Source organism: Lepidochelys olivacea (assembly GCF_965140295.1).
Source record: "Lepidochelys olivacea isolate rLepOli2 genome assembly, chromosome: 8".
NCBI lineage: Eukaryota > Metazoa > Chordata > Testudines > Cheloniidae > Lepidochelys > Lepidochelys olivacea.
In genome coordinates this window covers 60,749,275-60,821,363 of record NC_140418.1, presented here as the reverse complement: position 1 = coordinate 60,821,363, position 72,089 = coordinate 60,749,275, and the positions used below count along the sequence as shown (strand labels likewise).

The 72,089-nt window shown below is 39.8% G+C and overlaps 1 long non-coding RNA gene across 1 annotated transcript; it reads left to right on the top strand.

Annotated features, from left to right (window-relative positions):
- Positions 1–26,748: 26,748 nt before the first annotated feature.
- On the top strand, positions 26,749–59,376 carry LOC311525472. The gene is made up of 3 exons (XR_014712788.1): positions 26,749–26,853; positions 58,958–59,107; positions 59,295–59,376. It is a non-coding gene; the product is annotated as an uncharacterized lncRNA (long non-coding RNA).
- The last annotated feature ends 12,713 nt before the right edge of the window (positions 59,377–72,089 follow it).

The following is a 72,089-nucleotide window of genomic DNA, read 5'->3' as shown; positions in this document are numbered from 1 at the left end:
AAGAACACTTTTTCTCCCTTCTCCTTGTAACAACTTGAAAACTGTTATCATGTCCCCTCTCAGTCTCCTCTTTTCCAGACTAAACAAACCCATTTTTTTCAATCTTTCCTTATAGCTCATGTTTTTTAGACCTTTAATCATTTTTGTTGCTTTTCTCTGGACTTTCTCTGCTTTGTCCATATTTCTCCTGAAATGTGGCACCCAGAACTGGACACAATACTCCAGTTGAAGCCTAATCAGCATGTCATTAGTTCTTTCTTTCTTTCTTTCTTTCTTTCTTTCTTTCTTTCTTTCTTTCTTTCTTTCTTTTTCTTTTCTTAGTGTTACAGTATTGATTCATATGTAGCTTGTGATCCACTATGGCCCCCAGATCCCTTTCTGCAGTACTCCTTCCTAAGCAGTCATTTCCCATTTTGTATGTGTGCAATTGATTGTTCCTTCCTGGGTGGAGTATTTTGCATTTGTCCTTACTGAATTTGATCCTGTTTACTTCAGATTATTTCTCCAGTTTGTCCAGATCATTTTGAATTTTATTCCTATCCTCCAAAGCACTTGCAACCCCTCCCAGCTTGGTATCATCTGCAAATTTGATAAGTGTAAACTCTCTATGCCAGCATCTAAATCACTGATGAAGATATTGAACAGAACCAGACCCAATCCCTGCAGACCCCACTTGATATGCCCTTCCAGCTTCACTGAGAACCAGTGATAACTACTCTCTGGGAATGATTTTCTAACCAGTTAAGCACCCACCTTATAGTAGCTCCATCTAGATGTGTTTCCCTAGTTTGTTTATGAGAAGGTCACATGAGACAGTATCAAAAGCCTTACTAAACTCAAGATATACCACATCTACTGCTTCCCCCTATCCACAAGGCTTGTTACCCTGTCAAAGAAAGCTATTAGATCGGTTTGACATGATTTGTTCTTGATAAATCCATACTGTTACTTATTACCTTATTATCTTCTAGGTGTTTGCAAACTGATTGCTTAATTATTTGCTCCATTAGCTTTCTGGATACTGAAGTTAAGCTGACTGGTCTGTAATTCCCCGGGTTGTCCTTATTCCCTTTTTTAGAGATTGGCACTATATTTGCCTTTTTCCAGTTCTCTGGAATCTCTCCCATCTTCCATGACTTTTAGAAGATAATCGCTAATGGCTCAGTTATAATAATCTATAATATATATTATATATTATAATATAATATAATATAATAATCTACTCGGTCAGCTCCTTGAATATTCTAGGATGTATTTCATCAGGCTCTGGTGACTTGAAGACATCTAACTTGTCTAAGTAATTCTTAGCCTCTGATCCTAGCTCATTTTCACTAGATGTCCAATCACTACTAAATGTTTTGGTGAAAACTGAAACAAAAATGTCATTTAGCACTTCTGCATTTCCACATTTTCTCTTATTGTTTTCCACCTTCTCATTGAGTAACAGGTTTACCCTTGGTCTTCCTTTTGCTTCTAATGTATTTGTAGAATGTTTTCTTATTACCCTTTATGTCTCTAGCTACTTTAATCTCATTTTGTGCCTTTGCCATCATGCAAAAATATATCGTATATTAAAACTTCACTTCATATTTGGTGATGGAATACTAAAACTGTGTAGATTTTTCAAATTTGAAACATTTCCTAGAGAGCTTGTAGGTGTATTAAGGGTATTTAAGACAGCTGTTAATTTTATCAGCAATAAACAGCAAGTATCAAATATTTCCCCATGGAGTGCTTTATGCACTGCAGACTGTGGCTATTCATGTATGTTTTCCGAAGTCTTGTGAAGCAAGATTCTTATGAACCCTTTAGAGATTCAAACCCTACTTACCATAATTACATTACTGCACCTCCTTATTACCCAAGAAGCCAGGAGTGGTTTTTAATTTAAATGTTAAGTCACTTTCTGGCTTTCAGAATGATCTGTAATTTGTTTCTTTAGATGAAGCTTAGAAACTAGAGGATGAATAATTAGATGAACACATGGAAATTAAAGGTATAAAGGATCCTCTTATGGAAATTCTCCCCCTGGACTCTTGTAATGCCATTATTTATCTGTGCATGTTTCCTGTTCTTCCTACTGTAGATGTGTATCTTGTTCAAACAGCAGCAGTAACAATGCTTCCTACTGTTTCACACTGCAGAGAGGAACTGAATTCCCTGAGTTCAGGCAAGCATGTTCTACCCCCTTTATAAACAACCCCTTCACCTCAAGAGAAGCCCTTATGCATGAACACTGCACAACTCAGGGGCACTGTGGGATTTACAGGGCATGAATCCAGAAAGGGGCAAGGTTATTATGATCTTTTGGCCTGTATACCTCTCATCTTGGAATAGGGTTGGACCAATGACTTTCCCCATTGCTGAATATTTATCTTGTACAATTGTTTACTTATGTTTCTTCATTAAAATTCCTTTCATTTCTACCAGGTATGTCACTCACTGGTCCTGATAGCATTTTTTTTCCTGTTTCATTCTTGGTAATTTTCTCACAAGCCTCTCAGGTCCAGGCATAGAAACCTGGAACACACATGTTGTGGGTTATTTATTCTGTATATTTTTTGCACCCGGTTCTTTGGCAACACAAATCTATTTTAATAAATGATCATATAGCATTAATTCGGCTAGAGCTTTCTCAGTGATGGATGGTGGTGTAGACATACACAACAACAGAAAATTACCACCACAGCATTACAGAGTTCTACAGCTTCTCCCTTCAGTAACATACATATGCCATGAGCACCTTCAGATGGCAGTGCACTCTGTCATGTACATGGCTACAGTCTCCTCTCAATAAAATTGGAGCATAACACCAATAAAACATATTTTCCTAAAAACATTTCCTACTCTGCTGATTTTTGTATTCAAGTGTATAATGTGGCCCATCCTTAGCATATTGGAAGTAGATGCCAGCTAGATGTGCTGCTATGCATGCATGTACACACACACGCACACACACACACACAGAAATTCTTCCCCCTTGGCACCAATGGGGGGCAGGATTTCATTTCTGCACTAGTAATCTTTTTAGAACTGACCTCGGCACAAAAAGTGGGAGTGTGCTAATAAAGTTTGAGGATGATACAAAGCTGGGAGGTATTACCAATTTAGAGAAAGACCGGGAAATCATACAGGAAGATTTGGATGACCTTGTAAACTGGAGTAATAGTAATAAGATGAAATTTAATAGTGAGAAGTGTAAGGTCATGCATTTAGGGATTAATAACAAGAATTTTAGTTATAAGCTGGGGACGCATCAATTAGAAGTAATGGAGGAGGAGAAGGACCTTGGAGTATTGGTTGATCATAGTATGACTATGAGCCGCCAATGTGATATGGCCATGAAAAAAGCTAATGCGGTCTTGGGATGCATCAGGCGAGGTATTTCCAGTAGATAAGGAGGTTTTAGTACCGTTATACAAGGCACTGGTGAGACCTCACCTGGAATACTGTGTGCAGTTCTGGTCTCCCATGTTTAAGAAGGATGAATTCAAACTGGAACAGGTACAGAGAAGGGCTACTAGGCTGATCCGAGGAATGGAAAACTTGTCTTATGAAAGGAGATTCAAGGAACTTGGCTTGTTTAGCCTAACTAAAAGAAGGTTGAGGGGAGATATGATTGCTCTCTATAAATATATCAGAGGGATAAATACCGGAGAGAGAGAGGAATTATTTAAGCTCAGTACCAGTGTGGACACAAGAACAAATGGATATAAACTGGTCATTGGGAAGTTTAGACTTGAAATTAGAGGAAGGTTTCTAACCATCAGAGGAGTGAAGTTTTGGAATAGCCTTCCAAGGGGAGCAGTGGGGGCAAAAGACCTATCTGGTTTTAAGATTAATCTCGATAAATTTATGGAGGAGATGGTATGATGGGATAACATGATTTTGGTAATTAATTGATCTTTAAATATTCATGGTAAATAGGGCCAATGACCTGTGATGGGATGTTAGATGGCGGGGGGAGGGGTGAGGGGGGATCTGAGTTACAACAGAGAATTCTTTCCTGGGTATCTGGCTAGTGAATCTTGCCCATATGCTCAGGGTTTAGTTGATCGCCATATTTGGGGTCGGGAAGGAATTTTCCTCCAGGGCAGATTGGAAGAGGCCCTGGAGGTTTTTTGCCTTCCTCTGTAGCATGGGTCACTTGCTGGAGGATTCTCTGTTCCTTGAAGTCTTTAAACCACGATTTGAGGACTTCAGTAGCTCAGACATAGGTGAGAGGTTTTTCGCAGGAGTGGGTGGGTGAGATTCTGTGGCCTGTGTTATGCAGGAGGTCGGACTAGATGATCATAATGGTCCCTTCTGACCTTAGTATCTATGAATCTATGAATGTTATTTAACCACTCTCTCCCATTGCACTCTGCCAGCGCAGTATGCTATTAGTGCTGACCTGGGAAGCTCAGGATGCAGAATCTGGTTTCTGAATTTGTTTTTTAAAAGGGATTCTTCCTTCTAATTGTTGCCATTGCCATGCATAATGGCCCAATTGTTTTTCGTTGTTGTTGTTGCTGTTTTTTTTTTCTTTAAGTTATTGTCAATGTGGAGAAAAAAAGTTTGGTGTCTCTTTGGCATACATTAACTCAGTTATTGATCGTTTATTAAAAAGTTTTTACCTGGGGAGAGGGGGAAAAAGCCTGTGAAAAGTAGCCAGCTGTTTACAGTATGCTACTGCCTTCAGCCAACATGTAACACTATTATCTAAAGCCATTTTTAAAGGACACTGTCAAGCATCAGACATCTATGATAGCTTTCCCGGGATGTTCACCCTTCCTCTTGCATATCTTCTCTGTAAGGACAATAATTAAGGTTACTATCAGTAGATACTTTTAACAAACTAATAAACAAAACCCTGATCCATGAGTACTATGGGTTTGATTTTAAGAAGAACTCAGCACTCACAACTGGGATCATATTTTCAAAAGCACTAAGTGGTCATATTCTCAAATGACCTTTTTGTATATCTGACCATATGGCGGGGCTGGAGCGGGAGGACTAATAGCAGATATAAGTCCAGTTACAATTGTGAGCCTCAGTCGATTATGGCTTAATCTAAAGCCTGCTGAAGTCAATAGAAGTTATTCCACTTACTTCATTGAGTTTTGGATTAGGCCCTGCTCACACAAGTGAAGGACAAAACTCTCACTTACTTCCATGGAAGGAGCATTTGTCCCTTAATCGTTTATATCATAGGCTCCAGAGATCATGCTGAAGATCATAGTTTCTATGAACTAAAGAAGAAGTTATTTCAGTTCCTTATTTCATTTTAAACGGAAGGATATCAATATCAGTGTGCAATATGTATTAATTTAAATGTTGCAAGTTGATTTTTGCATCAATAACAATTATACATTAAGCCTTTAAGAGCTCATTCCTATAGTGTAGAAAATCAATATTATGCTTTAATGTAGTATGGTACAGGTCGTAATCTCATTAATTATTTTAATTCCATCTGGAGAGCTTCAACTTTACAGAAATAAAGGCAAAAATCTGGCTCTTACAACTGGAGTTTACACCCTAGTAGACATAATTTACTCTCATTTCAACACAATCATTAGCACAAATTAACTTTAATGCACTGCAGCATTAGACATATTAACATCACAGTGCAGAACACTGTTAACTCCTTGAATGCCACGCTCACCTAAAGGCCTTATCCAAATCCCTTTGGAGTCAATGGGAGTCTTTCCATTGACTTCAAAGTACTTTGGATTAGGCCATAAATGGGCTAGTAAAGTGTTCATTCTTTCTAGGCGGGAACTCTTCCTCCTAGTAGACTTTTCAAAATATGGGCTAATGGCATTTTCAATTTTCTATTTCTCATTCCCGTTTAGGCCTCTAAACTGGAAGAAAGTAACTTGAGAAAGTGTCATATATTAGATACTGGTATTATATGAATAAGATTTTCAAAGCCAGCAAAGGGTTTCAAATGCACAGTTCTCATTAATTGCATGGTGTCATTGAAAATGCAGCCATAATGTGGGGGCAGGAGGAATTTGTATTCCTCTACCATATAGAGTGGTGGCGATGTTTCTGAAACTTGCAAACAGATATATGTGCACAGAAGAGTAAAAGTCATAGCAGATCTTTACAAGTGGAAGTTATTTGTTATTTAGACCAGCTACATACCACACACCTGTACTTTGAATGTAAAATGAAAAGACAAAGAGGGATCACTTCCTGTCACTGCCCCTACAAAATGTAGGCACCTCTGATGAACATCGATTCAGGATGAAGTTACATGACAATATGAAATATCTGGATCTGTGCTAAACTATTAATAAATAATACTTTTTGTACATGGCATCTTCTCCACTATGTTTCAAATACAGTGGCATGGAAGGAAAAGGATCTTCAGCTGTATCAGACCCTGTTTTCAGTTGCTTATAACATTATAAAATTTTAACTGTTTAAGCTGAAATTTTCCATACTGGGAGTCTGCCTCAGGCTGAATCCTTTTGGAATGTTTCAGCTAAAATGGTCCAGCTTTTTCTCAGAACAAGATTAGGGAAAGAAAAATTGGGCAGTGTGTGGTGAATTAAGCAGGGAATGGCAAGAAGGGAAAGGACAGTCTCATGGTTCAGACAGTTGAATGCTGTCTTGATCAATTGGTTTCTATCCCTGCCCCTGCCACAGAGTTCCTTTATGATAGTGGACAAGATTCACGTAAACCAGCGTTTTCACTGGTGGCCACTGTGTGTTCTTCATTTTCTCTGTACCCAGCTTAACACCTCTGGGGTCTGATTTGCAGAAGCGCTGAGCACTCACAGTGCAACTGAAGTCAACGGGAACTTTTCTTTGAACATACATAGTGCCATGAAATGCTAAGTAGTCTGAAAAATCAGGTCCTAGGTGTCTCAGAGTGAGCACCCACAATTAGTTGACACCTTCGATAGTTTTTACCTTTAATGTCTGTGCCTCTGTTCTCCATGTGTAAAACAGGGATAATATTACCTCACTGGACAGGGATGTTGTGAAGATGAAGTCATTAACATTTATAAAGGACTGAGTCCCAGATCATCAAGCGTATTTAAGTGCCATAGATACTATGATGAGACACCCATAGAAAAGTCCATGAGGCAATTAATAATTCTGTATTCCATGTAGGATTTGGATGGTATACAGTATATATAGCATAGAGCCACACATTGTACAATGGGGATAAAACACAATATTGAATAGCTACTCATTAAGTGAGCACTATCTATACTGTGCGGTGAATGAGGCAATCCTGTGGAAAAAGTAGTGCTTGATCATATAATTAAGGATTGTATCATAATGCATATGCACAAGAGGGATAATTAATATTGCACAGACAACCTTAATTCTGGCATTTCCTAAAATCTGAGTGCTTGACTTTGCAACCTTAACATTCTTTTTTTAAAATGTTATGTGGCATTTATACTGCTGCAGCTTCACCAACTTTCATGGAGTTACTCCTTTACATTGATAGAACTGAGTGTAGAATCCAGCCCATAACCTTGAATTTGCTTCCTATTCTCTGATTTTCCATTTCAGCCCAATTATAACTAATTGCTAATGTTTGAGGTGTTCCTTCCAAGACAAGATGGAGCATGCTGTCTTGATAGGAGAAGTGCTGACTCAATTTTTTACAACCCTTATAAAAGTTGAAAGTGTATGTGTGGGGGAAATCTCAGCTTTATATTGTGCACAGCTTTGTATTGATGATATTGTCCACATTCATGGGTTTTATCTACATTTAACTGCCTCTACTGCATACTCAGTGAAATAGTGGAACAGCCACTTTAATGACTAATGGCAAGAAAGGGGGGTTCCTAATAAATATCTGGAAATTCCTTGGACTCTTTGTCAAGTGGCTATAGAAACACTATTAGTGCACTCTCTCTCTCTCTATCGGAACAAGGGATTGAGAGAATTTCCACTACCACCCACCTATTCTATAGCTCTGCACATACCTTGGGTTGCCCGGTAGGGGGTGTCTTTTCCCTATCTCCTCCCTCGTGTCTGTGATTTGCTGAACATTACAACACATTCTTTAACTCAAGCTGCAAGGCTGAAATTTTTGTGCTGCTTCTTTAGTAGTTTAACCTCCCCTCTCCCCAGAAAACAAAGGCAGAATAAGTTTTGTTTGAAATGTGGTTCATCCATATTTGGATCTGTTCGGCAATGCTCACACTTACAGTGAACCATCATATTGCTTCAACTCATTGTCACCTGGTTGAGAACACGTTCCTGACTTAGGGGATTTCTATTCCTCTAGTCATATTGACTCCTCTACTCTTACTAATTTCTCCTTTCCTGGAAATTCATCACCTTATCACTCCCATGCCCCCCAGAATAAATAAAAATAAAACTATCACCAACAAAATTTGCAAATCTGTCCCCACTTTTCACCGGATTCATTTTCTTGGATGTTCTATCCCTGTTCCCAATCCACCAGCCATTTGTGTCTGTTACACTGAAAGCCCTCCAGAGCAGGAATTGCCTCTTCATATCTGTTTGTATTTCACTCACCACAATGGAGTTCTGGTCCCAGTGGAGGGTTGCAGCCTCCATAATATCAGTTCTTTTTGATAGAAGAATAGAGGTGTTCAGTACTTTCTGTCCACATATTGCTTTGAAAACTTTTACTAGAATGTGAAGGACACCCATTCATGTATATTATTTGCATCACCTGTTTAATAAGAAAGTTATATTGCATTCTAGATGTCAGACCGTACAGCACAATGCAAAATATTGGGTATAGAAATAGAAAAAAATCCAGGAAAATAAAACTGATTAAACTCTTATGTCTATCCTACGTGGTGGCAATATTTAATGAATAAAAATCAGCAGGACTTGCTGTTAAAAATGTATTCAAAACTATATCTAGAAGAACTAGCTACATATCACAGTGCTTCATAGCAGAACAGAGCAGAGATTAATAAGGCATTTCCAACTATATTTTTTAATATTGGAATAAAAAAAAATCAAAACAATGTTTAAGAAAATTCATTTAAATATTAACTGTTTTCTTTCACTCTTGAATGGGAGACTGGTGGAGGAGTGTCTGAATTACAGCCTGACCTTTGTCACCCAACTAATTAGAATCACGTCCACCCACAGCAACGTAGTATAAAAAACCTGTAGTAAATTAGACCCAGCTAATGAAAAGTGTCTCATTTCATTTCACAGTGCAACAGCTACATGAGTAATTAATATATATTATAACACATAATAAACGTAGGTTAAAATTCATTTTTTGGTTTGAGGCTTAATACGAGGTCTAATGACTGCAGCGTATGATAATTCACCTAGTTTGGGTAAGTAGAATTTAATGTTATCAATTTTATAAATAATTACACACAGGTTCCTAGTTCATAATTGCTTAATAAACAATGTGACAAATATATGCACAGGATCTTCATCAACTCTTCTCTGTGCTTTTAATTAACTGTTGATGGATCTTGCATTTCAAGTTAAAGCTTCCATTTCCACACTAGGGATAGAAGTGTGGTTTGGTGAGGTCTCCACTGCAGTGTTGTCATAATAAATAAAGGTCTTCTGAGGCTTGAAGACTGAGTGTAGTAGAGATGAATTGACCTGGTTCCAATGAAGTAAACAGGACTATTCTGTCTAATAAAGTTAAGCATGTGCATAAGTGTTTGCTGGATCAGAGCTTTAGAGAAGTCAGGATATTTTAGGACAAGGGTGGTGCAACAGTTATGTTACTATCAGTCCACCAACTATATCCTCCTACCTCTAGATATACACTTACAAGACAGGACACTTTGTGGAAAATATCGCTCAATCCCATAATCTTGTAGGACTTTCTTTAGGCTCAAAATTACCTTCCTCCGTCATGAGGTGAATTCTCTGAGCAACAATTATAGCATTCAGTTCTGCAAATCCTTACATGCACACACTTATCTTTACACACTGAATAATCTCCCTGAAATCATTATCACAGTGATAATCCTAATCACAGTGAAATCATAATCACAGTGCACCAAATTAAGGGCAAGCATAAGTATTTGTGTGATTGAGGCCTCAGTTTTTGACTAGGGAGGGAGAAAAGGTAATTGTGGCCCAAACCACAGCTCATGGACAGTAGAGGAAAGAAGGTTGTGCTTCTGGCATTGAGGATTCTCTTACTAGCGATGAGGCACAGATTGGTCAGTGTTTTGGATCCAGATTAAGGACTCAGCACCCACTAACTTCAGTGAGACTTGATGGTATTCAGCACCTTGCAGGATCAAGCCAACAGTGTGCCCATGGTTTATGAGCTAGAGGCAGTACATGGTGCCAGGAGGAAGTAAGCAAATAGAATTAAACTAAATTAAAATGTGGAACTTTGACTATTCCACCCCCACCTCCATGCCAAGTGACCTGACCAAAAAGGATGAGTCTACCATTTTAAAAGATATTTTTGGTATTTACATGTTTTGTTCTGTTCTGTTCTCCTTCCTTGAGTGTTCTGCCTTCCCTAGCTTGATGCAATTCTTTTAACAGGTTTCTCACAAAAGCTTCATGGGCAAAACTCTCAAAAGATTCTTACTGCGTGCCTCAATTTTGGGGTTCTCAACCTGAAGCCTGATTTTCAGAGATGCTGAGCAGTCACATCCCCATTTGAAGTCAACTTGAGCTTCATTTCCTCAGCATCAGGCCCCAAGGGTTTCAAGTTGGGCCCCCGGAAATGGAGACACCCATAATTACCAGTCACCTATGCAAATGGTGCTTCATGTCAGGGAAGATGGGTGCTCTCCAAGGTTGGAAAGCCAAACAAAAAAAAATCCAAAATATCTTGATTAGGACATCTAGCTACCCATTCATCTGCACGACCGCTGTTGCTTCTCTGTCCCTCCCCCTGCTTGTATCTGGTTTAACTAAAAAAGGAAATAACATAGAACTTCTGTTTGCACTGCCCTAGTCTTTGTGCACTGGGTAAGAACAAAATTTTTATTTCATACATCATTTACAACTTGCTGCAGTTATTCCACAATGTCAGTCTACATCCTGTGTCCTAAAGACATAGGGCTGGATTCTGAGCTGGTGTAAATCAACATGACTCCATTGAAGTCATCGGAGCTGCACTGATTTTCAGCAGCTAAGGATCTGGCCAAAAGTCAGTAAGAATGAGAAATGTTTTCCCATTCCCCCCCACCCTCTCTATATTCTTAAGGGCTGCTGCATAGACCCAATGAACATTGATTCTATTCCACTGTACAATGCCAAGCTACCTGAGCTATTGGATACAAACATACAGCTGTGCCAATGCTAACCTCATCTAGAAGCTGAATTCTTTTCATATGTTTTCTGTGTTCTTCTGTATCTCACTGAGATCTTGTCTCCTCAGTCTGTTGCTGTGGAATGGTAATCTCATAATAAGCTCCATCTCTATACATGTCAAACCTAATGGGAAAAGAAAAAGAAAACATTAAAAAGTTAACTACCATTTCTGTGGTTCCTGCTCTGAGAAGTACTTTTTCAAAATGGCGTGTGCCTGCTTTATTGGCATGACTTTCAGTGACCTCAGTGGGGAGGCACGTGTTTAAGTCTCACACACGCTGGTTTGAAAACTTTCCCCTTAGCATATTAGAATCTCAGCAGGTTATTTCTTTGATTGGTGACCGGGAGGCTACCATTATTTCTGCTACTGCTGTTCTCATAGCTGGGACACCAAGAACAAACTGGGAGAAAAAAATCAGTTACACTTCGGTTAGAAAATATTAAATATCTTTGTATGAATTTGTAATTCACTTATAGGTACAGGACACTTTTATCCAGGAGTATCTGGAGATCCTGGGTCTGATTTTGAAAGATAATCTCTAATTTTCTGGGCACAGCTTTACAGCAACAACTAACTGTACCCACAAAATTGCAGGGGAAAATGTTATCTACATAAAAGAGATGGGGCAAGAGATGTGAATATTTTCTTCTCCTTTTCCTTTCCTCTCGTATTCCCATGCCTTAGTGGCATGATCTTACAATGTCAAAAGTAGTCAGTTGGGCACTACAGCAGGAGCCTTGTCATGTGGCTCCACCTGTCCCTGGAATCCTTGTTTCCAAGTATCTTTCTTCTATCCGTTCTTCTGTGGATTCTGTCCCACTTATTCTGGCCAACTCTTACCCATTCATCACTGCTTGGTTCCAACCCTCAACCACTAATCTAACCTTTAGTTGTATTCCTTGTCGGGCACTACGGACCATCTAGTCTGAGCTGTATATGACAGGCCAGAAACACCACCCAGCACCCACAAACTATAAGCAAACAGTTGAAATTAGATCAAAGCATTACAGCCAACAGGAGACTAGACTATCATGTGCCACAGGCAGAGAATAGGAGGGATTGAGGTACACGAATGCTTGGGACTCTGCAATGTAAGGGAAATGAGCTAGTCCATTAGCTAATCTCCTTTTTCCAACCACAGTCACCCTCTGACCCATTTCCTGCACTGCCATAAAAGCTCCTGGAGTATGGAGCTGCTGATGTCATATGGGCTCATGAAACAGTAAAGGCAAGTGCTGGTGTTCCTGGAAGCTATTGCTGGTGGCTTGCTACTCAAAGGGAGTAGCCATTATCAGCTGCCCCGGAAAGTCCTGATGGAGTTCTGCCCCATGTGGCACTGCTGGATGCACATCAGGGGCCACTGGAGACCCACGATAAAATTCAGGCTTTATTAAATGGCATAACTCCTATTCACTTCAATGGGAGCAGGATTTCATCCCCAGTACTCCCATAATCTGAGTCCATGGGGGTGGTTGTAGAGGACCTAGTCATCCCATTCACATCAGTCTCCTGGTGCTCCTGGCAGCTGTGAATATTTGAGAGTTGGTAGGCTGCTGGTGGGTCTCTAGTCCCTTGTGCATTTGTGAGTGCCAGAAGCCCCATAGTTTCACATCAACTTGCATGCATTGGGTATAACACTCAAGATTTGCCCCCACCCATGATGTCCTACAGCTCCTCTGAACTCTCACACATCCAGCTGGGATGCAAATTTTGAGCAGAGTTACCCTTCTACACACCTATTTTCACTGCCTGTGGCACTGGGATTGCCAGCTCTCCTCCCTTGTTTCCTTGCGCTCTGCTCCCCCTGCTGGACAGCAGACAGTAAAACAGAGCCAATGGGTAGTGGAAGAGGTGGTGGTAGCTAGACTAGCTGTTGCAGTACTAATGGGCAGGGCAGAGGAAAAGAACTGGGTAGGACGAAAGGGGAGTAAAACTGTGAAAAAGGGAGCACAATTAGGAGAAAGGATTGATGCCACTGGTGTTCCCAAAAGGCGTTTCTGTCCCTGCCATTGTCACTCAGGGAGCCCATGAAAACTTGACAGCTTTGCTCTTCCCCTCCTCGCCCCCACTGTGTACACTCCCACTTCACTTAGGGGTCCACATTGCAGCAAGAAACAACATTTTTTAAGCTTGGGACAGTGCTATAAGAACAAGGATTTTGGAATATATTGAGCAGAGTTTATCAGCTCAGGAGTCCTTTGCTAAAAGCAATGGGACCTCTTCCTCACTCAGTGTGCTTGTTAAACAAAATGAAAACAAACAAAAATATGATTAACTTGTTAATGGGAAAATTCCCCTTTGAATAGATGCTTATACCTATATTTTTTAAAAGTACAGGAATCAAAGACTCTGGGCTCTTGAGGAGTTGGGAAGCTAAGCCAAAGTAGAGACCACTTTAATGAAAATACAAATGATAACTGCTGGCCAGGAAAGGAAATAAAGGGAAGGAAGATTAAAGTCACACTTGACATTTGCACTACACAGTCACATACAGATTAGAATAATTCACCATCTTCTAACCTATGTGGTTAATTTTTCACATGGTCCTCAGAGAGAAGGTTGTTGCCCTCATATGCTTTCAGAACAGAAGTCCCTCCATACCACCAGACAAAGACAATACTCATATTGAAACTTAATGCTGGACTCTTCTAGCTCTTTGCAAAAAATGGATTAATTAAGCACTCGCGGCAGCTCTGTGAGGTGGATAAGTCACTATTACACCTATTTACAGGTGGCTAAAATGAAGCACAGAAAGGTTATGTGATCTGTGATGCTTTGTTAGTGGCAGAGCTGCGACTATAACTCAGAAATTGTGACACCCTGTCTCTTGGCTTACCCACTAAGCACCGCCCTTCTCTGTATTCTGTGCCAAGTTCTGCTGTCTCACACCAAATGTGTGTTGGCGATGTAGTGGAAAGCAAAAGTTGTCTCCGTGTGTTTAGCTCTGGTGATTGCCTACAGCCTTAGAACACACCAAATGGGTTGGGAGGAGGATTCATGAGAGAAAATCACTTCACAACACAATTTGAAGATTTATTTTCCCCTGCTGTCCTTTTATAATTCCTCGTTATAGTTCAAATCCTTACAATCCCCTCTGCCTTCACATTAGAGCAATTAGACAGATCTGCTGAAAGCTGATCAGATACAATTTGGTGCAATCCTGGGCATTTTTCTCCAGGCAGTTTTTCTTATAGTGTGCTAATATCCAAGCTAGATTTTTCGGGACTGTAAAAAATGGGAGCATGTCACCAGTTTAGTTACAAAAATATTTTGCAATAGCAGTAACTGAGTTAGAAATTAGATTAGAGAGGAAGGATGGTCCAATGCTTTTAGGACAATAGGGTCAAGAGACCTAGGTTCAATGTCCTGCTCCACTCCATTCTTCCTGAATGACCTTGGGCAAGATACTTAGATTCTGTGCCTCACTGTCCTGTCAGAAAAATGAGGATAATCACATTTCCCTACCTCCCAGGGGTGTTGGGAGGATAAATATATGAACGGCTAGGAGGTGTTCAGATAAGGTGGTAATGCGGAGTCATATAAGTACCTAAGGTAGATAGAATGGCATATTTCCCCCTTCCAGTGTCCCTGTTATCAAAGATGAATGGGATCCTCCATCTTTCAGCACTCTACGAACAGTGATAATCAGACATGAGTTAAGGTAAGTCATTTGCTGTCACTTGGGTGAAGCATTGTAAAAAGTGAGGAGGAGAGAGGAAGGAAAATGGCTAACCGGAAAATAAGTCCCTCAAAACTAAGAGCAGAGCTCAATGAGGCCATGTGATGAGCTTAGCTGTCAACAATTTCATAAGAACCAAGCAAAGAAATATGAGAGTGATTAAACAAAAAGCTTCTGTTCATAACAAACACTTGGGCACCAGGTTAATTCTGTGTTTCAGTTCCGCAATCTTTTAGAAAAGTAAAAGGCCCACAGATCTGTATCAGGTGCTGCAAATGGAAAATGCTAACCCTTGCAATTCACAGGCAAACTGCCAAACAGTGTGAGAATTGTTGAACCCGCCCTGTTTAATAGTAACTTTTTTTTTTAAAGTCTGCTGGAGCTTCTGGTCAGATGGAACTAAACTGCTTCTGTACAGTTCCAAATGAAATTATTCCCTTCCAATGGGTAGTCAATGCCTGGTTTATTGCCATTTCACCTGTCTGAGTAGCTGAGAGCCTGGAAACCCGAGCTCCCGACCAGGAAGTTCCTATGTTTATTAAGCTTCCCACGGCAACACATCCTGGGCCTCTCTGGAAGCTGTGGGGACCATAAACTCAATAATGATACCACATCTCCCTTCTGTATTATAACAAAAATAAAACAAATTCATAATATTTAAAAATAAAATTCAAAGATCAGGTCTTTGAGGGAGGCTCATCAGTCTTCCAGACCATGTATTTACTTCTGTTTAATTTTTGCTTGAAGTTTGCTGTTAAGGGGGCTCACTTCATAACAGAAGACTGGCAGGTCCAAGATCTTTTCGTTGTTGTGTTGGGAAATATTGAAGATGGGTCAGATTCCAGAAGGACTTCTCTGGAGGAGTCTCCTTAGGTAGGATCTGGGAGTTCCGAACAGTTCCAAACACTGGTCCTTGATCTCAGTTCAGATAGTGCTTTTGTTCTGTGCCATTCACTAAAGCTTGGTTGCTGCTGAATTTTCTCACTGACCTTATGAATTAGTTAAATTAAAGAAAAAGACTGCTGTGTGCCCTTCTGTAGTTGAAATAAGACTCAGGCATATCAGGGCACAGGCAATTTTTATTTTATAGAAAGAATCTATTTTGGCCTATGTATCTGTCTTTTAGGAGTCACTTACCTGTTACTAATTTCTCCTTTCCTGATCATACAGATTGTGTAGTTTCGGGGGAAATGCTGTTGGGGCATAAGTACAAATATTTCACATGTCAGGATACATATATAAGAGGCTAGTTATAATATGATAGGTGTTGCTGTAGCCTGATCACTTACTTATGGGGCTGCAACATGCACTTGTCACAGAGGACAGGTTCTTTTTCAGGCAGCTACTTAGAGTTAATTGAGAAGATAAAATTTGGTGAAACACCCACACAACCTTTATAGGCTTTATGAATTTATATACAGACAAATGCAATTGAAATGATAGAAAACCAATATATGTAAATGTAAGAACTGAATGGAGACCATTGGAAACAAAGACAGAAGGAAAAGTAAGTGGAGGCTATCAAAAGGGAGGTCCTCATTCAATTTACAGTCTTGGGGACCCAATGAATCTAAGAAAAAGGAAATAAACTGAACATTTTATACCCCAACTTTATGTAACCTTCCAGATATATAGCCATATTGATCAATTTCCATGACTATAACAAGATTAATACCCACCCATTACCATATATGACATTCCAGCTTTCCATAGCTATACTTTTAATCATGAATATTGCTAAACTACATCACACATTTCTTAATAATTCCTATATGTTATTGTGATCTAACTACCTAGTTACTGCTTAGCAACTAAATTGTTAGCCTCCTCACCCCTAAAACTCCCTTCTTACAAAATTCTGAGGTGTACGATACTTCTTGTAGTTACTTGGTTGTCTCTCAAAATGAGAGTGCCGAATTTGTGACCTGCAGTTATCTTCATGTGCCTAACAGCTTTTGGATAGGTACAAGAACAGTGGGTTGATAACTATTGTATAAATATCAACCAGAATATTTTCTGAAGTGTACCATCTGTATTGTTCATACAGCTAGCTGTCAATATATGCACACTGTGGAAACCAAAATATAATTTAAGAAAAAGATGTTGAGGAAGTTTGATATCCTAAATTTTCTTTTATTATAAAACTATTCCAAAACAGATTTCGACACCATAATTTTAATCCATCAAGTTTCTTTGTATCCAAGGTATTGTAGTGCATCTTCTCTGACAAACACACTTAGTTTCTTTAAATGAACAACTTTGTGGATTTTACCAAGTCCAGACATATCTAAGGCTATATCTTCACTACTTGCCAGATTGGCGGGCAGCGATCGATCCAGCAGGGATCAATTTATCGCATCTAGTCTAGATGCGATAAATCAAACCCCGAACACTCTCCCGTCGACTCCTGTACTCCAGCGCTACGAGAGGCGCAGGCAGAGTCAACGGGGGAGTGGCAGCAGTCGACTCACCGCTGTGGAGACACCACGGTAAGTCGATTTAAGTACGTCGACTTCAGCTACATTATTCACGTAGCTGAAGTTGCGTAATTTAGATGGATTCCTCCCTGCAACCCGCAGTGTAGACCAGGGCTAAAGTCACTTGTTAGGGCCAGATCCTGTGACCCACAACACTCCTGTACTCACACTCTATACACTACTGCAATGCAATTATATTTGTACAAAATATGCCTTTGAACTTTAAATATTCATGGTAAATAGGCCTAATGGCCTGTGATGGGATGTTAGATGGGGTGGGATCTGAGTTACTACAGAGAATTCTTTCCTGGGTATCTGGCTGATGAGTCTTGCCCATATGCTCAGGGTTCAGCTGATCGCCATATTTGGGGTCGGGAAGGAATTTTCCTCCAGGGCAGATTGGAAGAGCCCTGGGGGTTTTTCGCCTTTCTCTGTAGCATGGGGCACGGGTAACTTGCTGGAGGATTCTCTGCATCTTGAAGTCTTTAAACCATGATTTGAGGACTTCAGTAGCTCAGACATAGGTGATAGGTTTTTGGCAGGAGTTGGTGGGTGAGATTCTGTGGCCTGCATTGTGCAGGAGGTCAGACTAGATGATCATGATGGTCCCTTCTGACCTTAATATCTGTGAATCTATGAGGCATCAAGTGAAACCTAATAACATGCTGGTTATTAATATCACTGAAAAATGCACATGTTAAACCTTATATATGAAGTTATGAATTCCCTCTGTTTGATGTTATTAGAACATGTTTAAGATAAATCAGCCTAGCCTAGGTAAACCTGATAAACAGGCCTGTCCTATGCAAAGGAATGTGGATTTACCTCAATTTACAATTAGAAGTAAACAAAGCTATTGAGATAAACCACAGGGTGTCATCCTGTTCCTGAATTGGAGAGACAGAATTAACATGGCTCCTGCACTCCAGAGAAACACAGGAGATTGAATCCACAGGAGGCCTTCCTGACTTGTAAGACAGAGGTATTTCTCTGGGGATATAAGAAACACACAGAGAGACTCCATCTTTATCCTTCACTTCAGGAGGTAATGAAACCAAGTGATTTGATCTCTGTAATGTGTCCTGGCCAGGCCGGCCAGTAAAAAGCTGGAAAGGAGAACGTGTAAAAGAAACTAACTTGAACAAGGACCATATCTTGTTAAATTAAGTTTTAGATTTTTAGATGCGTTTTCACTTTTATCTGCTTGTAACCACCTCTAGCTTTCTCTCTCTTACTTGATATCACTTAATCCATTCTCTTTTGTTAATAGCCTTATTTTACTTTTCCTATACACCAATTCAATGCTGTGATTGAAGGGAATGGTGTATTTATCACAGTTAAATTGATGAACTGTGAGGTATTGCATCTTTAACAGAGCAGCGCACTTAAAGTCTTCTGTGAATGCATAGTGGTAGGGGCTGTGCATTGCAGCGATATATCACTAAGCAGCTTAGTGACTCAAGTTCACTGATTGTTACCTGCTAGGTGAGGTTTGGGCTGGGAGAGCCTTGAGGAGTTTGCAGGTGAGGAAGACAGACTGGAGTGGCTGGCTGCAGACACACAGCCTATTCACCAGCAAAAATCACTCTAGCTGAGGCAATGTGGTATCACCAGCAGCGTGTTACAACTTGTTATGGCCAGGTCCTCAGCTGGTGTAAATTGGAGTCGATCTATTGACTTCAGCTGAGGACCTGACCTGGTATCTTTTGTCCACATAGGAACACATGGAAGGGACCACGTGGGGCACTTAATCCAGTCATTTGCTATCAGTGTGCTGATAAATTGTATAGTCAATTGCTTGGCCATGCTTTGGTTCATTATTTCATTATGAAATATACTCAAGAGACCAAATAACCAATGTCAATCAGGTTTATTAATATGGTACGGGGAAAAGGTTCTATACAATCCCAGTCTCTGAAGAGCAGTGTGCGGCGATGTTACATTCACTATACACAGGTGTGCTCCCCAAAGTTACATCCCTAGAGCCATCTGTTTATACTCTACTTGTTTACCAGTGAAAGGTACTGAAGTTAATTAATTACCTTTTACTTGTTTGTCTCTGATAACATGAACCCATGCATTCCAGGTCATGAAACATCCTTATCTTTGTTCTGAGCCCTTGCATTTCAGGTACTAAGGGGCAGGAAAACACCTCCTAGGATTGTGTGACTAACTCCTTTCCTGTTGATTTGAGGAAATAATCATATGTTCTGATACTGACAATTTTCCTATCTGCTCTAGCCAAAGCTTATTTCAGCTAGTGCAAGGTGTTATGGGATACATAACACTCGTGATTTCTATGGCAGTAAGGAGTATGAGACCTCATACAATGGAATGGCAATCATTTGGATTATTTTTAAGCAGATTATTCTATACTATCACATTTCCAAATGAATGTTCATAGCCTGCTGAAATATCAAGGGCCTGGTCCAAAGTCATTGAGTCAATGGGTTTTGGATTAGGCCCCAAAATTGCAACATGCATTTCAAAATGTAGAATTCTTTTGACTAATCTGTTTTAAGAAAAGACTTGAAAGATTTTTTGTTGTTTTTAGTTGTCAAGTTAAACCATGTCTGAATGCTGACCTGTTGCCAGACTTACCACATCTATTTGTCTGCTCAGTTTCACTTTCCTCATATATTGGTATTGTCCTATTCAGTTTGCTCACCTTCTTCATGGTTTTACATTACTTTGATGTGAATTTTACATGCCCCTGCTTTGCACATTGTCATAAATATAAAGGGAAGGGTAAACCCCTTTGAAATCCCTCCTGGCCAGGGGAAAGCTCCTCTCACCTGTAAAGGGTTAAGAAGCTAAAGGTAACCTCGCTGGCACCTGACCAAAATGACCAATGAGGAGACAAGATACTTTCAAAAGCTGGGAGGAGGGAGAGAAACAAAGGGTCTGGGTCTGTCTGTAGTCGTCTTGGCCGGGGACAGAACAGGAATGGAGTCTTAGAACTTTTAGTAAGTAATCTAGCTAGGTATGTGTTAGATTATGATTTCTTTAAATGGCTGAGAAAAGAATTGTGCTGAATAGAATAACTATTTCTGTCTGTGTATCTTTTTTGTAACTTAAGGTTTTGCCTAGAGGAGTTCTCTATGTTTTTGAATCTAATTACCCTGTAAGATGTCTACCATCCTGATTTTACAGGGGGGATTTCTTTATTTCTATTTACTTCTATTTTTTATTAAAAGTCTTCTTGTAAAACACTGAATGCTTTTTCATTGTTCTCAGATCCAAGGGTTTGGGTCTGTGGTCACCTATGCAAATTGGTGAGGCTTTTTATCCAACATTTCCCAGGAAAGGGGGGGTGCAAGTGTTGGGAGGATTGTTCATTGTTCTTAAGATCCAAGGGTCTGGGTCTGTAGTCACCTAGGCAAATTGGTGAGGCTTTTTACCAAACCTTGTCCAGGAAGTGGGGTGCAAGGTTTTGGGAAGTATTTTGGGGGGAAGGACGCGTCCAAACAGCTCTTCCCCAGTAACCAGTATTAGTTTGGTGGTGGTAGCGGCCAGTCCAAGGATAACAGATGTAATATTTTGTACCTTGGGGAAGTTTTGACCTAAGCTGGTAAAGATAAGCTTAGGAGGTTTTTCATGCAGGTCCCCACATCTGTACCCTAGAGTTCAGAGTGGGGGAGGAACCGTGACACACATAAATGAAAAGGCTAGGCTCAGGACCCAGACTGTAGACTGATAAATAATCCAACAGTACATCTGCATGGTTCTGCCTATCAGAAAGAACGCTGACATCGATTTATTTTGTTACTCTCACTGTCCCTAGTGTTTCACTGACTTGATATTTTCTTTTCTTAACTTGAGTTGTTCAGACAGGGGGACATGTACAAATACTTTCCATATTGCTTTTACTAATTTCAGGCAATCATTCATAAGTGTTCCATAGTAAATTTCTTAGAAAAATATTTGCTCCTGCTTCCCCCTACCACCCAAATCTCTTGTTCAGGCCACTGGAGCAGCCACTGCTGGGAGGAACATGGGTGAGTTGGGATGGAGCAGCAGAGTTTGGCAGCCTTTCTTGTGGGCCACAAACAGATGTTATAAATGGAAGGATGGATCAGTCACCAGGGATTGGATGTGGGGTTAAAGCCAGAGGCAAGCAAACACTGCGGTATTGTCTCTGGGTTGAGTTCCTTCTCTTCTTTCCTCACCTGAGACTTGAACAGATTGCCTATTGTGTGCAGTGCCTGTTCTAGACCAGCCTTAAGGAAAGGAGTGAGAAGAAGAGTAGAGATGCAAGGAAGGAGAAATTAGAGATTTTGGTTGAGTAAGACAAAATGAGGGAGATACCCAGGAGGTGCAGAGGACTCACTTTAAATTGGTGCTTACGGACGCATCCAAATGTTGCTACTTCTCTGCACCTTGTTACACTTCAATAGAAGTTGTATGTATAAGTAGTGGACCTAATCAATTTTAATGGTTTCACAATCACTCCAGCTCCTGACAAAATTAATACTGATCCCATACAAGAAAGATGGTGAAGACTGCTGGAGCCTTTTCAATCATGTTCCCTTCTTTTGTATTGAGACTTTTTTCTCAAATCCTAATAATACTGTCTGCTGTCAGATCAGCAATCTCCTGTTATTAAGTACTGGTGGATCATCTAATCAAAAAGAAATATCTTAATCCTGGGTGGTGAAGACTGATTGTAATTAGTTATTGGCTGCTGTTCATGCTTAATAAATTTGGGCTGTAAAGATCACAAGTCTCACCCATATACTGTATGTATATTTTAAGTTCTGAGCATTTGATAATGAGCATCATGCATGCTGTCTAACTTTTTGAAGCATAACTGCAGGAAAACAGAATTATCCTGGTAATTTTCTTTAGCAAGAAGGGGAATGATATTCCAAATTTTGTGTGTGTGTTTGTCTTTAAAGAAGATCCCATGACAGAAGCTGAGATTTAAATAGGAAATTTAAAACACAAAGAGCTCAAGCACTCAGAGAAAGCTGTGGTCCACAGGTAGCAAAAGAAATAACATCGCTGGGTCAAATTCTGTCCACTTACATTGATTTTCTTTCTTTTAATTAAAAATTACATTGCTTTGCCATAGCAGTAAGTGGGATCAGAAGGAACTGATGTGAACATGGCAGGTGAATAAGACACAGCACATACTTGGCATGGTTTAAGTTCAGGACTTAGGTTTCTTTAACCACTTAAGCACAAATAATTGTAAAAGGTTAAACATAGAACTGGTAAAAAAAAATTGCCTCAACAGTTTTCCTTCAGAAAATGTAGTTTAGTCTAAGTCAAAATGTTTTTCAAGAATCAGTTTTAATTAGTTACCCCAACATCCTACTCCAGTGTGGTATGCATCATTGGCTGTATAGTCCCCATCTTACATGGGGAGGCTAACCTTAGCTCCTGCTTTTAATCCAATCCCATAGGCTTAGATATCCCAGTCCATCCTTGACTAGTGCAAGAGCTCAGCATCCTGACAAAGTGGAATTCAATCTATACAAAAACCCGCTCCTGCATACCACAGTAGGTCCTTAACAAAGACTACCCTCTCCTATACTACTGTTTGGTGACTGTAGGCTGGATCCTGTTACCACAGCAATTCTATACTGGATGCCTACCCCAAAAAGTTGTAATAAATATAATATTCCAAAATGCCACTTGAATAATTCCCACATGTATTGGAAAAGATTTTCATGCCAATTTGAAGTGTGAGAAAAATTCCTCCTGACCTCATCAGGTGTTCAGTGACTAATCACAGCATGCCAAGAGACTTAGCACAGGTAATCCAGCACCAGCTACAGTTAACAAGTCACACTCCCTCCCACTCCATCTCTCCTCACCCAGCTCCATGAGGATAACAGGAATGCAGAGGGAGAGGGGTCCCTCCTCCTGACCTTAAGGATTCCAGAGGTCTGTATTCCCCAGCTGGCCGATCGAACCCCCATCCCAGTGAAAAGAGGTGGATAACAGAAGGAAGTGGTAAGTGCATTGTCTGGAGATTTGATGTGAATGTACACTGTACACACTTTGGTTTCAAATATTGACGTGCAACAAAAGAACTAAATAAAATGAATCCTTTCTTGTAAGAGCATAGAATGGACAACAATAATGATGGGCAAACCTCCCAGGGATAGATAGTATAATTTAGATTTAAAAAAGAAATCAAGCATTGGGACGTTCATCTGAGCCATGCCCATGTCTACTGAGTCTTCAAAAGCAGGATGGAAACACTCAATAACAGGTTTTTTGTGAAATTTCCACTGCTTCAGTTTCCTGACCTGGTAACTACCTGGAAATTGGAAGTGGAAGAAAAGTTCCAAATATCCAAACATTTGAAAATTTGATGCTCACATGAATTCATTCTGGAGGTGCCAGCTGGTTACACTTTAAAGATTTAAACTACAGATTGGGTGCAGATTTATTGAACTCATCTGTTGGGTAATTCTGTATAGCACTGTAAAGGGATCAGAATGAGACTGTTCTGATAATTGAATTTGAAAGGGACCTCTCCAGGAAAATAAGGAGCCCATAATAAATACATTGACCTTTTTGTCCACTTTGCAGACATTGTGAGTTATGTGACTTTAATATTAGCAATGACAGTTGATTGTTCAAGTGTCTGGGAGTGTGTTTTCTTATTTGGGTCATAAGGAGTAGGTGTTAATAATGATTGATAAATCTGGATTAAAAGCCAGTAAACAATATACATAAACTATGTGTTTGTATGACAGTTCCTTTAATCAATACCACTCTTTATCCTATAAAAGCATTTATTACATTACTCCAACTTCCAAGAATGTGCTGGAAAACCATTGTAAAGCAAGTCTAGCCTTTGGTAATAGAACCTAATTTGAATATATGATGCTTCATAGACTCATTAAATATTCCCATTAATGACTTCTAAATAATAGTTACATCAAAATATAAGAGACAAACAATTACAGTCTGCTTTTTAATCATCCTACTAATTCTAATATAAACTGACAAGGCATTTACTTATAAATTGCTTATTTTAAATGGTCACTGACAATTTCAGAGAACTGCTTTTAAACCCATGAAAAGTGAATGGGAGATGAAAAACAGGTCATCACTTTGACTGAAATTTGAAATGAATCACTGGTATTCACTATCCACATCTCACCAAAAAATGGTTCATTTTGTTCCTGATAATCTGCTTGCTCCACTTAGACTTTTGAGATAGACTTATTTCAATTTTATATCTTCCAGCCCTATTTAGGGCATAATCAAAAGGGAGATTCAATTGTGCAGACCATCTGAAAGCACATGGTAAAATTAACTTGAAGGTCTATAAGTAAGATCCACCTGTAAAATATTGCATTCTTTGCAAGAAAAAAATTCTAATTGTACCAAGTATTCTGTTTATCGTATTTAGGCTGCTAATTTTGTTTAATGGTACTAGAAAAAGTAGCTTGCATGACTCAGAGAGAGTAGACTGTGTTATGTGGCTGCTTGTTCAAGGTAACCATCAGTGCCAGGTGCATATTAAATGTACATGAGTATGTTCATTAATTTTATTACCTCTGGCATAGATTAGATTAATTGAATTCTACCACATGTCGATTGTATTAAAGCAGATGAAGAAGGCTTTTTAAGTTACTCATGTGACTTGGAACAGTCATACAAATAACAGATTATAGCACCACCCGCTAGCACCATTATAGCTAAGGGTCTGTCATCATTCCTATAATACAACACCCTAACATACTCATAAAAATTCAGGGCTGAAATTTGGCAGATGAGGAATTATTTAATTTTTAACTGATATACTCTTTTTAAGGATATATGTATAACAGCGATAGCCGTTTTCTATACTATTTTTGAACACACTCAATGTATTTCATGAAAATTTAAATGTTGCATTTTTCTATAAAAGGCATCTCTCCCTTATAAATATACATGTTTTTTAGCTCACCAGTGAAATGCAGCTATCTTGAGTAACTGTTTAGCACTGCACCATAAACAGCAAAACACTACAGGATGATAGGATATGAAGGATGTTTTACCCAATTGAAACTGCAGGGGGAATTTAGGTTGACAGAATGTACTTACTTGATTTGGAATTTAACCCGGGATACTAAGTTTAACCTACCTAATCTTACTAACAGCAGTTTGGGGCTGCTGTAAACTCCAACCTGCTGGTGTCCACCTGTAAAGGAATATCCACTAGCTGGGTACTGTCACAGAGCAGGGTGCTCTGGACCCATTTACCCCCTATCCCTTGCCCTAATTTATCCTCTGCCAGGAAGATGGTGGTTTAGGGTCCAACTATGCTAGTTTCATATCCATACAAGTTGAGGCAGTTTCCATTTATTTGTAGCATTTCAGTGGTGCAAAAGGAGCAGATTGGGCCAAAGGATGTAACCCAATATTGCTGGCTGTAAACTAAAAATAAATAATAATATTTAAAAGAAATTAAAATTCAGGAATGTTGGTTAATATTGAAACTCCATTATTAACTCATTCTGTGCAGTCAGATTGTAGGTTATGTGTCCTTGACCAGGGCTCCTCTGAACCATAGTTGATATTTCTTTCTATAATTTATTGAAGTAATGTTTAAAGTACAATAAGGTGATTTAAAGACAGTATTAAATCTGTCTTCAGTCTGAATTCCCTAGCACAAAATTTTGACAGAATGTATGTGCATGAATAATGTTTGACATGGATTCATACTTAATCATGAACTAATCTATGCCTTTTTAGGGATTACACCAATATAAATCCCTGTATTTTCCCCTTCCCCTGGCGCACACAGCTCAAGGCAATGTGAATTGGAAATGTACTGATATGTCTCACTAGAAAAGCTAAAGAGAACATAAAGGCACTTCAGAAACGGCAGCAACTCTTTATAGATAATTTCTATAATAAAATGATCCATTTTCTATACATTTAATGCTTTGGCTGCAGCAGGTGTTCTGAGTGCTGTAGTTTTCCTTGGCTTTTACCTTCTGTCATTAAGTTCTTATGGTTTTAATTCTATGCAGTTAATTATATTTAAAAAATGTAAATCAGACTAACTAATTTAGCAAATTAAGTATGTTATGCTGCGGCTGTCACCATGCCTCCTGTGTTTTCTTAATCATGTGTTCATAGCCTTAATATCTGATTATCGGTATTTTTACTGCTGCTATCAAGTGACTGTGTTTTCATATTAAAACAAAGTCAAGTTATTTAATATGTTATAGGCCAGACTGTGCAGTCCTTACTCAGGTAAATCCTATTAAAGCTAGACTAAGGTTTGCAGGATTTGAATCAAATATATAATAAAATAATAAAACATAATAAATGATTGATTAATTATTAAATTGTGTTCCGCACTGCTTTAGAAAAAGTGATGAACACCTGAGTGGCAGAAGTGCTAAAGCCAGCAACTCTGAAAATCAGGTCTCCTCTTCTTGGGTGCCTCAATATAGATTTGCTGTTGATGTCTAACTTCAAGCAACCAGGTATGGAAATTATGGTCTGCCTAATCCACTTTGTATAAACTTCCTCTTATATGAAATTAGGATAATATTTAACTGTGCTGTAGAAGTGTTGTGAAGATTAATCAGGTGTAGAACATTTTGCAAGTGTTATTAATTATCTAAGAGTACATTATTAGTAATGGGCTAAATCCTGGGCAGTGTGAAGCAGCCATCACAACTCCAATGAAAATCAGTGGAAACTGTGGGCATTCAGCATCTCCTACAGTTTGCTTTGTTGTTAATTACTGAATGGAACTACTCGTGTGTGTGCGCGTATGTATTTAAAATCTTTGAATGACAGCAACTGTACAGTGCTTTATGGAATTAATATTTACAGTGGACTCAGTTAAAAATGGACAATTAGGGGGGCTGTGGGTGCACAGCATCTCTGAAAATCACTCTTATCTCGTTCCCTAAAATTGACTTATGGGCCTAATATTTGGCAGCCAATTTCGAAAATTTTGCCATAAAACTGCTCAATGAACCAGTGCAACAGCCATGGTTATGACTTAATAGATATTATTTTCCCAGGCCTGTGCTCATTCCATAACGAAAACAAAAAAACCAAAACCCCTGAAATCAAATAAAGCTTCTTTTGGCCAGATTTTGACCCCCTTACTCACACTCGTGGACATTAAACATGTGGTCTCAAGTCAATCAGACCACTCACATAAGTGATTATCAAACATGAGTTTACCAATATCTGGATCTTGGTTATTATTACTGTAACCCTTCTGCCCGTCAGAGTTGGCAGCAACAAGGGCCGGGTTCAATATCTAGGGGATCCATTCCAATAACACAATGCAAACCAGCTCGAGCCCCCACCCAGTGACCTGGGACAAATATATACCACCCCACTGGGCACCTCCAAGAGGCAATACTTCTCCTCTCGCAAGCACATAGTCTGAGTATAGCAAAAAGCCTTTTAATAACAGAGAGAAACAATGTGGCATTATGTTGGGGAAACACCACCAACAGGATTCATAACACAACCCATGAGCAAAAAAAACCCCACCCCAAGCAAATTGGGGCATGCCCCTTTCCCTTTGGTTCTTGGTTCAGCAATGCCAAATCATCCAAAGTCCCAAAAGTCCAATGACCCAAAAGTCTCTGTCCCTTGTCAGGGCAGCCCCAGAGTTCGAAAGTTTATCTGCGGAGCTTTACCTCCCAACCTGGGTGGAGATGGGACAGGGGTAAGTGGCACCTTACATGATCTGAAGCTGACCGCCCCATAGCTCCATAGCAGCGCTCCACTCCGCCAGCCTCCCCACGAACTCTTTCGCTCAGCTCCACTCCGTGTCCCACCAGCAGCTCCCACCGTCCCATGAACTGCTCCACCAGCCGGTCCACAAACTGCTCCGCGTCCCACCAGCAGCTCCTGCCATCCTACGAACTGCTCCACCAGCCTGTCCACAAGGCACTCCAGCCATCCCGCCAACTGCTCCACAATATGTCTTCAGGCTCCCCCACTACTTAACACAACGCTCAGTGATTTCAGTTCTTAGGTGAATTCAGCTTGTAGTAGGGAAGCCTCAGTGCTGGTGCACTGTCAGCCCAAAGTGAGCTCAGCAGCCTGCAACTAGACTTCTAATGACATCAAAATTAGCTGATATTCCACAATGGAGAGAGGAGGAAGCGCAATTAGCATGTAAGGCCCTCATCGTGGGGCCCATGCCACCAAGTATTAATACTTGTCCCCAGCCTCTCTCCATTCACAGAGTTTTGGAACTCATGACCCCTGCCTAGCAAGTGCTACTTAGTTGATGGTGAGTCCCTCCATCATAACAAAAGGCCAAGTACAGTTCCAAGCACAGTTCCCATAATCAGGGTAATAACAATTTATTCTTCCTGCCCCAATAACAGAGACACTGGGGATCCCACAGCAGCCAAAGTGACCATTTGGGCAGCTATGGCCTCATTCTAGGCGGGGTGGGTGTGCCTATGCAAATGAGATTGGCCCCTGAAGTTCTTTTCCACAACTTGCCACACCTCACCACCAGATGTCAGGGTGGAGCTCATCCTGACACTGCTTACACTATCAAACATTACAAAATACCTCATTTATTATTTCAGGTTGCCATTTTTCCTACTCCAGACTTCTGTTGTCCATTTGACAACACCACATCAGTGCTTAGTTCACCCACCTGCACCCTTTCCACATCCATTTCTTGCCCTTCTCCCCCAGAGAAAGCCTCTCTCATTTGTTTCATTTTACTTTTTACACTGGGAATAGAGTGTAATTATTGTTTTGATTCAGTTGGTTTATCAAGAAGTAAGTGTAGGTGGAGAATACTGAACGTCATGTGAAGTGCTGCTTGGAGACATTGCTGAGAGGTGCAGGCAAAGAGTAGTTTCATAATCACTTCTTTCTTCTTTTTCCGGGAATGCCAAGCTAAGTCCCAGCGGCACATGGGGTAGCGAGGCAGCAGATGTACATAGCCTAAATACCATTCTTTTTTAAGATGATTACATTTTAAGATTAGACTGAAATTACATTACAGTATGTGTATGTTTGTTTTCTAAATAGTAGTTGCACAACTAGAGTTAGAAGAGAAAGTGAGAGCACCCTGAAAGAAAGCATACTTATTCTTTTGGTACTTGAACTGATTAATTCTGTGTTTAATTTGACCCAACAGCTGTTCGTGGGGCTGTGTACACATATTTTGTGATGTTTTTCAATGAGCAAAAATAGGTCAGCCCATTACATGCAGCTAAGATATTGCAACAGAACAACCCACGGTGTATAGCCATGATAAGTTACTGGCCATTCAGAAGACAGAATTTCCCAAAAGCAGGAAGAACTTTAGACTCTGAATGTAGGTCCTTTAGATGTCTATGATGTGCACTCACCACTACTTACATCTCTATTTCACATTGTTCATGGGCACAAATAACTGCAGGTGCATCTTTGTGCCTCCAGTTACCTGTGTCTGCAAAATTTTATGTGCAATAATAGAAGCTCAGTTAAAACTAGGCTCAACATTTTAGACTAAATATTTAGCTATTTTCTTTTTATTGATGAAAGTGAAAATCCAGACATAGAACTTTATATCATTCAGCAATACTTTGGCCCTGTCATCTATTTCACTGTGTGACTTATGGAACTTGAGTCTTCACCATTATACATGGAAAGAGGAGCTCCAGGTCTGGACTGCTAAATTTTATTCAAAGCCAATATAACTTTTTTCTTCACAAAAAGATGCATACAGGAAAGAAGAGGGTAGATGTGCACAATGAAGATAAGTCCTGAGTGTTATTTGATTTTTAAAATATTATTGTTATGCCAGCTGTGTATCTACTTTTTAAAACTCCACATGCTAATCTTTTGTGTTAACTGCAAATAAAGATTCTTGCAGAAGAAACTGTGATTCGGGGTTAGCATAAGGATTCAAGAGATCTTAAAAGCGTTAAAGGCCACATGATGGCCTATTAAAATGATGACGTCCAGTGGTTACTCTTTCTAATGTGAATTCTCAAGGCTGCAGCTCTTAATGCATTTCTTTAGATCTGTGGAAATGTACGTGTCTGAACAGATTCTTATTCACAGTATTCAGACAAGTGGGATCCTTGGTACATTGTCATGCAGTGTACTGTTTTGTTTCCAGTGGGAAATTAATAAATTAATTAGAGATTATGGAGGGGAATGTTTTATTAGCTAAATGCAAACTTCAAAAACTTGGCTGAAATCCTGCTTACCTTACTCAGTGGGACTATTCCCACAAGTAAAGGGAACAAGATCTGACACTGTGTCTCTGAGTATCACAATTCAGTCCCCGCTTCCCCTTAGCTCCAGGGCAGAAGTAAGCTGTGCTCGCCCTTTACCTTTTACAGTTTATATTCTGCTATATACTACCTTGGCTGCAGTTGCTGGTGCTTTGGAAGAGGGGGAATGGATCAAGAATCTGCCCATTCCCTATGTTTGCTTATCCAATGCAAGTAGTGATCAAGTAACAGTTGTGTCCTCTCCCCCATACTACTACCTGTGACACAAATAGTTCATGTACCAGAGTAAGGGAGCTCCTTATTCCCCTGTGCTGGAGGGGACCGGGGGATGGAGCAACAGATTCCATACCCTGTAGAGAGATTAGGTTTAACTGGGTTTATATGAGCAATGTAGCTAACCCTCTGCACTTCTGTTGTCCTCTTGAGTCCTATATGGGTGCAGACTAGGGTCTCACATTTCCATTGGGATTCTACCTACAGAGGGTATGATTAAGCCCCATGTGATATGCATTAGAAGACAAGTTTAAGCCAGAAAATCACTGAGTTATTTGTACAGTGGTTACTTTTTCAGATAATAAAAAGACAAAACTCAGTTTTCTCCTGTCAAAATTTTTGTCTTAGAGCATAAATTAGGAGCTCAGTTTTCCAATTTTAAGTTACCAGTTTGTACTTCCTCATGTGAAACACCCGGAGTTAATAAGAATGCTCAGCTGCAGGCATGCACCCAGATAAAGCACACAATCCTAAGGAAGGCATTCTCTTCTCTTAATTGCAGGTGAGGAAAGTGATGTTGTAACATGCTAAAGAGCCATTCTTTCTAGAAAATATTTATGTGAGTGTTAGTGAGAGGAAAGTTCCTTACATGATTCCCTTCTCTTATATACCCGTGCAGTGGACAACAGAATCTGACCCTGTATAGGATAGACTATTCCAGGTGAGATGTATGCTTGTAAATTAAACCAAATGCATCCCTTATTGTAGGCACCTTGGGAAAATTCTTTGAATGTCCCAGTATGAAAGCACTCCCCAATATAACCCTCATTAAGCATCCATCTTCTCAGGACACTCATTTCCTAAATAATTAAGAAATCAACTCCTTCAAATAACTACTGGTACAGGATAAGGTTATAAAGTACTTTCTGAAAACACTGCAGTTTGTGAGGGTGTAACAAAGTAAAATAAGATGCCTGCCCTACTAGATGGATGATATAATTAAAATGGAAAAGTTAAATATACTGTACAAAATATGCACTTGAATGAAATATTTAATTTTTTTTTGCTCTTACAAACAGTTTTTCCCCATTAAGTCACAGATGTGTAAATTACATCTAAAATAGCTGTAATAAAAAAGAGTGCTTAAAGGAATTCCAGCTCCTCTCTTCTGTTTCTGATATTCAAGCCTGAGCAAAAAATAAAGTACAATAAGGGACTGAGTGTTTCCTAAGAACCTAGCCTCATAGTAAGGGGTGGCATGCTGCTTTGCTGCCCCAACCACATGCTATGAAGAGAACTGATGCCAGGGATCCACAATCTTCTCCCTGCTCCCCTCTTGTTCCAAGGCATGAGTAAATTGCTGCTGGCCTAGAGCAGCAGAAAATTACTGCACCCATCACCCCACTTCAGCTCACCTAAACTGGTTCAAGGGCTCTACCCATTTCCGTAGTTCCTCCCACCCACTCACTTCCACTTTTGCAGGGAGGGAAGTAAGCAGGTGGGCAGCATCCATTAGTCTTGCTCACACAGACTTGAAGTCCAGGTAGCCCATGCAGGGAGCAAGGTGGAGGGTTTACACCTCATTTTGAGTCTTCCATGGGTTCACATTTGGGTCAGAATCTGGGCTTAATAAAAGCTTCTGCTATCCTCTACTTTGCTGCTATGCCTGTTTCTCTTGGGTATGGCAAGGTTTAAATTTGCTGGTGGCTCAGTGCCATGGCCTTTCAGCTTCTTGGTTTCATAGTACAGTATACACATGAGAAAAAGTTTGAATTTCAGCCCAATAGCTCACAGCAGCCAAGGAACTGATTTATCCTTCATCTCAACGTTTTAGGTATCCATCTATTCCACTGAAATCCTTCCCTGGGCAAAACCAAAATGACTGCACAGGATAAAACCAACACTGGAATGAATGTCACATTGCTGTTTCCTGTGTCACTTACAGGAAATATGTCTTCAGCATTCTTCTACTTAGGTACTAAAAATTATTCATTTGTGATACAATTAAAGAATGATCAGACACAAAATATGAATTTGCCAAAAGCACCTGGACTATGTTTGCCAACAGCACTTCAGCATCATGTGCTTCCAAATTGCCCCAGCTTGTTTGAAGTGACACAAATGATTCTATGATTGATTAATCCCAATTTTATGTAGACTATCCTAACATGCAAATGTTCTATAACTAAACCTTATACACGTGTGTTGTCCACTGACTTCAATGAGACTACTCACATGAGTAAGGATTACATATGTCAGTGAGTTTTGTAGGGCCAGTCTCCTCATTAAGGGATATATTCAATCTTCAAACTTTCCCAGCAAAAATCCTGTTTATATGAATAATGTCTCTGTTTGTTCTCTGATGGCAGAATAGACCATGTGACTATTATATTATAGATAATGTGTACTTTCTTTCACTAGCTGTATTCTGTTTATTGTGATATTGTAGCAGCCTAATGATATACTTGTCATTCCTTAAAAATTTCACATTATTCATTTGATCATGGAAAAAAATGAAGATGCCTTTCTCCCCTGAAACATTAATGCCTGATGCGTTAACTTCTTCTTAATATAATCTTGTTTGCATATATAAAACTGAAGGGTTCAATGATATCCAGCTGTCAAATGCAATTCCCCACCCCTATCTAGTGAGTTATAACTTGCTCTTGGCTGTTAGGCACAGAATAGTACTGAAAATATTGGGCCACTGGAAAAAAACTATGAAGAAAAATGGTGATCATAAAACAAATATCTAAATTAAATAACTGCACAGTGACTGTACTTGCGAATGTCTCTTCTTTGGTGATTCAGAAGCATTGATCTGAGCACTACAAAGTATCTCCCTCCTTGAATGTTAGCAAATCTCTAATTAAATTAATTCTCAGCTTCCTTGTAGTATTAGTTTGGAAGGCTTGGTTGGTTGGTTTTGATTTGTAAAGCGACCTTCTTCACTTGGCAGATTTCCTTCCACTCTAACAGAACATCCAGCTTCCAATGTGGATTGCTTTTACCCTGCTGTTCTGTACAACACAATGGCAGGGGCAGAGCCAAGACGCTCAAAAGTTCTGGAATACTGGAAACTACAGCTAAAGTTCTTAGAGTTTTAGTAAAACTGTTACTAGGTACAGAGATTGAAATAAAGTTTATTCTAAAATGATGCACAGTACCAGCCTGTCTGCTTACAGGGGAAGGGATGGTGATTTTCTTTTAATCAAATTCCATTAATTCAAATTCAGAGTTTGCAGAATTGTTCATAAAATAGTACTTTGTGTTAGGTTATATAGCAAACCTTTATTTGAAGATCTCAAATCGCATTATACACATTAATTAATTAGATGATCAGCTCTTTTGGGCTGGGATTGTGTCTTCCTATCTGTCTGTACAGTGCCTGGTAAATGGGGAATTTATCTTAACAAAGAATAATACATTATATTGCACAACCCTCACACTCTTGTGTGGTAGGCGAGCATTATTATGACATTTTATTAGAGGGAAAACTGATACTCAAAGCTAAGAGAGTTGCAGCTGGCCACAGAGCCAACTAGTGGCTGAGCCGGACACAAGATGTAGGAGTCCTAATTCCCAGTCTCCTGCTCTAATCACTAGATAACTGCCTCCCAAAATAATGGTGTTGCTTTCTGTAAAATTGGGCATACTCCATCTCCAACTGTTTTTGGTGAATGAAAATGTTGTAGGTTTACCATGCATTTAATAAGATGGTACACAGCAAACTTTTATTTTTTTTCTCTCCTCATTTTTGTGAAACTGGTGAAAAGAAAAATCATGGTGTGTCCGTGAGATTTTTCAACAGGTGTATTAGTGACAAATGTGAATTTGATGCATAGGAAAAAAAAATTACTCCTTTGCAGCTTCAGGACACAGAAGACATATCAAAATGAAGGTAAATACGATAAATGAGAATAAAGACAAAGGCGCCAATCCAACTCCTACTGAAGCCAATGGAAACAGTTTCATTGGCTGCAATGGGAACTGAATCAGCCCCAAAGTAATTTGAATTCCTGGGTGTGGCACTTTAATTCTATTAGATATTTGAATGTAGTTTGAGAATCGGACGTTAATGTAAGATTAGTTCCATGTGCTCCCCTCCATTACACAATTTGAATGGAAGCAAATGGACAGAAGTCATGTGGGCAAAGGCCTGGAAGACTAGGCAAAGAGAAAATACATCGGTGTATCATATGACCCTTTCAGAAATAGTGAGTGAACAAAGCTGAGATTTGAGAAGGGATGGGGAGGGGAATCAGGAAACACCTTCCATTTTATAAATTAGCATAAATTACACCATCTCCCCTACAGAAGTTAATGCTGCTCTGAGATGTATTAACTCTCCCTAGGCAACCTCTGATCCCACCTATCAGCAATGGAGTAACTTGGAAAATACACTGAATAAATGGCAAAATTCACTGAATAAATCATTCACCATGAAGACTTTGCCCAACTTTAATTATCATTTTATTTGTCACCCAGAAATATGTTGGGTGCTTTACAGGGGGCAGGAAAGACACAGTCCTTCCCTGAAGAGCTAACAATCTAGTGCCCAGCCAGCTCCAGTTAAACACCTCACAAGATCCCCATTTTCTTCAGCTGAAGTTGGATCAGCCCTAAATACAGACCTGACATTAGTTAGGAAATAGAAGTTGGGATTATGTGGTTACTCATCTGACGCCTGTGCCTTTTGAGATGAGTGGAGCTGGAATAATCCCTTCTAGCATGCACTTACCTTGATGGGTCTGTTATTTATTTTATTTTATTGTTTAAACTCTCTTTGTGCAAACAACATGGATGAATTGCATTAATAGGAGGGATTTGAAGTAGGAGAGGGTGGTAGCTTAGCAAACAGGTTTGGGGGCCCTAATTATCTCTGTCGAGGTAACACCAATATGTTGTTGCATATCACTGTTTAAAAGCTGCAACTTCACAAACGCAAGGCTCCCTAATAGCTTACTGGCTCCCTTTCCTAACTCCAGCCATTTACCCCCTTTGTATAGTTTAAACAACAATAAATGCATCTACACTACATTGACACAGCAATTCAAAACTCTATGACCTTGGAATAAATTGCCTCAGATGAGGCACAGGTACTTTGTAAGAAAATTGTCTTTGCCTGCAACAAAAGTGACTGTTGTATTAATTTTACGTAGTAGCTTTTGTATGAATGACTGTGCTATAACCACAACGGATGGCTATACTTAAGGGTTTAAAATTGAAATATTAACCCCATTAATATAAAAGGGTCACAGGAGGTGAATCAATACACTCACCTTTGACATTTGTGTTTTTGTTTTATTGTTGGGCGCGTTTTCTCTTGTGATTTGTTTTTACTTTGATGAGCAATGAAGCAGTGGTATTAGAGCCACACTATTTATTTCACTCCTCGGCAAGGTATAGGTAGCCATCGCATTTCATACTTTGGATGCATCTCTGTTCTCACCAGGGGGAAATTACTACTAGAACAGAGAGAGTAATTCAATCTCCAGGCTTCACAAGATTACATAGGAATTTTAGCCTTCATTTGGATTTATGTGGGTGCATTAACATGTATCTTTGGCAGTCCTGCACCATCTTTTCTAATATCCATTATGGTATTATCAACACAACTGTCAAGTAACTTTGGTATAAAGCAAGTCTCACATGTCTGAGATATTCATAGAATCATAGAATATCAGAGTTGGAAGGGACCTCAGGAGGTCATCTAGTCCAACCCCCTGCTCAAAGCAGGGCCAATCCCCAAATTCAATATTCTTTGTCTGTCATTTGGGGTCAGAAACCATCAGCCTCTTCACCAACAGTGCAACCCATTTTCTGAGATGTAAAATGCTATCCCTATCAATGGTATAGTAGTCTTTGAAAGAGAAAATTAATCATCTGAAATTAAATCTCACAGAAAAAGTATGCCACCACAATAAAGATGCAGGAGTCAAGTACAGATGCCAAACTGGCTTGGCATTTCAAGAGAAATACTTTCTTCCACTCTCAATTAATCTCTTTTTCTGTACTGAAACAATATGAGATCAGCACAATTATGATAACAAATATGCGCAGAGCTGTTGATGCCCAACAAGCAGAAATACAAAGTTTGGACTGGAATGACTGATATGTTGTTGGTAAAGCAGTAACAGACCCAAGCCCTTTCCCAAATCTTGATCTGGATTGGAACCAAATCTCGATGTGATTTAGAAGTGTTTGGATAATTCTATTTATGTTTTCAGTTTTGTATGCTTGTGCAGATCCATTTGGAAAATTGAGACGTACCCCAATGTCACTGGAGTATTCTCACAATATTTATGACCAGATCAGATGCAGCAAGCGCTAGAAATTTTGTATGGAACCCTGAGTCCTTAAGACTGACAAGTAAATTTTCCACTCCAAGGCAAAGGGTTCTGATAATTTGCATATAGTTTAGGCACGCCTCCATACTACATGGGTTCCCTACGTGGAAAGGACCTCTGAAACTATTGTAGTTCCTCCATCGCCAGTGCTGACATGAAGAAATACTTGGAAAAGAGCTCAAAGAAACCAAGCAAGCCACAAGGTATTAGTGCTTATGGTTTCTACATAAGGCCTGTCTGTATGTGTGAGTGAGGTGGAAAGGGGACTTCTCCTTTCTTTTGTGCACCTTGTACAAGTGCCAGTTGCAGGTCTCAAGTGGAGTAACTGCTCTCTCTCTGCATGTCCTCACCCAAAAAGAGTGGAAAAAGAGCAGCACCATGGTCCCACCCCTTCTGTGCTGTCCTGAAAGAAATGGGCCTGGTGTAACAGGAGAATATGCTACACCATCCAAGGGAGATTAGGGAGGCCTTGTCCTTCCCTGAGGCACAGTTCCTCTTAAGCTACCCCAGGGAGCCCTATGCAAAGCAGTACCTAAATGGCACAATTTGGCCTCTAATGCACGTGTCCATTTTTGTATGTGCCCAATACATAGGAAACACTATATCAGCACCAGGATTCCTTTGCTGAGTTTTCAGTAGCAGAAGAATCAAGGTTTTCCTTTGTTGCCTTTCAGAGGCATCATCTAGCAATGCGAGCGGATCTGATTTAACAATATGAAGGGGAATGTCTGGAGTATCTGGTTGATACTAGTAGCAAGTCCTTTATTTTAGTAAATACAAGAGCTGCCTGATGACTGCTTTCTACTGGGATTAAAGAGAGAGCCGGTGGAATATAGGAAATGTTGTTATGCAGGATGAGATGAATGACCCATTTAATTAAGTATCCTGTTTCAGAAAGGGTACAATACTGAAAAATACATAAAAAAGAACAGTGAGTTCCACAGGTTCAGAATATACAGCATATTGAGTGCCCTCTCTGTACCATTGATTGTCTTAATCATCTCTTCTGACTTGTCTTCCTCTTAATCTCTCCATGTATGAAGCCGCCCACTTAATGCACTAGGTTCTGTGCTGCACCTCTCCTCTCAGGAGGCACAGCACCAAAAGTGTAGCCAGGGAGGAGTGGGAAGGGAGAGTTGGCTTTTTGAGTCTCCTACCCTGCTCCAATTTATGGTAGCCTTCCCATGGCTGCCTTGGGGCAGCTCTCCAGTCCAGAACAGCTGTCACTCTTTGCATTGTGGCCAGTTCCCAGCACACCCCAACCTATCATACACCTATACTGGTAGCTGAGAAGGGGAGTAATGTAGGATTGTATGTGTACACTGCCCTTATACTGCTCCTATAGCTGGAGAATTCTCTCCATTGCTGTTGTGATTATTTTATGGCATATCCCTGCTGCCAGAGTGGCAATAAGGGATGGAGTGGGAACCAAAGTCTGGCTCTGTGTATCTCATAATAATTCTTGTCCTACTCTAGATCATTATTTTTTCTAATTTTTTTTTTTAACAGAAAGCAGCATTAAAGGTGAGGACATGCCATTGATTTATGCTACAGACTTATGGTATTTTCCATATTATTTCTTTTTTCTTCTTAACACAACATCTCACTTGCCTTTTCGCCCACTGCTGTACACTGAGGAAGCATCTTTATTAAGTTCTCATACAGTTTCACCTATTTCTTTTTCTTGACAGGTTGCAAATAGTTAGAACATGTTCCATCCCAGTAGTTTAAACGGCACCTTTCAGTATATTTCTTTATGCCCATTACCTTGTGCTGTCCATGCTTCTTGCAATTGTGTGTTCATTTTTAGGTGGCTTTTTAAAAATTGAACACTTAGCTAAGAGGAGAAAATGGTGGACTGATAAAAGCAAAAAAAATAGATGTAATCTTTACCTAGTCCTGCAGGAATGCTACAAGTCAGTTATTTCTGTTGGCATTATCTCTATTATGTCGGTAATAAACACTCCTGTTCTTCGGGGATCTCATATAGAATCCCTGTTGTTCCTCAGCTATATAAATGACTTTTCAAATTCCTGATAGCCTGTCAAAGTATTCATGCACAGAAATGATGCATTAATCTCTCTTTTCCTAATCCCAATGTAAGAAGTCTTAATTGAGATCAGAATGGTAGTTGGCTAATGGTAGTTGGAAAAATGACTTGGCATTTCAACAATCACTTATCAAGGAAATTGAAAAAATTGTATTAGTGTTTTTCTTTTCTGGCAGCAAACCTCCCAATAGCTTTTGTCTTAAAGTTCTTTAGGTTGCTGCAATAGAACTGGAGTTTTATCCTTCGAACATCTTTGGCTTCACATCAGACAGCTGCTCTGCTCATAATCAAGTTTCATGTCTGGAAGACAGAGTAGCCTAAACCCCTTGGAAAATCTCTGTCCTTAAGTTGTCCTACATCAAGTGAAAGCGGTGTATAATATTCTTTGGTTCAGTGTAGTGCTAAACACAGTAGGTTCACTTACTTCATTGGAAAAAAATAATATATATGTAGCCTTAATATAATGTAGGGCTTTTCACTTTGCCACATTAAAGCACTGAATTCACTGGATGTGTTGGGTTACATAGATAGACTGTATATTGTATCTGGACAAGGGATGAAAATACAGACTCCCAGTACATAAGGAATTAGACAGAATTAAAAACAAACAGATAGATACTGGCTCAAGAGGCTGTTTATGGAATCTTTTCCCTAGATGTCACTTGTTCAAATCTTAGGGTTCTACTGCAACTGTGAACCACAGCCCTGTTGTGGGCAGTGTGGAACTGTGATGCCTCAGTAAGCAAACCAGTACATTATACATTGTGTCCTGGAGTACCCAGGCCAAAGATGCATACCCCAACTGCTGCATTCCTTCAAGGTGTGTGGAGACATGTGCCTCTCTGTGGCTGGCCATCTCCATTGATTGGTGTAGAGGTAGGTTGTGGGGTGGGGGGAGGCACGTGGGGGGATAGGGCACGTTCTTGCCTCCTACCTGCCTTCCTTTGCCCTAATTCCAGTGGCTAGCATCTGAAGGGATGCTAACAATGTTCAGTCCCTATCTTCAACAGAAAGCAAGGCCCTTGTTCTGAACTGTGTGACAAGGAGGAAGACTTCTGGTATGCTTCTACTGGGGCCAGCCACAATCCAGCCTTTAGCAAGGCTGGTAATACCATCCCCCTGGACTTTCATTGGCCTATATCAAATGAGTTCATGCAGTCAGACCAGTTCTCAATGGACAGACATTCACACCATCTTTGTCACTGTTTGCAATCCCAGCAGAAGCCAAAGACTGACCTATAGTGGTGGGCCTTTCAGAAGGTTTATGCTGGGAATCTTACAATGCTCTTGTTCTGTGGATTAAAGCTGGATTACCTCAGCATCAGAAGTACATTTAAAAGGGTATTATTTAATGACACATTTAAATAATATTAAATTAAGAATGTACATTAATACATTAGAATATTCACTGCCTTTTTTGTATTTTTAATAGATTAATAGATTAAACTCTGTATCAGTAAATTACAATGTGGAATTCTCTTGAATAGCGCAAATGCTCCCTGAGCTTCACCCAGGAACTAAACACATTTTTGTATACGGAATGAACTGTAGAAAATGCTCACTCTCTTAAAAGAACAATACAAATCTACTGCTTCCAATGAAAAAGAATGTACACAATCATAACTGCTGCAAAGTAAAAGGGAGTGAATTATTAAATACTGTAGTGCTGACATTCAGGGGCAAAATAATGTAATATTTGTACACCTTCAGGCCTGATGATCTAAAGGGGCTGTATTCATCAGGGTGAATGATAAACCAAGAGCTCATCTGGGAGGCTGGGAAGGAAATGTCAAAGAGTTCATTGGCGATGATGAGAACATGGGAAGAAGAATCAGTCTGAAGGAGTGTGTTTGGGAAAGAAGATCAAGGTATCCTGCTGTGGGCTTGTGTGTGGAGGAAAGATGGAGTGGGGGACAGCACTATATTTTAGGACAAAGCAGGATTCACACATTTGGTAGATCCAATATTATTTCAGCCCCTGCTGACATTAAAATGAGAGAGGCTACAGGGAAGGGGTCGTCCTCCTGCACCCCCTCAGAGTCCCTGTTTGGGCGCCACTTCTGTTGCCTTATCTGTTGCTTGCCTATTGGTTATATTGAATACTTAAAGATTCTCAATTAACAAATTGATTAAACTTCAAAGGTTCAATATATTCTAGTCCCAGAATCAAGCTGTTTGATTGGGAACATTGACATGCACGGCTGCAACATTCACACTTAGGAAAAAGTTAAATTTTCAATAATTATTAACACTGTTTGTAAAAACACAAATGTTCTGATCCAAACAAGAATGTAGCAGTAGTGCAGTATTAGTTTGATGTCTCATGTCATATCATAGACATACTCACACAGTTCTTGTGGAGACCTAGCGGTGGGAAGGCAGGTTGTTGTCCACAGGGGTCCTATCCTGGCTCTGGCATGCCAAGCAAATCCAGTGATTTAAGTCTAATCGGCCTAGATCTTGGTTGGGCCTATTATAAGGTCTCATGGCAACTATGAATATTCATAAGAGTGTTCTGCCTCCATTGACCATAATTAACTTCCTCACCCCAATAATGTTGGGTGCACTTATCCTATAGTTTAGTATAATTGTCCCAAACTTATTAATATATACAATAGTTGCTTACTGTGGTAATCTTGCATTTATAAATCTGGTGATGTTCCTGTTCCAAAATACCCAAAACTGGTAACAACTGACATCTTGCAACCTGTCAGCATTTTGTGCATGAGCTCAGCAACGTTGAATATTACAAAATAAGCAAAATAATATCTTATGCCACCTTGTAACCTAGGGTCACTGCTGGTCAACTTATTTATGCTAAGACTCATAGGCATGACTGCCTTATTCTAACTGCTTAAGCTCATATTTTGTAGGTTTGTGTCTGTAGGTTCCTTGCATTACTGCTGAATATGATAGCTCATTTTAAGTTAACTTAAAATCTGCAATGTAGCTCATAGGCTACAGAATGTATTACCTATACAGCTCACAAGACCACTAGAGAGAAGTTAGCAAGCACTGAAAAGATCATTAGTTTGCTCATAGCAACAGCCAACAGATTGTCAGTGATCGACATGCAGACAAGAGTGAGCATGAAAATAAAGAAGAGAATAAGACTAGCTAGATAATATCAGAGTCTGAGCCAAATTATGGAAGACAGGCTTCAGTCCACAGTCAGGAACAGTGAACAATAGAAGAAACAGGTAAATATTTAAAAGGCCAAAGACTTATTTTCAGTGTTTTCCTTTGGTGTTCAAGCAAGGCTGATTTTATTTTCCACAAGAAACTACAGAAGTTACATTGGTGCACAAAAGAAAAGGCTGCTCTATAGCAGTGATCTTCAGAATGAAAGGCATTGAAAAGGATACCGATCCAATCAAAGGAGGCAATTTCAGCTTCTGTTACAGCACGTGATGCCCTTTTCTATTCTGCTAATCAGGAGAATGGGGGACAAAAATAAAATTAATTACAGGGGCATTTGCAGTCCTCTCCACACTCTAGAGTGATTTTTCTTCTAACTCTCCAGCTGAGAAGCCATCCAATGTGCTCAGGGGATCTAATTATACTAAGAAGCTGGCCTTCCTGGTGGGCTCTAATAAGTAACAGTTCGTTCCAGAACTTTACCAGTGCGAGTCAAAGGCCTGCAACTGTGTGGGACTAATGCTAGGGGCATATAATGCATAGTTTAGTAATATAATTGTGCTTGACACACCATTACCAGTGGTGCCGCTGAAATCATAGCAGCAGCTACAGTATATGAAGTAATAGTTACATTAATGTCAATCTGTAGGGGTCAGAGAGTTAATTAAGGGACTAAAGGGATAATGATCCTACCTACCACAAACACATTTATTATGTAACTTATGTATGTAGGAGCTCTATGGTGGAATTTGTGTGAACCATTTGCTTATTGTGCTACCATGGCTGGTAGGAGGGTATTTTATTTAAGCCTGTAGAAGTTGCTATAAAAGTCCTCTTAAAAACAATACTGAATCAAAAGAAACTGCATAGCATCATTTTGAGGAGAAGTTAGCAAAATGGAAAGCATGAGAATGACATCAAAGTATATTAATCATGTTACAGTTCTACCCAACACTAGAATGGCAGAATGATTCTTCTGCAAGGGTCTTACAAAGCTGTCCTTATGAAAAAGTTGCAGGTGGAAGTAAGTAATGGAAGTGGACAGTGTGGAAGTGAATGGGAGTTTTCCCTGAGCATGGAGTAAGTAAGCAGTAAATACTGATTAAAGCCCAGAGCATAAATTGAGGGTTCTGTCCTATGCACAGGGGGAAGAGAAGCCCTGTTTTGGAAGAGACTACATAAGCAATGCATAGCTACTCAACCACTGTACCCTATTGTAGCCTTTTAACATTTAAATAGAACTTAGTGATCATGTATGAAACTGCCATGGGTTCAGCTCCTGTTGCTATGGGTTCAAGCTCAACAGAGTGAAAATCACCTCTGGTACTTTTTCCAAATGTGGAGACTCCAGAACACACAAAGACCAATGATAGTGACCACAGACACAATCACAGGTACAAAGTCTTATTTGTACTACAAGTTTTTTTCAGCAATAAATAAAGTTACAATTTCCCAATTAGATATAAATCCTATGGAAACCTATGCAATGACTAAGACTGTAGTCATATTCACATCCTCAAAGATATTCTAGGGTCTAATGAATCCCTTAAAAGGTAGACATGGATAAAGGGGTGATTCCTGCTGAGGTTTCCCTTGGTGTCTTTCCACTTTTACACAACCAGGAACCTCTTTTATATTGTTGTTCTGACCACCTCCAACACCTTCTGCATATCTGAGAGGGTATGCCTGGCTCTCTGGGTTTCAAACATTGCCTTTCATGTTAGGAGGCTATCCCTGTGAGTGACGGGCACTCCCAGTGTGTCTGTTGCCTTGGGAGTCACAAGTCCCCCAAAAGGGTAATTTTGCCTGGCATTCAAATTGAGAGCCAGAAAGAACGAGGAGATTAAACTGTGTGTCCTCATCATGAAGAGCTCCCTCCATCTGCCTTCTGATCCAGGCCAGGGGATTCCCCTCATACATTAGTCTCTAAACAAATTGAGAACCTGAACCACTTTGGCACAACACTCCCTAGACCATCTAAGGGGAAAACTCAAGAATCCTCTCAAAAAGATTCTAGTAAATAGCACTCAGGTTCCCCAGGTAGGGAATCTACCTCAAAGAAATCTCTGTCGCTAATCGAGGTAAATACATTTGCTAGTTCCCAACCTGGTACCCATGAGATTGGAGGTTCCTCAAGTACTGAGCACTGCGATTACAACTAAACCCAAAGAATCTAAGGGTTCTGGCTCCAGAAGATCATGGATACCATCAAGGGATATAGGAGACAAGGAAAAAAGGACTTCCTCTTCTAAGTCAGAACTGGTAGAATCAGCCAGGCTCTTAGTACCTATATTTCTGGTACTACAGAAGACAAGACTGTCATCTAGCAGACACTCCTCAGAACACAAAGCCTGCAGTACCATCTGGTCTCTCTGCTACAATCACTTCAGCTCAGGCTGCTGCCTTTGTACTGACCACCATTTTGGTACCAGAGGAGTTTAGATTTTCTTGAGACCTCATGGTGACAAAGATGCCTGACTCCCCTTACTTCAATACCAATCCATTCTTGGTATCAAGGACCTGTAGGTCTCCAGATAGTCACCCGGCACCAATGAAGTCACCACATTTTTCTGCTGGTGCTCCATCCCTACAAAGTGATGTTACAAATGATGATGGTGATGTGGATTTCTTATTGATTTCTCAAATTTTGGTTCAGGGCTCCCCTTGTCACTAGGGACAGGGAACATATTCAAGGAAGACCCTCAAACTCCATCCTGGTGACACAAGCACTCTTGGATGCCCCCACATGTACCACACAGGCCCCCTCAATATCTACACTGGGATCCATGGGTGGCATTTCACCATCAATTCTCTAGGACCCCCAACATCAAGCATCGCCATCTAGGGGGAAAACTCAAGAATCCTCTCAAAAAGATTCTAGGAAACAGTACTCAGGTTCCCCAGGTAGGGAATCTACCTCAAAGAAATCTGTCGCTAGTCAAGACAATATGAGTAGAGACCCACCACTATACCCACATCAGACTTGAATATTTGTTTCATGATGATGAGACAGCTGCATATAGTTGCTTCATGAAGTGCAGCAGTTGCTGCAAAGGTCATCTGAGAACATAGTGTGGTTATGTTCTGTGACTGTGGTCTTCCGAAGTCCATCCAAAGGGGCATCAGTTTGCTTGGAAAAAACACAAAGACAAGTTGAGCCTTCAGGGCCTTTTACAAGCATCTGTCTTTTTAGCCAAAGAAGGTCACATTTTCCTCTTACTTATAATGGTGCAATCCCACTGAAGTCAATGGGATGGCACCTATAGATGAAAGGAGAATTTAGTCCAGATACTTTTCAGTTACTTTCACTCTGATTGTAGCTAAAACTGTTTGCATGTAATACTGAATAAAAAAGTGTATTGGCGTAAAGGGTGGAGAGAGAGAGAGAGAGAGATTTGGTGGGTAGTTTTCTGCTGGGATGGCATTTTAAGTCAATCACGTCGTTAATCAGGGATTAGATGATACTCTGCACCTATGAAGGGCTAAGCCACATCCCCATTTCCATTTAAAATAAATCAATGTGTTTATCAGAGTGGGAGTTCATTTTTTGGGAGGAAAAGGAGGGCAAACGTATCCTTTTTTCAGACTTGTGATCTAAAATATGCTGTACAGTATTGACACAGCAAGAACTTCCAAGCAGGCTCAACAAGGGAATGGACATATTTCAAAGAAGCATCCACTAACTTTAATTAAGCTCTCCTCAGGCCCATAACTGTGGAAAGCTTTTTACTTTTATTTTTTTACCAAACAGTGGGGGGTTTTTTAAACAAACTCAAAAATTTCAACTTAAGCTACTAAGTGGAAATAAGAAAGTCATCATAAGGAACTGAAGCAAACTTTCATTCTTAATGCAAATCATCATACTAGTCAGCACTCAATCTCTTTGGTAAAAGGTTGCCTGCCAAGACCTGACTTCAGAGTTTTATAATTTTACCTGTCAGGAATAAAATTCTCTGTTTTAACCTTTAAGGATCTAGGCTCAGGTTTCTGTATTTTTCTTGTATGAGATGCCATGACTAGGACCAAATGCATGGCAAAATTCCACTCTCAGAACTGCATGATGGATCCTGACTCTGACATTGTGCTTTGTCTATATGTGAGGATCTGTAACTGAAGTAAATGAAGTGAACTGGAGATATTAGTATGGGATCTGCACATAAAGGGAACTCATAATTTGGCAGTCAGGTTCCATTGTATGTATCTGAAAGTAACTCTTTGTCCACAATTATGGCACTGTATTCCCTGCCTTTCTTACTATAAATTAAGAGCTAGTGATTAAAGACGATCAGAAAATGGAATGGAAAATTTCAAGTTTTTTTGCAGAAAACAGAATCTGAAATATTTAGGCCAAACCCCAAAATATGTCAATTATGAAATGCCTCTGCAGTGCCTAAAGTGAGTTATAGTTTTGGTGCCTTATTCTTCACTATAGTACATGCTTCCTTGATGAGGAGAGGAAGTCATGAATCCTGGAAGTTGCGTGGCTGTGATGCATCATGGGAGATGTAGTTTGATTGGATCCTAGCCCATTGAGGAGAATGGGAACATGAGTCACCTGAACTTACAGGTCCCATGAGGAACCACAATGTCATTTCCTTATTGAAACACTTGATTGGGCCAAAATATGTTTTGGGAGTTTGGTTTTTTGAACAAAAAACCCTACTAATTTATCTGATTGTTCATAAAAATGTCATTTAGTCAAAAATCAAATTTTGATTAAAAATGGTTCTGATGGAAAATTTTTGACAAACACATACTCTTGGAAAGTGCAGTTGTTTAAAAAACTCAACTTTTACTAACTGATACCATGCCTTATGACAGCCATTTTCAATGGCATGTTTAGGGGAAAGGGTGGTACCTCAGACACTGCTCACTGGCACTTGTTGGCAAGTGCTGACATTTTAATGGTGACCATTCTAAGAGACAGATCCTCAATTAGAGCCAGTCCGGCTCTGTTAACTTTAATAGAGTGTTTACCATTGATGTACCACAGATATTTAAATAATTTGCTTCAAAATGATTGTTTTTAGTAAAGTTTAACTTAGCATGTATGCAGGTAATAAACTTGGACCTTAAACAATTATTGAATTGTTTTTTAAAAAGCATTTCTGTTCACTTTTGAGTTATAAGAAGCAGGGAATATCATAATAACCAGAAGAGGTGAGGCCACAAAACTAAGATGCAACAGGAAAAAAGATAAAAAATCTAGAAAAAATATTATTGGAAAGTTCTTATTTTTAAACCAACATATGGAACTCAGTTAGGGTGACCAGATAGCAAGTGTGAAAAATTGGGACAGGAGGTGGGGGGTAATAGGCACCTATGTAAGAAAAAGCCCCAAATATTGGGACTGTCCCTATAAAATCAGTACTAAGTATTTAATTCTCTGTGAAATTCTGTAGGCTGGTTTTAAAATCCTGTAGAAAAGTGAACATTCTCTATTAAATACTAAAGGTGTTCCAAGTAATTTCCACAGAACTCAATTTCAGTCCCAATCCTACAATGAGCCTTGTACTTACATGAAGGTCCATTGAAGCCACTTGAGTGAAGACAATGGGACAAAGTAGGATAAGGGCCTTAGTTTTTGCTACTAGTTGAATCTCTTTTAAATTATGGGATTTTTCTGCAAGAGGGAATGCAAATGGAAAAGAAATGCTGATGATATATTTTATATTAGAGTAGCTAGATATGATTTTAGAAATCTAAGACACCAGTAACTAATTTTAGAAAAAAAGAAAATCTGCTAGCTTCACACATTGTCCCTAGAAAATGAAAAATCAAGGAAACTGGCCCAACATCTCATCAACAAGTAGTCGGTTCATTTTCTTTTTGTGTACTTATTAAGTATTTGGCCATGTCTTTAGCTGTACTTTAAAACATATACTAACAAATGTCATCTGTGAAGAATGTGGGAGGTATGTGTATTATTTTTAAGGAGCATTTTTTATATGTGGGTTTGGTGGCTGTGGTATTGCTGACTAAAAGGTGACAAAGGGTTAAACTCTGTAGGAACCCACAAACAATGGTTCAATTGTCTGGTTCTCAAATAAACAATTCCAGGAATCTACTGTATGAAGACTACCTCTAACTAGGATTGCCATACATCTGGGTTTTCCCAGACATTGCCTCTTTTTTGGTCCTCCACCGTCTCTCTGGGTAGATTTTTTTCAAATAACAGGCAATATCCAGGATTTTTAAAGAGCAGTCATTGCAGCTCAGAAAGAGCCCTTATTGGTCTGCTTCCTGATTCGTCCCTCTCTGCATCTGCAGCTGATTTGTCCATTCCCCTGCAGCCACAGCTACTGGATCCTGCCTACCCAGTCCCCGGCTCTCATTGCTGGGGAGGGGCTTGCACAGAGAGGTGCTGACCGATGGCTGGTACTGCATCCTGGACTTGTGCCAGCTACCCTGCCACAGTGACAGGGAGTGACACTGCCCCCCACCTCCAGTAAGTATCCCTGCTGCAGGTACCCCTTCCAACCTCACTCAATACCCTTACCAGTACACTCACCCCTCCCGCACCCCCGATCCAGCTATTCCCTTCAGCACGCCCATGTACCCTTCCCAGTACAAACACACCCCTCCACCACCCTCCAAATACCCCCTCCAGCACTCCCTTCCCCCAGCAGTGTCCTCCTTTTTGGAACCTGAAATATGGTAACCTACCTCTAACCCCATCTGAAGATGCACAAACCAGTATGCAAAAGGTTCAGGGTGCCAGGGCAGACATAGGAACTTTAAATGGGTCAAAGAGTGTCTGTGAATTCAGAGACGCTGACTGAAAGAGAAGGTCTGCAGAGATGGACTGGAACAAGTGGGTCCCACCTAAACAGGCCATGAAAAGATAAGATTTAGGTGAGCTAAGCTGTGTTCAGGGTTTTGTTATTTTAATGCTTTTTTGTCTGCTTGCAAAGTTCCTAGAGCACCCAGAGACTATTCTAGAACAGGGGCCAAATCCAGTTGGACCTTCTGGAAGTAATCAAGTTGAGAAAACCAAGGGCACAGTTAAAAATGGGCTGAATCATGGGATTTCACTCAGGGAGAAATGAAGGTGTAGGCCTGCCACCTGACAGAAGTCCCATGGAGAGACTAAAGGAAAGGTCACATGTACAGCTCACTCCTGAACCATAAAACTCTGTCTGCAGGTTCAGCCTAACACCTTAAATAACAAAATTCCATTTTAACAGCCTATCTTTACAGCCATAGAAATGTAAATGATCTCCCTATATACCTCTACATTTTACACTGCCTTGTTCTACATTGCAGCCCAGCTGGTAGTTCCTGTAGGAGTTTATCTCTACCACTATGCTATTCTGAAATATATCAGATATATTTTCGGCTGCTGTTTTTTTCTGCACCAGCAGTCATTGAAAAACAGCCGCTGGCGGAATTTGCTTTCTTACAGTGCAGTAGAATGCATAACACTTGAACTGATTTCTGTGTTTGGCTCTATGCACCGAGCACTGGGCAAGGCTAAAGCTTTCAGCAGCTGTACAGCCTGGTGAAATTGAAACTGAAATACAGCAGCCATACAGACACCACTGCTAGTGAATCAAAGCAGGAACCTTGTGATGGTCACAGGGGTACCAGCAGCACATTCCCCCTTTATGTCACAATGATGGGGACCTAACCTGCAAGTGGCAATTCATGAAAGGACTGCATCACTTGTGCAGAGCCCCCACTGAAGTCACATAATCACAGCAGTTCATCTGTGTGCTGCTAATTGCTGGATAGTGGGTAATGTGCATCAAAGTAATACTAAGTGGGGTAATGAATTTTGGTGGATGATTTCTCTTCCATCACTTCCATTTCTGTTAAGATCATCAACATGTCTCCAAGTAACTCTGAGTGAATAATTGCTTTGTTATCTATTGACATAAGGTGCCACAAGTACTCCAGTTCTTTTTGCGGATACAGACTAACACGGCTGCTACTCTGAAACCTATCATTAATTACCATACACTTGTTGGGTATTATTCCGCTCCAGCACAGTTCTACACTGTTGTCAGTCTGGAGTAACTACTGAAGTCAATGGAATTAGTCTGAATTTACACTGCTGTAACTCAGAGCAGAATCTGGACCCGTTAAGAACTCACAAAAAGTCTCAATAATTTAGAGAGATCTCTAATAACCCAGCAATTAACAGCCAATTTAGAGTCTGGAAGCAGATGTTATTAAACAGGGAACCTGCTTGCAGGGCTGGCTCTTGATTTTTTGTCGGCCCAAGCAGCAAAAAAAAAAAAAAAAAAAAAACAAAAAACCTCCCTAATACACGGCCGGCGGAGAGAACAGGAACATCGGAGGGAGCTGCCACCGACGGCGAGACCTGAGCCAGAACAGCAGCTGCGGAATTGCTGCCACAGGAAACAACAGAGAGGAGCAGCCGCCGGGGCTGCTGCTGGAGTGCAGCCCCAAGAACAGCCAGAATGCCACCCCTTGCTTAGCTGGTGCCTAGAGCCAGCCCTGCATGCTTGGGAGGGAAACTATATTACCTTTTAGAGAATTCAATTTAAGCATTAACTTCCCAATTCACACTTGTGCATTCTGCAGCTAAGGTCTGCTTCTACTCATGTAAACATGCAATGAAGAATGGGGAGGGTGGACTCTGGTATCTGGAGATATCCACCACATTACCTTCTACAGGAGATGAATTAGCAGAGGGCCCATACTAAATGATTTCACTCTGTCCACATGAAATCTGGCTGCTTTTGTGCATTCTCTGACCACTCCCCACTGCTGGCAACATGGCTATCTCATGTGGTGTGATGCAACTGACTTTCCCTGTGGTGGCTGCTTATTTATACCCTTGTGAAATTGTGCTAGAGGAGGAATTAATGCTGACATTAACATCATTAACTTCCCCAGCTATTTGGTGCATGTGCTAAGCCACTTCTCCATGGGAACTTGCAGCACAAAGTAGCTTCTCTTCTCACACATAAAAGCATTCATTTCTCCTTGGTGCAGATTTAGACCCTGATCCAAAGTCCTTTGGAATAAATGGGAATCTCTCCATGGAGTTCTATGTGCTTTGGATCAGGCCCTTATAGCAGAGACGCTAGAGTGGATACCTGGTTGTAAGATATAACCAGACCCTTGGCATCTCCTATGTCCCTTTTGAGCTGCCTCAGAAACATAGAGGGGGTAAAGAACTGCCTTAAGACAGCAGCTGAGGATTTCCCTGGCTTATCTTATGGGTAAGCGTATACCACTATGTGGAATATTGGTGGTGAGGAGGGAGCATATCAGAGGTGAGACGGGGCAGTCCTGAGGGCTATTATGTGCTGGTGCAGGATAGTTGCACTTGCATAGTGGGACAGTAGCACACCCCTGCCACTGCCTTGGGTTAGGGGGATGGAAAGGTGATGCAAAATGACTTTCCCTAGGTGTACCAAGCTCTGCTTTGTTGCTCCTGGGGATTTAACCTCATGTTTCCAACTTTTTCCTCTGAGTAGTTCCACCCTGCCCTCTCCTACGGACGATTTCTAAATGACTAATGCATATGTGCTTTCCTCCACACTCCTGAAGAGCAAACCAAAACAATATCCTTATACATTAAACTAAATTATATTAATTTTAAAATATCCTTACTTATTATTTATCATGGGCACTACAGCAGCATGCAAAGGCCCCAGTCAGAAATTATTATTATTTATTATTTTTTATTATTTTACAAAAATCCAACCAAAGCATTTCTGTGGTTAACTGTAGTAATCTTAAATTGACACAGGATGTTTTTGGCATATGTTGTAGAAATGCAGAGTAATACAAACATTTCAGAATGAGTTAGCCACTAATTGACCAGACATTTTAGAGCTACAAAAGAGTTATACTCCAAGAATATGCTTGATTCATGACTTATTAGCAGTAGGAATTAATAGGTACCCTGCCATTTTGTCAGTCGCACAAAAGTTATTGGAATACCACAATGCTGAATAAAATAAAGGACATGTTTGCAGAGAATATTTAGGTTGACTGGGGATAGTACATATATAAAAAACACACCCCAATGTGTGTTTGATATTACCACTGCAAACATAGATTAATATGAAATACCTCAAAACTATTGTAATTTAACTAATTGCAAATTTTAAAGCTCTAATGTTTAACCTTCTGTCCAGGTGGGAAGAGACAAAATTACCCAGATTTATGCCGGCTAGTTCAATTGAAGGTGCAAAAAATGATGGTGCAAATTTTTGTGGGTTAAATTTGGTCACCATTATTAAAATTTGTCCCTTTATGTGTAGTGTTATCCCTCCCCTGGGAAGAAAACCAAAGAAATTTTTCAGCAAAAATATTCAAAAGAAAACAAAATACATTTTGGCTCTGTTCATCCCATTAAACTGAGCAGAACCCAAGTGAGTTGGTAATTACTTACTTAGACCTGCCAAACACACAAAATCAATGTGTCAACTCAAATGCACATTTGTGCTATTGGCATTTGTTCAGTTAATTTACTGGCATAAAGTTAAGTGAGCTTTTGAGACCAAATCTGTATTTGATGTTAGACATTGGACATACCAATCACCTGTTATGACAAAATAATGACATTTTCAAATCTTGGTACCTAAAGTTAGATTCCTGTGGGTGAGATTTTCAAAAGTGTTCACTGGCAGCCTAACTCTGCTCCCACTGAAGGCTATGGGAGTAGTGGGTGTTGATCCTGCTTTGAGCAGGGGGTTGGACTAGATGACCTCCTGAGGTCCCTTCCAACCCTGATATTCTGTGATTCTATGATTCTCATTGGCTTCAACTGGAGCAGAATTAGGCCAATGTTGACCACTTCTGAATACCCCACCTTAAATTTATATTTTGGTCACTAAATATAAATGGCCTGATTTTCAGATGTGCTGAGTACTCACAAATTCCAGTGAAGATAATAGAAGCTGTAAAAATTAACATTTTTGAGAGTAGGACCTCTTATGTTTTGGTGCTTAAATGTGGATTTAGGAGCATAATTTTAAGTTTGAAAATTTGATCCTTAGTTTTTGTATTATCTTGAATATGATTAATTTTTCAGTTCTCTCAATATGCTCAGTGCTGTACAAGACACAAAATGAAGTTGGCCCCTTGCCCTGAGCATTGGACAACCTAGCTGCAAATCTGAATTTCTGGTTCCATTCCCACCAATCTAAAATTCTGGAATTCCTTAGCACTGACTACAATAAGCAAAACTTTAAATTCCCCCAGACAGACTTTGAAATAGGATGAAGTGAGTTCATAAATATGGTGTTTTCAGTTCAGCTTGAAATGAAGTGTTCACATCATTAAAAATGGCAGAAAGCCCAATACTAGAGAACAAGAAAGACTTGGATTATCTTTTCTCCTTCTAGTCACAGACACAGCACATTGGTGGGACAGGGAGACAATGCTTGCATTACTTTTACCCTTGTCATACTTTGCTGAATACAGGACTTTGAGTCTATTAATCTAGTACCTTTTACCAAGGCTTATTTCACTCCCTCCCACACAGAGAGAATTTAAAATTAACTTGGCAGAGGACAATTTAAATTCTATCCATTTAGCATTGTAATTTAGTAGCTGATTCAGCAGAATGCTTTGTGATATCATATGCAAACACTGCCTGAAAGGTATTTCTATTGTATCACTTTACTGTTATACTTACACTGATACAGCTTCTGTGAAAAAATCACGCTAGCTGACAGAATGGAGTGCTTGGTTTTCTAATCTTTTCATTTATTTTCCCTTTGGAACTCACTATCCTTTGCAGCTTGACTGACCCCAGTAAGTTAAATATTCCATTTCATCTCATTCTTTACTAGCAGAGAGTACATTCTCTGCTTCCTCTCCTGCTACATTTTCATCTAGAGATCAACTTTGACTTTGCAGCATTTACAATCCAGCCGTCTTTCCCACAACATTCATCATTTTTCAGTTTGTGCGTGTGTAAAGGTTGCCATGGAAGGAAAGCAAAGTCATCTAGAAAGTTAGGCCCAGTCAGTGATTCTTCTTTATTCCAAAGTTTTAAATACCTAATACCTGTGGTGAGCTGGAGCCGGTTTGCGCAAACTGGTTGTTAAATTTTGAAGCCGGTTTAGAAGCGGGTGTTAAAAGGTTGGGCAAACTCCAGCCGTCAGGCCACATCCGCCCCGCAGGACCGTCCTGTCCAGCCTGCCTGAGCTCCTGGCTGGGGAGGCTCCCCTGGCTGAGAATCCCTTTTTAATTTTTACTCACTTGGCGGCGTTCCTTCACTCGCTCTGGGTCTTCAGCAGCACTTCAGCGGCGGGTCCTTCAGTGCCGCCGAAGACCCGGAGCAAGTGAAGCGTGCCACCGAAGTGCCGCCGAAGACTTGGAGTGACTGAAGGACCAGTTCTTCAGATTTTGGCAGCTCATCACTGCCTAGTACGCTTTCCAACTCCTAATTCAGGGAATCAATCATAGAGCTGGGAAGTGGTGACAGACTGTATCCTTTTTTGGACACTAATAAACTGATTGAAAACCATCCAACATAGCCTACATTTTTTTGAAAGTCAGTATCTTAAACCTTTGGGCAATATGTGTTCTAGTAAGCCATGCATTCTCATAAGCAGCTTAAAGAGAAACCTCAATGACCAAAGTGGCTGTACAAATATTGTATGCATTGGTACAAAGAAGGCCAACTAGCAGAATGTGTGTCAGTCAAAAAATTTTAACTTCATTAGCTTCTGACATTCTAAATGGTCTTCAGAGATTACACAAAGGGTCACTGATTTACTCCCCACAAAGGCTATGTTAATGAAAACAAGCTACATAATTTATAATCTATTACATTTATTATTATTGTTTATGCAGCACCATGGGTGTATGGAGCTTTACACACAAATAAAATTGCATGTCCTTGCTCCAAAGAGCTCACAATCCATATTAAACTTAATACAGCAAAGGATGTCAATAAACAAAGGCTCATGGAAATAGGAGGACAAGGGCTATGTATTGACTGTCTGAAGATGTCCTTGCAAAACCCTGCAGCTGAGTTGGATAAAGGTTAAGGCAGAGGGCAGGGAGACAAAATTCCCAGGTTATCTTCTAAGTTTGGAAAGTACGCTTTCTTTCTGTCTTGGGGCAAGGAAATTAACCTTTCTGAATTCATTATAGCCTTGTGTAAAATATCTATCTCACAGGAGTCTTATGTGTGTAACGTGTTTGAGATACAAGGATGGAAGAGTGTTAATTATTATTAGCTGTTTAGGAGCTGTGTGGTGGCCTTATTGGTGGCAGCTAGGTACAGAAGAAAGAATTAATTTTCTGTCATTTATTCAGTTACATAGATCTAAGGAAAAATGTCATGAAGCAGAATGGCCTGGCCATTTTGCTGATGCCTCAGAGCAGATTCTGTTATACCATGATAAGTTTGCATGTGGGGGCGCTGTGAGAGGTAATAAAAGGAAAAGCTGGGCACTGAGGAAGATAAATAAAATTAACTGTTCATCAGCATTTCAAGGGATGAGATCATTCCTTACGCCGATCTCCCTACTGGTTATTCTAAATATATTTTCATGGTCATCTAATGGGAACTATGAAGGGTCCCTTTGATTTCTTTTCCTATCTTTGTACGATTTTATGTTGAATACCCTTTCCGCTATTAGCCGGTGCAGAGTTGTCCAAGTTCTGTCACATGTAAAAACTTTATAGCCCAGCATTATGCTTCAGTTTATACACCGGTGACCTTCCAAGAGGCAAATGCTGACATACTATGAAATCTAGGTACAAGATACAAACATCTCATATCCATATGTCTCTGATTCAAAACACGGTTTGAAAAATCTTTCTAGGATGCACAAGGGCAGAGACTGGGGAAAAAGAAAGATCTCAAAAGAGAAGATCTCAGTAATGAATTTTAAAGGGTAAGCTAATAAACATACTCTCTTCTCATTTGCATCTGTAATACCCATATACCCACTGTGTTGTGATCCTTATTTCTAGGAATATCTTCTGAGAGAGCCCTCTCCTGTGTATATTTTAAATGGAACAGGCAAACATGTTGGATGCAAATGTTGTGGGCTCTAGTTCCTCCTTCATGTGCAATGGAGCCACAAACTCAGAGTCAAAATGAATAATTTTTTTACAATGTTATATTAACAAATTACAAAAGGGTAGGTTAAGCAGTTTCTCATTAGGGTAAGGCTGTTGCTCAAACCTTTGAGCTCCCTGTTCTTGAAAATGGGTTATCAGAGCAACTACATCTCTCAGCAATAAGGGATGCTACTTATTAACCTCTTAATCAAGAATATTTTGGTGCCCAGACTAATGAAGTGTGTGTGTGGCTTGTTCATGTCGTATTTAGTTATTGACAAGAAACAAGGAAGAAAGGGGAAAACTGATTATGATATGAGACTCCTAAATAGCCAAGATAATCATTCTAAGGAAGACCAAATATTGGCTGCCTGCTTTAGGGACAGAAATTTAGATAAGAAGGAATCTGAGATTCTAAAAGAATAAAGTCCTAGAAGCCTGAAAAAAATTAATCAGGAGTCAAACTCTCTCCAGACAAGAGCCAGTGAAACTTAAATGTAAAGCTGTCTGTAGAAACCTATATGAGTGACTTGATTTTCAGAGATACTCAGCACCTCTGACAATCAGGCCCTAACTGACTAACATTGAGCCCTCAAAAATAAGTTGCACATCCTACTTTAGGGGCCAGTTTAGGCACCCAACTCTGAAATTGTTGATCAATTTTCCTTTATGGGAGAGGAAAATAAAAGTTCAATTGCAGTAAAGGAAATTACTATGGAAGGTCTGCAACTGAGGAATTTGCTGCGTGGAAAGAAAATATGAAAGGGCATGTAACTACTGTATGGGTTTTACAAATGGGGCCTGATCCTAAACTACAGAAATCAAGGAGGCCTTAGAAGAATTAAGGCTTAAGTAGCTGTGTAGTGTGGAGCTTGACTTAGCCAGTGGAACAACTTGGATCTCTAAAAGATGACAAGGAGTATTGAGGGAAGACCAGGAAAGTCTGTTATCTACTCCTGCAACAACCTTTCCCCCAGATCTGTGAAGCAAAAGTCCAAAGAGAGTATTGAGAAATTTAGCAACACCAAGAAAGAGCAAAGGGCTAGCAAGGAACAAAGTGCCATTCAAGTTCCAAAACTCATAGGAGACCCAGGAGAGTGCTTAATCAGTAATTGGGGCTAAAAGGTTAAGTAACATGTAAAAAAGAGCTAGGAACATATGGGAAAACTAGGGAAAGAATAGGGTACCATTTATTAAGAATCTCCTAATATCATTAAAATAAACATATCAAATTAAGTCAAATATGTTTTTATTATGTGTAGGAAGGCTTGGAGGAAGGATAGGAGCCAGTAGCTATATGTGTAATCAGACCTCCTGCATGTCTACTGATTAAAACTCTTTATATACATATGTTTTGCATCAAAGTAGCCTCTCATGAAAGTAAAAAGTTGAGAGCAAAGTTAACAACTTCAAGAATTCTCAAAGCAAAAAAGAAAAAAGGATATGGTCAAGACTCAGAGGTGAGTCTAGAGAGAGCCTAAAAATATTGTAATTTATACCTTCTTCCGGCTCTCTCAATGTGCTCTTCTCTTTCTGAAGATCATGGGGGGACTTAGACTCCCTCTAGAATCTGTTAGGATTTAGATTCATTCTAGATTCCTACCCACTTAGTGACTTGTAGCTACACATGCACATAAACACATATTTATATATCACTGAATTTATATATCACTGCATCAACATGTAAGAGCTAATGGGTTGGTATCACTCACATACCAAGGAGTCAGAAGAGTGGAAATTACCAAGAAAAGCAAACAGGAGGATTTAAGGGTGTGAATAATTCTATCTCTTATTTTAAAGTTAGGAGGGGTCATTTTAGGCCCCAATTCTGCCACTCTTACTCATGTTAAGTAGGAACTTGCTCCACAAGCAGTCCCATTGATTTAAACCTGAAAGTGGTAAATCTCTGGATGTCTGTGGGAAAACTAGGGAAAGAAAGGGTATTCTGATTTGACACCAACTTTGACATCATGTCTGAATATGATTCAGTAAAAGAAAACAAATCAGGAGAAGTTCAGCTCTATGGAGTAATTATCTTGAAAATTGCAGTGTCTACTCAGTCTCTGTGGGAGAGGACAGACTTAAATCTGGTCATAAAGGCTTTGGACATATAGCTGCAATACATGGAACAACAACTTCAGTGCTATGCTAAATTTGCTTCTCAAAATAAGGAGATTTTTAACTTTTCCGTACCTTACAACCAGTTCTCATTTTGGAGCATGTCCTTCATTTTAGACCCAAAAGTGCCTGTGTTTCACTCAAACCTGTTTTGTGTGGGTCCACTGGAATTACTATAAGTTGTGACACAAAAAATGCTAACTTATTAAACTAATGCTGTATAAATATTGACAGAATATGATAATCCTATCTCATTTTAAGATTTCTTCGCCATTGTTTTTGTGATGTTCCGTAGTCTGGGTTTGTGCCACACGATACCCTTTAAATTATCCTGGTAGGTCAGACATATATTTGTAATACATTTTTATATGAGAACTACTTTTTAAAATGCTGATCAACAATAGCTGGGCTCTAGAGTACAACTAAAATCATTATGGTCATGATTTTATGTGAAAGAACCTTATCTACTTACTCTCATCAACAGGTGTAGTCCTTGGCTGTTAGAGGTATCAGATGACCAACCTTTTGTGGAAAATATTTCTGGTTCTGGGAAGATCAGAAGATAAAGCAAGGACCAAAGTAATATCAGTTTTATTTCCAAAATGGAAGATAGTAGGACTGGATCCAAAGCCCAGTAAGTCAATCGGCATCATTCTAATTCCTGTATGGATTGTGTATCAGCACCAGAGAGACAAACCCTTGGTTTATTTTGTGTGTGTGACCTAGGGGTGGGGGTTTGGAGGTTTGATACAGTGCCCAAGAAGTGAGATGTGTTTCTTAAAGATCATTAAGGTTTTTCCTTTTTTTTTTCATCCTTGCAGCGCAGCGAACACCTTTTGCTGTTAAATGATAAGACAGTCAAAGGCCTCAATTTTACCTGGTGAACTTCCCAGTAAAATATTATAGCCTTCTTTTGCAGTTTGCTTAAACTCCTTGTCAAGACACATTAACATTGGAAGCATCAGTAATTCTTTTGAATGCCCTATTTTTATTAATGCATTTGTTATTCAAGATAATAAAACTGAACATAATAAACTCAATTTAATATGAGAAATGGTAGATGATACCTGGTGGATTTGCTGACTACAGAGTTTCAAAATACAGGCTGTGTTTCTCCTTCAAATTCCTGATACCTGGCTACTTTTTGTTCTATGTCTCAAATGTTAGGCTTTACAAAAGTGACAAGGCAACACTTATATTAAAATATAAATTCTGTTCAACAGACAAATCAAATTAAAAGCCCAAAGTATGCTGTTCAGTTTCTTAAGGTATCTGTCAGGGGACTTGTGCAATATGAATAAAATATATTATATGTTACACATCTAAAACAAAGAATTCTTGTTTTTATGGACACTACTGTATGCTGTACTTCTAATTTTGGAAAGCTCTGACTTGAACACCAGATGTTTTCTTATATAGCTTAGTTTCTTTTCTTTTTTTTCCTTTTTATTTAAGTAGCTAAGCCCCATTTCCCCAGAGCTGGTGGTTCTGTACAATATAAGCTTTTGTTAGTGCTGTTTAAACATTTGCCAAATCCCACTAACAATAACGTCGTCCAAGACATGCTGCAGTGTATGTTTCAGGTCCTTTTAAGTAATTGTATGTGAGCCTTTCACAAGAAACTCATTATAGGAAGTCAAAAGGCATCATTGTGATCTGAAGCAGGCCCAAGGAAGTTCAAGTTAGATATGATGTTGTATAGCATTTGTCAATAATCCTCACCAATATTCAGAAAACTCCTGCTTTCCTCATTTGTTCAGCATGAACACCTTACTATGGGAAAGCGCAAAACAGGTACTAATTCATAGTCAATGCAAAACTACCAGCACTTAGTAATGACACAATTTGGAAGCCCTATCACCTCCATTGTTTGTCTTGTGACACTGTGTTGAAGTGACTTGCAAAATCTCTCATAGGAGCCACAGTTCATAGGACTCAGTTCTGAAAGGCTCTGAGTAGCCTCAACTCCAGCTTGCTTAAATATCTCAGAAGGGACAGCATGCACCTCCTAGGATCCTGCAATTAATGAGCAAGTTTTGTCAGTATGTTTTTTTGGAGGGGAAGGGGGGAACCTGTTTGTCAACTAAAGGCCTGACAAAACTATTAACTGACTGGATCAGACTGTCCTGAAATGCTCATCAAAATATATACTGGATCATATTTGTTATCTATTAGGATTTTCTCTAGCACCCATCACTATAATTGTTTAGTGCATCCCAGATAAACTGTCTAGTGCTATATTTTGGGAGGGCCAAGGGCAACTGGCCATGGGGGAGGTAGGACTTTCTGGTGTAACTGGATGGTGGCATAGGCTTGAGGCAGCTCCAGGGGCTCCTTTCCTTGGAGAGAAGGGGAACAGAATGAGCCCTAGTGCTCCATGGCTCTTCCTGGTGTTGTAAGGTTGAGGTGAGTTGTGGCTATGAGGATGGGTGGCCCTGACTGCCCATCTGGTGCTGGTGGCAGGTGTTTTGAGAAGTGGAATGGCTCCTATTGTTCTTTCTGAGCCTCGGGCTAGCTTTGCAGCCCTCCCTTATGCAGGGCAACAGGGGGAGGGGGCAGAATGGAGAAAGGGCTCCGCTGCCCTCTCTGGAAATAGATTATCTACACACATTTCTAAAGAGAGTTTTCTGAAAACAGCAAGATAGAGAATCTCCCCTACAGCCTCTGCTTTGAGGCATAGGTTTGTTTGTCTCACAAACTGAGATTTATATGCCTGGGCTCATGTCTCACTCATATTTACATCCCATAGTTGAAATGACTCTTTCTATTTTAGTGCAGACTGAGCCAAAAGTTTTCAACTTTTATACACAGTGTTTGACTGTATATATTTAGACGTTATTGCATCTTTTCCTCAGTGTGTCCTCCTTAGAGGCTAAGTCACTACAGCGGCTGGAAAGTGAGCATTTAACATAATCTAAACTGCATCTGAAGATGGAGTTAAGCCATGGCCTTCACAACATGTGTGCCATTTGCTGATAAACAGCTAGTCATCTGCAATAGCAGAGACCAACCCTGTAAAGTTTCTATGATTCGGTTAAGCTAAGCACATAACAGTCTGGATGCTCCTTGTCCAAAGCTTCTCTGAACGATCTCAACTGATTGGAAAACTGGGCTTGAACCTCCACAACAGGACTTCTCATGAGATTTCTGCTACTCCTTTTTTTTTTTTTTTTCTTTCTGGTTACAACTTCTCTGAGAACAGGCTTTCTTCTAATACATTGACATTGGTCCCAGCCACAGAGATGCTTGTAAAATAAATAACACTATAGAAATGTGTTTACAGAGAGCTCAGAGTGCAGAAGAATGAAAAAATACTGAAAGTCAATTCAAGTTAACTTCAAAAATTATTCAGCTCAAATGTGCTGTGAACCTTTGTGTAGGATTTTTAGATTTATTTGAACAATTTTTCTAAAGGCCAGAACTTCAGCTGCCATGTAAAGCAGTCCATTAATATGAGCAGTTTGTCAGCTGAGGATTTTGCCCCTAGTTTCAAAGGGAACCTGAACATAGCCTCCATGTGTGCACAAGTAGTCCCTTGTGAAGGCAATTTGTTGCATACTACATCCATTGCTTGCAAATGAGACTATTCACACACACACACACAACTCCCTTCTGCTTGCTTCACCCCTTGCACGCACAAATGGAATTTATGCATGTAAATTAATGCTCTCCAATGATAGGTCACAAAAAAGTGCACACAAGGGTTTGAAGGCATATAGCAGCAATATTTTGAAAATGTGTCCCCTATACGTCTGAAAAGTGAAACCTGCAGAGCCAGTGTACATGTATATTACAGGTATCAACTTTGTGGGAAACGGGGTGTGTGGGGTGGGAAGGGAGGAAGTGTAGCTGCCTCTATGCAGACATCCCCATCATTATACCTGCATGCTGTGTACTGCATAATAGCTGTAAGGCAAAGTGTGTGTGGGGGGGTAGGGTGGGGGGTTGCGATTGGCAGGGTGGAGGGGTGAGATGGACCAGCTGTCTGCTGAATTTGAACAGCCACACACAAAGGTAATTGGAAGAGGCAACCATGGAACTATGTGGCATCTTAACAATCAGATGCAGTAGTGTTTTGTCATGCTTTTAGGCACTAGTGTGGCTTTGTATGTATAAGGCTTAAATATAGATGGATTATTTACTCCTGGTATGAAATTTGTAGTGCAGCATTCATGCTTGGTGTAAACTGAGAAACATACACTAATTGTTTTTTAAAAAAATCTTTGTGATGTGAAAAGAGTTGAGAAATAAAATTCAAGGGGAAATCCACAGGGTAAAAACATTTCAGCAGGTCCTCCTTTGTCGTCTTCTTTCGTCACTGGCTGCTGGTCAGCTGTTCAGCAGGCATGGAGGGGGCACCTCTTAACATTGCTACACCAGAGGCTGCTAATTAACACCGAGATAGAGAAGCACTCTGCAGCTCAAGCTATGGTGAGTGTCCCAAAATAGGGGGAGGGAGGAGGTCTGCTGCAAAGAAGGTTTAGATGATGGTTGCCCTGGTATGAGTGTAGGGAAAGTGCAGTGAATATTGCCAGTTTTTTCACAGGCAGTGCCAATTTTGGCTGATACCTCACTCCCAAGAGTGCCAAAAGGCCAGAGAACCCAGGTCCTTGTTGATAAATTGTATAGTTAATTTCCTGATCACATGTTGGTTCATTATTTCATTATGAAATATACTCGAGACCAAATAACCAATGTTAGTCAGGTTTATAAATATGATATAGGAAAAAGTTTCGATATAATACCAGTCCTCGAAGGGCAATCCCATGCAGTGATGTTGCATTCACCTTATGCAGAAGGTGTGCTCCCCAAGTTACACATTTCAGTAGCTGTCACTAAAATTCAACCTCTCAGTTTGTTCCAGTTCCCTAACTTGTCCTTCAGCTTTGTTTTGGATACTCAAATTCTGGGTACTGATCCATGAATGTACTTCCCTGGCTTGTACTATGACAGAAAGTGAATGTACCTTGATTTTGGCAAGTTTCCAATCTGCGTGTGCCAAAAGCTTCCTGTAGCAAATGCAAGGTGATATGGACTATTTAGAATAAGTGAACAGGATTGTGGTATAGGCCAGTTTAGGCTATATCACTGTTACAATATTTGTGCTTAATGCATACTGATTGATAAATCTATAGCTGTCTATATATATGGTGTGGATAATACATATTATTAATATGATATATGCTAGGCAGCTAAATTTAGTCAACATGCTACTGGTATCCCCAAACCGCTTGAACCCGTATGCTACTAGCCTGTTTACTATAATGGGGCCAGCAGAACTTATTGCAGAGTGGTGTGGGAAAATCTCCTGTTGCAGGGAAAGAAACAAGTCTGCCATCCAAATATTTGCAAGAGGATTGCAGAGTACCACCATTAAAGTTTCTTTGAATCACTCACAGTACTAAAAGGGACAAAGAACTCCACATGGTTCCCTCTACCCCCTATCCCAACAAACAAAAGAATGGAAAAGTGGCTATCACCTCTACCTCTTTCTGCTACCTCTGTCCAAGCACAGGACACAGATCTGATGTGGCCTGTTTAATATGGACTGCCCTATTAATTATTTTTATTTTTTAACACTTCACAAGTAAAGTCAATGTGTTTGTTCTCTAAACATGAATATGGGATGGGTGCCATTTTTAAATGGAGAAGAAGCGGGGGTGGGGAGTGAGAAAGGGAGGGAAAACACACTTTGGTCAACAGAAAGATACAAAAATGCTCATAAGGAATAATATATGTGTGATGCTGTCTCACAGGTTGTCAGCAGGCTAAGTCACTTGCACACTAATAGAAATCAAAGGAATGTTAAAAGTTCAAGGTGTGTTCAAACCAATTCACTTGTAAAATGCAACTGTATTGTTAAGTTTGACTATATCTTGTTGTTCATTTGCTATTATGCATGCCATGTAGTAAATAACCCTTGATCAAAAGGTGTGTTAGTATAAAGATGAGAATTTACTTAGCGTGCAGAACTTCATGAATATTAATGAAGTATACTTGTGTTGTTCCCACTTGTTTAACCCCATTATAATGAATAGCTGGCAATTACATTAAATATATCACTGTAACTGGATTACTTGTATATGCACAGGAAGTAGGAATGTTAAACTCAAAGCAAGAGCCATTTTGTTATTCAATAGGGTTCACAGGCCTAGGCTGCATTTCCTTATCTTCGTCATCAAAGGAGGCACTGACATGGGTTAAGATGCTTGTCAGCTCACCTTATATGAGCAAGATCTATAAATATTGGATCCTGAGAATGATTCTTTATTTCTGGACTGATGATTTCTGAAAGGGTGGAATTCTGAGCAATTGGACTGAGATCCCTACAGTCATTCTAGGTAACCCTGACAAAATATCGGAAACCAGCAAATTATTACACCTTTGCTATCAAATTGAATTCATAAACTTTGATTCACCCATAACCTGCTTTAACCTCTCAATCGCTCTCATTTCTTTTTCTTAGCTAATAAATCGAATAAATAGCTCAGTTTACTAAAGAAATTAGCTTCAGCATGGTCTTTGAGATCTGAAGTATACCTTGATCTGGGGTAAGTGACTGACCTTTTGGGGCTGAGAGTAACTGAATGTGTGATGATTTTTTTGGTTTTAATAACTATTCATCATTAATTCCAGTCTGTCTGGATGGTAACATAGGCTGGAGTGTCTAAGGGGACTGGCTGTGGCTCCATGGTAGCTAATATATTGATCCAGGAGCACACATTTGTTGCTGCTTTGGTTAAATCTAATTACAGAGTATGCCACCAGTTTGGGTGCATCTGCCCTGTTTTCTGACAATCTGACCTGAGATTGGCCCTCTCAGCTGTGACCCATTCCAGGACACTGTGACAATTTATACATTTACTTTCTCATTCATCATCTGATTTATCTGCACTTGCCTGGCACAACTGGCTTGACTTCTGCAGAGTTTTTAAAAGCTCCTGTCTTGCCACATGGTTTATGTCTGCCTCTGATTTTCTTCTTTGGCCCCCACCCTCCCTACTGGGCACCTCTCTGTGTCAGGCTCCCACAAATTGTCCACAGTTGTTTGTGATAGGGGTCCATGCCAAATGTTTCATTCAGTTCACTGTAGAAGAAGGTGGTCTGTGGGGCAACCCCAGATTTGTTGCTTTCCTTCCTTGCCTTCTGATATGCCTGCTGGAGTTCCTTCGCTTTCACATGCTGCTGCTGCTCATGCCTTTCGTGCCCCAGTTTTAGCATCCCCTGTGCAATCTGCACATAGGTGTTGATATTTCTATGGCTGTTCTGTAGCTGTGCTTGCATATTCTCTTCCTCCACAGGCCAAGAAGATCCGTAACTTTTTTAGGAATGCTTCTAGTAGCTATCTGTGTGCATGGATGTGGCCTGGTCGGAAGCACTCAAGGGTGGGTTTAGGTGGTATACTTGTCAAAGTAAGCTATCATCAGGAAAAGGCATTTTAAAAACACACTGGCGGCTTTAAAAGCGATAGGGGAGGTATCGGTCACCCCTAGGTAGCAGAGTTTAAAATTGTGATTGGAGCGACCACTGTCACAGGGATAAGGGTAGGGGCATTACGAGACAGTTGCTGGAGGACTGTCAGATCAACACCAATGATACAGTGTCTACACTCATATTGTGTCAGTGGAAATAGATTGACTGTGGCTCTATGTTGTGCAGGGAGGGGATAGTGTGTCACTGTAACAGGGTGCTTATGTTGGCAGGAAATAAATTTAGGAATAGAAGCATGCATAGCTCGGTTGAAACAAATTGACTTAGGTTAATCTAATTTTGTAGTGTAGAGCAGGCCTCAGCAATAGCTCCACCACTCATCCAAACTCTGTGGTAAATGTTTCTAGGAGGACAGGCCCTGTTGGAAAATGGCCCAAACATCAGCTCACAACTCCAAAATGGAGCTTTCAGCAAACAAAGACAACAATTCATGGGGATGAAGATACACACACTCTTCTGGGGGAAGCATTGTGGAGGACACCTGAACCTTCCATGGTCACTAACAGAGGACAGCAGAATTGGACTTAGGAAAATTACTTGGGTATATGTGGATAGTAGATAAAATATTTACCACTAGTGCATTCCCTTTGCAATATCAGTCCTTACCAAAGTAAATGCCTTGCATTAAATACACTAAGTTAAAAAAACCCTCATTGATATGTCTCCATTATATGCTAAAATAGTTTTACTGCTCATAGCCTTAAAATTAATTACCACTTGGAAGCACTATCTCAGCATGGTCCAGTAAAATAAATTGGCTCACTTAGAGGGCCGAGTCATTGGTGGTGGTCTTCTTTTATGATGCTTGAAAACCCAAACCAAACATGTTTTTCTCAACGTAGACTCATGAATTTTTACAGAAGGCTTATGTTGCTCTCTTATTTATTCATCCTGTCTATTACTGTATGTAATTCTCTTTGTAAATCGCCTCCCACTCTAAGGTAATCATTATCCAGCCTTCCTGCATGTGACGTGTTTGTGTTTGATTTGCCAAAGCAGTGCCATCATAATGTTTTGAGGAGTGCTTCTTGTGTGTCTTTTCTCTTCTATATTCTGTGCGCATTGTCTCAATGACAAATCATCTTACCCAGTGCTGATGTAAAATAAATACATTGGCTGCAGGGAGGAAAAGAAGATTTTTCACTTCTGTTAAGTCTTTATTGTGAAAAATCTGAGGGAAAACTTGCCAGATGGTTGCAGGCTCTATGTGAAAATATTTAGATTGCAAGCTTTTTGTGCAGATCTTGAAATTTTTCAAAGCTTTAGAGCTGATGATGGAATCAGATGGTAAATCAGAGCTGTCCCAGAATGAGATAACTCTGCATTATCTTATTACAGAACTGAGTGGATAAGCATAACTTTGTACAAGCTTCACGAGGGAAAGTGTGTGAACATGGCCTTTCTCAAGCTATTTGCCTTCCAAAGGTGGAAGTAACACAAAAATAGCTTTTGAAATAGCTTGAGAAAGGCCATTCTCTTCTTATTTCTTGACAATATGGGATCAGGGCATGACATTTTCAGAGCCATTTGAGAGAACAGAAGTTGAGGGGCATCTGGAAATATGCTGGCCCCCATGGGGGAAGAAATTCCGCAAATTAAAGGAGTGAAACTAAAATTTTTACAAAACCATGAATAGAAATGAATGAAAAAAATTGAAGGAAAGATTAAAAGAATTACTTGCATCATGGTTAAGGCAGGAATCATTTTGGAGAGGAATGAACCACTAAACATGCTCTATGGATCAACTTTTATGTGGCCATTCAGGGCTAAATTAAAAAAAAGATTCTGTTGTTCCAAGTGTATCCTTGGCTCTTTCAAGCTGGCATTCAGCACTGAAGCAGTGGGCAGTTCCCCTGTGACCTAAGCAGCAGTTCTGACAGAAGTGGCCTGATCCTTCTGTAATCTGAGTATGCTGAACCTGAAAAGCTCTTGAGAATGGGACACTTATGGCTTTAGCATAGCTCCTCTTTTGAGGACTTTGCTTTTTCCTAATGGCCATGTTTTGGCTAGTCACACAGAATAAACTTTTATCCACGTTCAAACTCGAAAGGTGTTTCTCTCTCATTCTTTTGTGAAGGAAAACAGACCTCAAAAGCAAAACAATCAGAAAAAGACTGCTTTGAATTTATTTCACTCTTTCATTTTTCCTGGTTATGTAGGACATACACAAAATAAGGACCTGGTTCAGCAAGCCTTACTCCCAGTCTCAGGCCTGCAGGTTTAAACATCCACAGGAGAAAATTTAGGCTATCTAGGGAATTTGGACACCTGAATCCCATTAATTGCAAGGGGATTTGGAGCTCTATGCACTGTAATGAATCCATTCTCAAACTCTCGCAAAAGAGAGCTTTTTAAAGTTGTGATTGTTCCTCTTATAATGGGATGATGAAAGATGATAGAATCAAGCATCAACTGAAAAATTGTTAAGTTCTAAGTAAGCCTTGCCCTCTCATACCAGGATGACCTTATCTTCTTGCTCATGGGTGCAGAATTATATACTGATACTAATATGGTTTCATACATGCATATACAACTTTAAGATATTACACAATAAAAATACTTTATCTCTGACCACAAATGTCACCCATTGTGTCTGATATTTCATCAAATAAACCAGAATGTGTACATCACCTACTGTGCCAGAGATATCTTCACCTAGTCATATAGAACAACTCATGAATAAAAAATTGTCTGCTAATTCACTCAATTCAAATAAATGCCTACTCTGACACACACCTGGCTTTTTAAATGAGAAATATCACAAATTGACTATATTATGAAAACAACCAAAGATGCCCAACCTGTTACTTCTGTTAAGTCACCTAATAAAAATGTAAGTATTTATTCAAACATATTCATATGAATTATATGCATCACTGTTGTCAAGGTTCCTTCCCCACTCTGAACTCTAGGGTACAGATGTGGGGACCTGCATGAAAACCTCCTAAGCTTACTTTTACCAGCTTAGGTTAAAACTTCCCCAAGGTACAAACTATTTTACCTGTTCCCTTGGACTTTCGCTGCTACCACCAAACGTCTAACCGGGTTTATTAGCAGTTTGGAAACGTCTTTCCCTCCAGAATCCTCACCAAAACCTTGCACTCCCCCCCCCCCTTCCTGGGGAAGGTTTGATAAAAATCCTCACCAATTTGCATAGTTGACCACAGACACAAACCCTTGGATCTTAAGAACAATGAAAAGAAGCATTCAGTTTCTTACAAGAAGAATTTTAATAGAAGAAAAAGTAAAAAGAATCACCTCTGTAAAATCAGGATGGTAAATACCTTACAGGGTAATTAGATTCAAAACATAGAGAATCCCTCTAGGCAAAACCTTAAGTTACAAAAAGACACAAAGACAGGAATATCCATTCTATTCAGCACAGCTTATTTTCTCAGCCATTTAAAGAAATCATAATCTAACGCATATCTAGCTAGATTATTTACTAAATTCTAAGACTCCATTCCTGTTCTGTCCCTGGCAAAAGCATCACACAAACAGACCCCTTGTTTCTCTCCCCTCCAGCTTTGAAAGTATCTTGTCTCCTCATTGGTCATTTTGGTCAGGTGCCAGCGAGGTTATCCTAGCTTCTTAACCCTTTACAGGTGAAAGGGTTTTTCCTCTGGCCAGGAGGGATTTTAAAGGTGTTTACCCTTCCCTTTATATTTATGACAACTGTAAAAGTACAATGTCACAGAACTCAAAGACAATGTAACGTTTATTGAGACATACTGATTGGCATATATTAGCACAGATTGTGCTTGGAGTTCCTTCAGGATTTCAGAGATATGTTATTACTAAAGAATCAGAGTGGTTAGGAGGGTAATTTTAAGTTTATTTATGCAAGTATATAGCATCTGCATTACAACCATAATAAAACAACAACAGCTATTGTAAGTTCTTGGTAGTAATGAGAGCTGGCCACATTGTTCATTGCAGATCAATTGTCTGGCAAACTTAGCCCTGTTGTCTATTTGTGAATTTGGGGAAGTGCTGGGGTCTGCAAATACAGGCCCCAATTCAACAAGAAACTTAAAGCATATGCCTAACTGTAAGAATATAAAGGGCATGAACGTGACTGAAACTGAGCAACATGTTGAAATGAAAATCAATGTCTGCATCTACTGTTTTTGCAGTATTTGGTCTGCTTTAGTAGTTAACCATAACCACAATTTCACTCAGGGTATATCTACACAGCAGCTGGGAGGCATAATTCCCAGCTCAGACAGACAAACACACACTAGCTCTGCTGTAGCTAGTGCCTAAAACTATCACTGTGATAGCAGTGGCTCAGGCTAGCAGCCCAAGTATGCGGGTTGTGTTTGGGTGGCTAGCCTGCGTGTCTCCATGGCCACACTATTTTTAACATACTAGCTCAAGCACAGGTAGTGCATATAAGTCTACCTGAGGGGTGAGTTATACCTCCCAGCTGCATTGTAGCTGTAATCGTAAAGTATATTTTTCTTAGCATGAAATCTACTTTATAAAAGGATATGTAAATTACTCTCTTCTCTTTCCTATACATGCTTTCATATGCATGGTAAGAAGAGATGTTGAGCACTAAACTAAAAAGGGCATACTCTACTACAGTACTGAATTAGAGAGAATGCAGTGAAAATAAAAGTGTGACCAATTTAAATTGCTGGTCTGAAATACAGGCAAAACAATGTGTTGGGGCAAAAATGGTGATCCAAGCATAAAGGCTTAAAACATTAATGAAAACAGGGCAGGTATTTGTAACTTCGAGGTTTGGAAAACTTTATCAAAGATTCATAACTGATCTTACCTATTTTGAATACTGCTCAATTTCATGCTTGGTCACATAAACATACAGTACACATACCATTTTCTCTCTGATGGGTGAACAGGAAAAAAGCAAAATGTGTAATAGTATAAAATTACACGTCCTATCACAAGCAAAAGAAAATGAAGAAAGGCAGGAAAAGGGAATAAAACAATTTCTGTTTAGTTAATATCAAAGGGCACAATTTGAAAAGGCCATGAAAAAGTGTTTCAACAGAGCTTCATTTTGGCAGACAAGACAGAATTTGTGTATTCCTATGCACCTATCATACGTAATTATTTGTTCTGTATCAGTCCAATTTAGATAGATATAGGGAAAAATTGTGTCGATATTTTCATCGAGATTGTGACTTGGGCTATGTGCATGCTCAGAGAAATAAGATTACGCCTATGCAGGCTACCTGGACTTGGTACAGAGTAGGTGGGGAGAGCCTTGGGTCCACACGCTCTACTTGCCAGCACAGATGAGCTGGTGGGGAGCAAGGGGAAGGGCATACTTTTCTAGACCAGCAGCAAGCTATTTACCAACCCCCAAGCAAAGAAGATGCAGGAGAAAAATTGTAATTCAAAGGTGTGTATGTGATATAGCATCACCCTTTGCTCAAGGCTGTGTATCCCCTTATATTTGTAAAACACCATGAACACTTACTATATAAGTAATTCTAAAAATATAAAATGAAATAAGTGAATAGCCTTTATGAATTAGAAGCAATTAGTTAAAATGTTTCCATCTTTTGGGCTTTTAGATCTCATGCACATAACAGATTTCAAATATTTTTATGGTTTTATTAGTGGCCTTAATGGTCTTCAAGTGTCATTGCAGAAAAGGATTAATTTGAAAGATTCCCTACACTGTACCTATTTCTTCTGTTAACTCCCACCTATGTCACAGATATAGCCTTTGAATTTTTTACATCTGTTTTAAAACTTTACTGTTGATTTACTTCAGTTTTACAGTATAACTGCACTGAAGGCAGTGGTGTAAAATTGGAGTACAAAGTGGTGATTCAGGCCCGGCTTTTTAAGTGTAATGTTTGACTATTAATTTTTTCTACAAAGAGAAGAGATAATCCCATAATTTGTAAGGGATACATATGGGACAGATATGTCTTGAATGATTAATAACTAATGATTCCTTCTGGCCCTCAAAAATTAGAAAAACTATTGACCTATGATTATCCCCAAATAGGATCCACCTATAAGAAAATGGTTCACATAATAAGACACTTCATCTAAGGACCCACAGCTCAGCCAACTAGCAGGTGTTCCCCTCCCTAGCTATTAAAATGGCTAAATAGAGTATAGTTAATCACCTAGTCAAG